General features: G+C 43.8%; 2 protein-coding genes across 8 annotated transcripts; both read right to left on the reverse strand.

Moving 5' to 3' along the window:
* Positions 1-11,134: 11,134 nt before the first annotated feature.
* LOC125078536 (caspase-12-like) lies at positions 11,135-28,367 on the reverse strand. Of its 7 annotated transcripts, none has more exons than XM_047691429.1 (13): positions 28,194-28,367; positions 26,785-27,033; positions 25,485-25,544; positions 25,231-25,317; positions 23,408-23,656; positions 22,018-22,077; positions 18,020-18,111; positions 17,427-17,600; positions 16,161-16,395; positions 15,417-15,563; positions 12,298-12,407; positions 11,853-11,972; positions 11,135-11,297 (listed from the first exon to the last, which is right to left on the reverse strand). In XM_047691429.1, exons 1-12 carry the CDS (start codon positions 28,255-28,257, stop codon positions 11,874-11,876), a joined length of 1,626 nt encoding a protein of 541 aa, XP_047547385.1. In that variant the 5' UTR covers positions 28,258-28,367; the 3' UTR covers positions 11,135-11,297; positions 11,853-11,873. The 7 variants fall into 7 exon arrangements, with proteins under 7 accessions (XP_047547385.1, XP_047547384.1, XP_047547387.1 ...); XM_047691428.1 differs by having other exon boundaries at positions 25,183-25,317; XM_047691431.1 differs by lacking the exon at positions 28,194-28,367 and adding an exon at positions 27,673-27,690 and having other exon boundaries at positions 25,183-25,317.
* Positions 28,368-36,723: 8,356 nt separating this feature from the next.
* On the reverse strand, positions 36,724-54,182 carry LOC125078537 (caspase-13-like). Its single transcript, XM_047691436.1, is given in 12 exon segments — positions 36,724-36,825; positions 38,734-38,837; positions 40,297-40,406; positions 41,797-41,940; positions 42,721-42,955; positions 44,072-44,245; positions 45,091-45,200; positions 48,631-48,766; positions 48,769-48,887; positions 50,630-50,689; positions 52,978-53,241; positions 54,028-54,182. Coding segments are annotated over 11 exon segments (1,458 nt in total). The 5' UTR covers positions 54,035-54,182; the 3' UTR covers positions 36,724-36,825; positions 38,734-38,738.
* Between the last annotated feature and the right edge of the window lie 17,339 nt (positions 54,183-71,521).

A 71,521-nucleotide genomic window follows, 5' to 3' on the forward strand; every position in this document is an offset into this window, starting at 1 on the left:
TCCTCATGCTCAGCAACATCTTCTCTTCAATGGTTTTCTTCAGACAAGGAAGAAGCCCAAACCCTCCGTTTCCAGTTCTAAAATTATTAGAAAACAAGGGTGTGTTTTTCCTGAAAGTTGTCACATCAGACCGAAATTACACGGAGTTCCAGGACAGGATTAAATATCTGTGAGCCTGAAAGCCCACGAGAGCAGGACAGTGTGGGCTGAGGGAGGCCTTCCTGCCCTTGCGCCTCAGGATGCTCGTGTATGTGTGCACACGCGTGTGCGTGCACCTGCGTGCCCTAGTTTGGGAGTTCCCATGTGTGCCCTATGCACGTGCCGGGTGCTGATACCCTTCCTCCTTCTCTACGAAATCCAAATCTTTCCAAAGTCCGCTTGTCATAATAGCATCTTATCCACCTGCCTTCGTTCAGAAACAGAAACTCCCCAGTGAGTTCCAGGCTCCTTGTTCCTCCTTGTATACCAGGTCGGGTGCATCACACGTTTGACTGATGCCAGGGGACGCTTTCTTCTGCCTGGGCTTTGCTAACTCCGATAAAAACGCGGGGGGCTCCATTCTCTTGAGATTGGGAATTTTCCTCCTCTCCAACAGTAAAGGCTTTAAAAAAATATATTTTATTTATTTATTTGACAGAGAGAGACAGAGGGAACATAAGCAAGGGGAGTGGGAAGATATTGTAGATATTTCTTTTTTTTTTTTAAAGATTTTATTTATTATTTATTTGAGAGAGAGACAGTGAGAGAGAGCATGAGCTAGGAGAAGGTCAGAGAGAGAAGCAGACCTCCCACTGAGCAGGGAGCCCGACGCGGGGCTCGATTCCAGGACCCCGAGATCACAACCTGAGCCGAAGGCAGATGCTCAATGACTGAGCGCTGCTGGCGTCCCAACAGTGAAAGATGGATTTTCTCTCCAGTTACTTGAGGACAAACATGCCAGTTCCGAGTTTATTAAATTTTCTCCCAAAGAATATATAGTTTAGTCTCATTACGGACTGTTAATTTATTTTGTTGATTTGAATTTGACCCAACTTTAAAGATAACGGACTTGGGATCATTGTGCTGAGAAGGCTTTGCCTCCTTCCCATGCCTCCTCTAAGACAAAAGGACACTCCATTCACCGAGGTCTTGCTTTTGTGGGGGGCTACCTTAGCCACAGCCGTCAGGGACACTAACCACGAGGCTGTCCCAGAGGTCACACAACAAAAAGGCTTTCAGACCAAATTAAAATGACCAAGTAACATAGCTCATGGGATTAATTAAAGTACTGAGCAAGAAGTGAGAATGAAGGGAGGTAAGTTAACACAGTAGATAGCACAAGAGGGTAAAAGGGCCACAGCCCTCAGTCCTGAGGAGGACATTGTTTGTAAGTCCTGCTCCCCTCTTGCTGCATCAGCCTTCTCAAGGGATGGCTTGCTGATGAGGCCCCGACTCATGGTCAGAACAAGGGAGGGCTACAGAGGAGAATCTTTTCATCTAAGGACACACACCTACCCTTGCGAGAGTTGCAAGGGAAGTGTACTTGATGCAGGAGAAGGTGCCAGTCATCTTGTTGAACCCCTTTGGGTCTTATTTTTGTTTCTCGAGTAGAGCATGTGTAGGATCCCAATGGAGCCATATTGGGTATCAACCAATGGTGGCCAGTGTCAGTGTGAGAAAGTTCTTCTCTAAAGGTGGCAAGATCATGAAGGGGGTCTTCCCATCCCTTGGTATCTTTAAGCAGCTTATTTTTGTTCTGCTGCGTCTTCTATTTTTTTCTTTCTATCTTTGGTGTGTCTCACAAATAATAATTTACTGTCTGTACTTACCCGATCCTATGAATTCTGTCCGTGTCTCACCAGCTATGTCTTACTCATTATCTATAGTAAACCTCTCCTGTGGTTTTTCCTATAACTTATATGGTTACTTTCTAGTCTATTACTGCCTGTGCTTAATACTTCTTACGAATTCCATCCATCCAGTTTGTTTTCCCGTCTTCTGTGCAGAACTGAATATTCTCAACAGTACAGAAAATGCCATTACAGAATACCATTAGCTGAGCCGTCCAATTTGATTAGTGTCATAATCACAAAATCCATTCTTTCTATCCCCACTCTTTCCTCTAACAGGAAAAAAAAAAGGAGAATTTCATATTTTAGTGACATCGAGAGATGCTTGTGGTAGTTCAGGTGAGAGATGATGGCATCTCGGCTTGGGCTGAAAGTACAGGATGGTGAGAAATGGATGAGATTGAGAATGACTCAACAGATCCAAGTGACCGAATTTGAGTGATGTTTGCAGCAGAGAAAGATATGAAGGGTAATTCCCCAGTTTCTGGATCTACGCATGTATCATTTACTGAAAGTGTGGGAGAAGATTAGAAGAGGAGTAATTGAGGAGTGGGGTCAGGGGGATACCTTTTTAACAAATCAAAGGCTTGTAGCCTCCCTGCATCAAGAAAATCTTTGGCGCCATTTTTCCAATGGCATCTGCTCACTTCCTGTCTCTGTGTCGCATTTTGGTAATTCTTCTAATATTTCAAACTTTTCCATTATTTTTTATAAAGATTTTATTTATTTATTTGACAGAGAGAGAGGGAGAGCACGAGTAGGCAGAGGGGCAGGCAGAGAGGAAGGGAAGCAGGGTCCCTGCTGAGCACAGAGCCCGATGCACGGCTTGATCCTAGAACCCTGGGATCATGACCTGAGCTGAAGGCAGAGGCTTTGACCCACTGAGCCACCAAGGCACCCCTTCCATTATTATTTTTGTTACTGTGATCTGTCATCAGTGATTATGACCCACTGAGGCCTCAGGTGGTGGTCAGCATTTTGAGGCAATAAAGTATTTTTTAATGGAATGATGCACATTTTTTAAGACACGATGTGACTGCACACTTGATAAACTGCAGTACATAACTTCTGCCTGCACTAGGAAAACAAAAAATTCATTTGATGTGCTTTTTTGCAATATTTGCTTTATTGCAATGGTCTGGAACTGAACACACAATGTCTCTGAGGTCTGCCTGTAATGTGTGCAAATTCCGTATTGGAATTATGCTCCAAGGGAGATGCTGAGTTGGTAATTAGTTAAATATTACTGTGAAACTTAGAAGACAAATCTGTCAAGTATATACAGTGAGAATATTTCTACATATAGATGATAGTAAATACCATGAAATTGAATGATTTCATCTAGGAAAAGAATGTAGAAGGGAAGAGAAACTCAATGAGTCAGTATTATAAGCCTTTGTACATACATATTTATCATGTACTCTATGCAGGTCAAATTTTTAATTTTATAATATATCCGTTTAGCTAAGCTAAAACTGGGTTTCTCAGAATTTCCTTCCATAAAAATTTTCAGGTTAACTTCATGCACATGAGATATTTTTCATGAAATCTGGAAGATTTGGAAGCAGCAGCCACATGCTTTTTAAACACAGAGGTCCGTGAAGGACGTAAGCTGCCGCTCACGTGCTTGGCTTGGGAAAATAGCCAGGCCCCACCTCCTCCAGGCTCAGCCAGAGTTTCTCCTTCAGCTTTTACAATTCTTGGGTCAGATGAATGTTTAGCTTTAGGTGTGAGTTTTGCGTGAGCTTCTCTGGTAGGACATGTCCATTTCTAAGTTGGAGGCTTGGACAGAGTCAGAGGCTGACAACTGTTGTCTTGGTTTCTCGCTGATCCTTGCAGGTTCAGCTTGCCTTGCTCCCTTTACTCATGTCCATCTTCAGTGCCCAGTGGACTTCTGTCTCCAGCCATAAACAGAGACGTCAACCTCACATTGATGATTTTACCAACTTCCAGATGCTTCTTTGATTGATTGAGCCATGAGTGATACAGGTGAACAACCTTTCTCTATTATTTTGTTGTTGGGCTGCTGCGGATGGTGATAATAGTACTGTAGCATCAAGAACAGAGGAGCAGAATGAACTTGACAAGCTACAGAGGACAAGGCCAGTCATGGTACTGTTCTCTATGGTGGCAGGGATGGAGTTCTACAAACTCCAAATTACTCTGGTCAGCCTACTTCCTGTCAGGTTCTGCCATTAAGGAGCAAAGAAGGAGATCAGAAAACATAAGAAGTAAAAGACGAGAGACTAACTTACTTGTATCTCGATTCCTGTCAGCAGTGACCCTTCCCTTTAGAAGTGGAGGTTAGTTTCCAATCCAGGCTGATCCGATCACTCCTAGAGCCCCGCCCTTGTCCCACTCACTGAGGAACTGGCACTCCCATGTCCAGGCTCTAAAACATCAATAGCTACTCCACCAAGCCCCTTCCATGGAGGGCCGCATCCTAATTTTGCAGCATTTAGGTTTTGATAACTCCAGCTCCTTCTTTTATTATCCCTCAGCTTTAAAACTGGCTGCTAGATGCTTCCTGCAGGTATCACCTTAGTGTTTCCTCTGTATTCCATCTTTTCCTTTTCAGTTGTTGAACACCAGATTATAAAATCTCTGTATTAAGTTTAATCTCTTCGTCTATACGGAGTGGTGTCCTTTGTCTTATGTGGACTCTGTCTGATACATACTGCCTATCAACCCATGTGAAAACATGTTGGAGGAGTACCCAATAGTTGGGAGAAAATTATCAAAGACAATTTCTTTCAGGAGCGGGTATCTGAGCTGAATTTCCAATGAGGAAATATTTATAGAATGTTTTACCAAGTTCCTAGTACAAATAAAAGTATTCAAGATGCATATTTTTTTCTGTTTGCACACATTGCCACTGTGACTGCTATTTTTGATTATTATTACTACTACTTTTATGAGGGGTAATAAGGAATTGGACAGCTAAAAGGGTTCTGGAAATGGGGGATGTGGTCGTTCTGGGGCACGAGATGAGGACACAGAAGGGCACCTAGAACAAGTAGATGCACGGAGAGCGTGACATAGGGAAGGGCAAGTCATTCACTGTAGATGGGCTTCCAGATGGAAGAGGAAAAGTTGAAGAGAGTGAGGGCACAACAGAGTGCGTGAATTGTGAGAATAGATTGGCATTTGGTTCTGAGAAGGACAGGGATCTGGTAGAACGATGGCTGACATTCCATACAGAGCTTCTCTCCGATGGAAGTCCAGTCACATTTCTGAAGGAGACACATGTGGGTTTGGTTGACCAGGGAGGAGTCTGTGCACGATTTCCGATGCAGGTTAAGGTTGTTGGACATGAACTGGTGAGAGTGGGTTTGAGGAGAACAGAAGGGATTTGGAAGTCAGGAAGTAGGATCGGCAGTGTTGGTGACTGATTTGGTATAAAAGGAGAAAAATAAGAAGAAATTAACTTGTGGAGCAAGGTTTCTGGCCATGACAAGTGTGTGCGTGGAAGAGTCAGCCATCATAAAAATGCTTCTAGAAAGAGGAATAGAGCTGGACTAAGATTCTTAGTTCAGTTTAAAACCTGATGCATGTTTTGGTCCGTTTGGGCTGCAAATTATCTTAGACTGGGTGGCTTGTCAAAGGCGGAAATGCACTGCTCACAATTCCAGAGGCTGGAAATCTGAGACCAGGGCAGCAGCACGGTCAGGTGAAGGCCCTCGCAGACATGTCCTTGAATTCTCACGTGGGGGCAGGGCCAGGCATCTCTCTGGAGCCTCTTTTATAGGCACTAATCCCATTCCCGATGGCCCAGCCCATCACCTTAAGTACCTCCCAGAGACCTTCTCATACCGTCTCCCAGGCAATAAGATTTGAACATACAAATTGTGGGGACACAAGCATTCAGACACTACCTGTGTGTTTAGCTATCTGTAGGAGCTAAGTTCTGTAGGTGTAGCAGACATGTCTGTCGGGTTATATTCCTGACAGCGGCTACTGCATCAGGCAGAGAACAATCATACCAACACTGTTCAGGGAAGGAATGATGTTTGATTGTGAAGGAAAGAGAGTGTTATGAATTTTTTGTACATAAATAATAAACGTTCCCAAATAAGAATCTAGAAAAAAAGAAATAAGTGGGTTTGATGGGGGGGGGGCACAAAAAACAACTAATCACTAACTTAAAAAAAACACACACAAAAAAAACCCTAAGTTTTATATTGCCAAGAAAATAGTTTCTATTGCAAAGCCATTTGCAAAAATGTGTATTTTTATCTCCAGAGCTCAACAACATCATGTTTTTTAGATGGATTCATTCATTCATCTAGTCAAGAAGTGAGTGTCTGCTCTGGCCAGGCCCTGCCCTCAAATTCTTTGAATCCCATAACGAAGAGAACGCAGTCGACGCCCTTGCGGTGCTTACATTCTCATGGGATGAGATGAACATACACGTAGCAAATTATGTTGTGTGTTGTAAGCAATCAGTCCTGTAGAAAAATAATCAAGACGGGTAAGGAAGTAGGGAGTATCAAAGGCAGGAAAAGGCCAGATGTTTTGTTTAGAGCAGTGAGGTTGCTGATAAGGTGTTCATTTAGTGGGTGCCCCGAGAAGGGTAACAGCAAGTCAGGTCACTGTGGGGATGAGAAGGCTGGTTGGTTCAGACAAAGGGGTCAGCAAATTCTCAAGTACGGTCAGGCCTTTCAGGTAAGAGAAACAGCCCTGATAGGATCTGAAGCCACAGCAGTGGCTCAGCGAGCAGCTCCTGTAAGGTTGTGACTACCCAACTCATAGCTGGTGGGCAGAGATGAAGCTAACAGCTAACATTTAACTTGTATACAGTAACCTATAAGCATGGGAAAGGATGCATAACCAAGTTAGAAAGCAAACAAAATTAGAATAATTTGGTTTTGGCCTGATAAATGAACAAAACAGATGATGTATCATGATGGTGAAAATACAGGAAAATGGCCCATATTACATTCAGCTCAAGGGGAGTGCACGTTTGGACAATTTTCCGAGCACTGGCCTACTTAGAAAATTTCAATTTTAATGCTTTGGGCCCCATCATTATAGTTCTGAGAGTTTATCCCAACAACATTATCAGGGAGAAATTTAAAGATATATTTATGAGGAAATTTTTATTATAAAACTGCATAAGATAATGACAAATATGGAAATCCCCTAACTTAGTAAAGTGCACTCTGGTACCTTAATTCAATAGACTATTAAGCAGCCATCAAATACGGAAGCTGTCTCTGGCAGAGACCGTGGAGAGCCCCAATATCTGTTTTTCCCCTTTCATGATCGAAACTCCATGTTTTTAGCTAGCCATTCTTTGGCTATGTGGAACAAACACTTAACTTCTCCATTTCTGTGCTGCCCCGAGTTACTCTGTGACTCCGTGATGGTTCTTGGCTTTCAGGAAGGGAAGGGGCCCGAGTCTTCTGTGTCTTCCTCTTTCTTGCTGGCCAGAGGGCTGCACTCGGGGTGCCAGTAAGAGCTGCGTCTCTGACCAAGACGGGATCTCTGAGATACAAGGTGCTCAATGAGGAGGACAGAGGGACAGCCTGAGGACTCTCCCTGCCCCCCAGTCAGTCCTGGATGGCTTCCCCCTGCCCACACCCTACCGCCCCTCACTCCCCCACCGGCTCTCACTGTTGGCCTTACTCATCGGAATCCTCAGCAGTTATTTTGAAAAAAAAGAAAAGTGCAGGTCATAGAGTATCATACATGGTTATGTTTCTAAATGCATCTGTAAGATTGTGTATGTGGGGGGAGAGAGAGAGGCACCAGGATGGAGGAAAGAGAACATAAATCATTTCACAGAACACATGGTTTTTCACTTCCCTCTTTATAACTCTCAATTCTAAAGGGATATTGTTACATCATCGTATTGTTCTCAAGATTAAAACAAAGTAAAGCTTTTTTTTTTTTTTTAGTGCTTGTGTAAATTGGCCTTCATTTGCAGTTTGAATGTTAAAATAATGAATACATAGATGCAGATATACATTGGTAATTTTTTAAAAAGATATTCAATTTCAATGTTGAATATTAAAAATATTCAACATGTTGAAATGTTGAATATATCAACATTCTGATAGTTTTTTAAATATTACCACTTAGGAATAAATTCACAGTGTCCTTTGTATATGTTTTTAGGTGAACTTATAAGTGGCATAGATATTTAAAATTGTTAGATCTTCTTGTTGGACAGATCCTTTGAGTATGATATAGTGACCTTCCTCATATTATAGTCTTTGGCTTAAAATCTAATTGATCTGATATAAGGATTGCCACTCTTGCTTTCTTCTGATGTCCATTAGCATGGTACATTGTTTCCACCCCCTCACTTTAAATCTGGAGGTGTCTTTGGGTCTGAAATGAGTTTCTCGTAGACAACATATAGATGGGTTTTGTTTTTTATCCATTCTGATGCCCCGTGTCTTTTGATTGGGGCATTTAGCCCATTAACATTCAGGGTAACTATTGAGAGATATGAATTTAGTGCCATTGTATTGTCTGTAAGGTGACTATTACTGTATATTGTCTCTGTTCCTTTCTGATCTACTACTTTTAGGCTCTCTCTTTGCTTAGAGGACCCCTTTCAATATTTCCTGTAGAGCTGGTTTGGTGTTTGCAAATTCTTTCAGTTTTTGTTTGTCCTGGAAGCTTTTAATCTCTCCTTCTATTTTCAATGATAGCCTAGCTGGATATAGTATTCTTTATATTTATATTCTTTATAGTATTCTATAGTATGCTTTTCTCGTTTAGTGCTCTGAATATATCATGCCAGCTCTTTCTGGCCTGCCAGGTCTCTGTGGATAAGTCTGCCGCCAATCTAATATTTTTACCATTGTATGTTACAGACTTCTTTTCCCAGGCTGCTTTCAGGATTTTCTCTTTGTCACTAAGACTTGTAAATTTTACTATTAGGTGACGGGGTGTGGACCTATTCTTATTGATCTTGAGGTGGGTTCTCTGAACCTCCTGGATTTTGATGCTTGTTCCCTTTGCCATATTGGGGAAATTCTCTCCAATAATTCTCTCCAATATATCTTCTGCTCCCCTCTCTCTCTTTCTTCTTCTTCTGGAATCCCAATTATTCTAATGTTGTTTCGTTTTATGGTATCACTTATCTCTCGAATTCTCCCCTCGTGGTCCAGTAGCTGTTTGTCCCTCTTTTGCTCAGCTTCTTTATTCTCTGTCATTTGGTCTTCTATATTGCTAATTCTTTCTTCTGCAGTGAGAGCCTCCATTTTTTATTGCACCTCATTAATAGCTTTTTTGATTTCAACTTGGTTCGATTTTAGTTCTTTTATTTCTCCAGAAAGGGCTTTTATATTTCCCGAAAGAGTTTCTCTAATATCTTCCATGCCTTTTTCGAGCCCGGCTAGAACCTTGAGAATCGTCATTCTGAATTCTAGATCTGACATATTACCAATGTCTGTATTGATTAGGTCCCTAGCCTTCGGTACTGCCTCTTGTTCTTTTTTTTGTGGTGAATTTTTCCACCTTGTAATTTTGTCCAGATAAGAGTATATGAAGGAGCAAGTAAAATACTAAAAGGGTGGCAAAGACCCCAGGAAAATACGCTTTAGCCAAATCAGAAGAGATCCCAAATCGTGAGGGGGGAGAAAGGGGATAAAAAGAGGTTCAGAAAAAAAAAGAGAGAAAATTAAAAAAAGAAAACGAGGGCGCCTGGGTGGCTCAGTGGATTAAGCCGCTGCCTTCGGCTCAGGTCATGATCTCAGGGTCCTGGGATCGAGTCCCGCATCAGGCTCTCTGCTCAGCAGGGTGCCTGCTTCCCTCTCTCTCTCTCTCTCTGCCTGCCTCTCCATCTACTTGTGATCTCTCTCTGTCAAATAAATAAATAAAATCTTTAAAAAAAAAAAAGAAAACGAATAAAGAAAAAATATAAAAAAGAAAAAAAAATATATATATATATATATTAGATAAACTAGTTAAAAAACGTTAAAAAAGAAAAGGGTAAAAGTTAAAAAAAATTAGCAGAAGAAGAAAAAAAATTTTTAAAAATTAAATTAACTGCAAGGCTAAAGAATCATGGGGAGAAAGCCATGAGTTCCGTGCTTTGCTTTCTCCTCCTCTGGAATTCCGCCGCTCTCCTTGGTAGGTGAACTTGGTCCTGGCTGGGTTTCCCGTTGATCTTCTGGGGGAGGGGCCCGTTGTAGTGATTCTCAAGCGTCTTTGCCCCAGGCGGAGTTGCACCGCCCTTACCCGGGGCCGCGCTGAGTCATCCGCTGGGGTTCGCTTTCGGGAGCTTTTGTTCCCTGAGCGCTCCCCGTAGAGTCTGGAGGGCGGGAATGAAGATGGCGGCCTCCCGGTCTCCGGCCCGGAGGAGCCGAGAGCCCGGGGCCCCACTCCTCAGTGCGCCCTCAGAGAACAGCGCCCAATGACTCCCGCCACCCTGGCCTCCGGCCGCGCTCCGAGCTGACCGAGCCTGCGACCGGTTCAAGGCAACCCTGAGCTGAGAGTCACTCCTCGGCTCTGTCTCTGCAGCCGGCTTCCCCGCTCCAATACCGGTAAGCTCTGCGACACTCAGACACCCCCGATCATTCTGTGACCCTGCGGGACCTCAGGCCACACTGACCCCACGTGGGCTTCATCCTGGTTAAGCCTCTGGAGCGATGTCCCTCAGCAGAACGGACTTTTAAAAGTCCCGATTTTGTGCTCCGTTGCTCCGCCGCTCGCCGGGAGCCGGCCCCTCCCCCGGCGGTCTATCTTCCCGTCGCTTTGGATTCACTTCTCCGCCAGTCCTACCTTGCAGAAAGTGGTTGATTTTCTGTTTCTAGAATTGCTGTTCTTCTTCTCTTCGATCTCCCGTTGGATTTGTAGGTGTTTGCAATCTTTAGATAAGTTCTCTAGCTGATCTCCTGCTACCTGATGTCGCCTCAGCCTGCTACTTCTCTGCCATCTTGACTCCTCCCCTCAGGTGAACTTCTAAGTGAACTAGAAAATAATAGATTTCTGACATTCTAGAGTTCACAAAAAACACTACTTGTAGTTCATTACAAAATATTATTAAAAATATCCTATGGCCAACTTAGACATAAGTCAAAATTAATGAGAACCCCGTCTGTAAATATAAATGTGGAGTTCCAGGTCAAATATCAGTAACATGATCTCAAGTGGAGAATAAATGAATGATCCTCTATGACAAAGATGCCATCCCAAGAACATAATCATTGCTTAATATCAGGATACCTATTAATGTGATCATATTATTTAACCATTAACTGTTATTTTCTGTTTTTCTATACTTGAACTTTGTTTTGCAGTGAAAATGATTTACTTCTACAATAGAATGAGAAAACAAATATTATTTTCAAAAAATTTTATTAAGCACTGACTCAGCAACACCATGACCGTGGTTTTCATGTTGCATTGTTTCAGGGTGGACAAGTGGGAATTTTGGTAGAAAAATATCCACATCCAAACATTAACCTTTTAAAGTAGTAGATTCACAGAAAACGGAATGGCTCGATTTTCCTGGAAAAATTAGAAAGAAGAAAACATAAGTAAAGATGTTATTGGAGGTAAGACATAAATAGCACTAATCTCTACTATGAGGTGTGCCTTCACAGAAGGGCCATGAGCCCCTCATCCCCCAAGGGGAGGATCTGCCAGGAGCCTCACGGTCTCAGCACGGACCCAGCAGCCATCAGCTGGCCCCGTGGTCCAGGTGGGCCTTGTCAGAAACAGGAATGAGACTCAGCCCACCTGACTTCTTGGGGAGGAAGCCACACGTCAGCTGCCCGCACAAGGCCAGCTGTTTTATGCATGCGTCGGAACTAAATATTTTCCATTCACTAGGTAGGTCCTTGAGAGACATGAAGACTGAAGGATTTTCTAGCTGGCTACCATTAGACTTACAATTTCTGGTAATTTCAAAAGAAAGCAGAGTTTTACCAGGGCCATTAAGAAAATGCAGAGGTGACTGTGGCTAGTGGGTAGCTGCCCTCCGTCCCTGCTCTCTGCTCTCTCTAGATTATACGCACAGACTCTGAGCAGGGAGCCCCAAGTCCACTTCTTGGAGACATTTACCTGAGACGCTTCAGACGGATTTTAATTCCCAGGAAAGAGGTAGAAATATCGCGTCATGGATAACCTCTCAATCGTGGGCATCTGGATCATTGCATTGGGTTTCTCAAATGCATTTTGAACCTGAGGTAGTAAAGAAAATCTTCAGAGATCAAGGTTGTGGCCAGGTAATACACAGAAGAAATTCTGAGCTTTTCCTTGGCTATAGTGCTACATGAACAAAATAGTATCATCAAAAGCATTTTCTGAATAAGCAAGGCTCAGAGCCGGTGAAATTCATGCTGGTTCCAAGCAATACTTCAAAAAAACCTCCTCTTTAAGCGAACCTGGGATACCAGAAGGCATGTCACGACAGCTTAAGAGCTTTTAGGATTCCCCCCAAAAAAGGGCTTGAAAATGGTTGCATAGTTTTCTGGGGCATAAAGTGAAAAGACAAGATGACCCCTACCTTTCGGAAAATCTCCTCCAAATGGTGACAACAAGAGTACTCTCCCAAGTAGTGGATAAGTTGGGAAATGAAGACAGACCCCTCTGTGTTCAATCTCCAGGATACGTTATCTGCAAAGGAAAAGCATTAAAATATTGGGAGATGGGGCCTTTGTGTAAGTGTGGAGGAGTCTTAGAATCATAGCTATTGGACACGGTTTGATGCCGGTGCTTTGAAGGAGAGACAAGTCTGGATAGAGCTGGATGTCAGGTTCCTGCCACAGGTGCAGAGGAGACCCTCCCGGGGCCTCAGTCATGAACGCCCCGCACATTCCTAAGCACAAAGCTATCCCCCACTGCTGCAGGGAGAGGGGAAGAACGGAATTCCTTCCAGCACTTACTGTACAATCAGAAAAAGGAACATAGATCTCGCCAATCCTTGAGTCTGAACCCCTCATCCACACTGTTGGCTACTGTAGTGCTCGCTTTAGCAGCACATGTTCTAAATTGGAACGACACGTTGTTGGCTACTGTAATAGTTTACTGGAACTTTTTCATCAGGAACATCTTTTGAGCACCTGCTTCTCGTTACCATTGCAGTGTGATCCAGCCTCTCCCGTCACCAAAATGCCAGTCGTCTCCTGTTTGTCCTTTTACCTTGCGGCTGCCTCCCTTCCCAGGCTCGCCCTCCTAGCCCACGCACTGCGCGAGCTGCTGTCCCCTACCGCCCGCCCTAACTTCACGCGGGGCTCTCCCACGGCCAGCCTGATCTCCAAGTCATTAAACCTCATGGTCACTCATTGCACCTCACCTTTACCTGATGCCTCGTTCAAATCAGAGAGGCCATAGCCCCCCCAGATTCTTTCCGGGTAACTGACAACACATACTCTTCTTTCTTCGCATTCCTTATCCTCCAGCCATACTTCCTGAGCCCACTCTGCTGCCTGGGCCTTTGTTCTCTGCAGTTCAGCCTCTGCTTTGGGATGTCTTAGTCTGTTCTCTGTTTCTGGGTCATTTTTCCCATTGTTAGAACATTGAAGATAATGCTCAGGCAAGCATCTCCCCAAATCCTGATGCCAGTCTCTGTTCTGCAGAGTAGCTCTCCTGGTAACTCTTTTCCTTTCCTCCTGAAGTATGCTGAAGTCATCTTACACTCTTTCGCAGGATTCCCCTTTTGCTGAAGGCACACGATCCTCTCTGGTGACCTCAGGTGGTCTGTGTCACCCCATCTTATTCAGCCGTCATATCCACTAAACAGCAGGTCATACAAATTTTCCATCCTAATTATTTCTGGATTCAACAGCTATGTCTTCCCAAGCCTGGCATAGTCACCTGTGGCCTTTGAGACCCCGGTCACATTCTAACCTGTCTCCCCATGTTTCCTCTCGCTATGCCATAACCCATTCCCCACAGAATCCCCAGAGTGGACATCTAAAGATGTCGTCTCATCTTTTTGTGAGGTATGTTTCACCACAATTTCCGATTACCATTAGTATAAAGCAATATTAGTAATAAAGCATGTCAACGTTAAAGATCAAATCCTTCCCTAACATATGAGGCCTCAAATTATGCGGCCCCTGTCTACCCCTCCAACCTCCCTCTTGGTACCGGCCCCTGGCTCAGTGCTTCAGACACTCTGGCCCTGTTTTCCAGCTCCTCTCTTTCCCAGGACTTCTGTGTCCACTGTCCTTCTCTGACCACTGACACAGTTCACTACTTCATTTTTCAACACATTTTTCCTGAACACACGCAGCACGGTTGACAAGCATTATTTATCTGTATGAGGCTGTGCATGGGTTTTCCACTCAGTTCATCTCGGCCCCTCTGCTCTGACTACACTCCGTAAGGCTCATCAAGTCTGGTGGCTTCAGCTGTGCACCATGTGCCCAGAGCCGGTCCATCTCAGTGCATTGCTATGTGTACAGAAAGGAATGGGGGACTTATACGTAGGAGACTCTCTGCCCTTAACTAAAATAGTCTCTTAGAGCATGCATCAGGCTGCATATGCCTTTTTAACTTCCTTCAGTAGCTACAAGTAGAGAGCTCCTCTTTCCAATAAAACTTTATTCAAACTCCAACAGGTAAGACAAAGTAGAACTGTTCCTGGTATGGAAAGGGTGTTCCTGGCACAGCCTGTGTCCTGTTTCCCCAGACGAGACTCAGGGCATCCTCTTGGGCCAGCAGAATCTCAGGCCCTCCCTGGACCCACAAATCAGAACTCTATTGTAGTGATATTCTGGGCACATCCAGGTTTGTATTAGAACTGTGACTTGTGCGGGGCACCTGGGTGGCTTAGTCAGTTAAATGTCTGCCTTCAGCTCAGGTCATGATCTCAGGCTCCTGGGATTGAGCCCTACGTCGGGCTCCCTGCTCAGCAGCAAGTCTGCTTCTCCCTCTCCCTCTGCCTGCTGCTGCCCCTGCTTGTGCTCTCTCTCTGTATATCAAATAAAATACAAAATCCTTAAAAAGAATTGTGACTTATGTAAACTAGATTCTGGAAGTTGCTCAGGTTCTGTAAAACACTCATAAAACAAAATCATAGATGACCATTAAATAGATTTCCCACAGGTTTGACCATGATTGACTCCACCGATCTTCTCTTTCTATCTTCTGTTATGTCTTTCCTGCCAAAGGAGGATTTTCAGTCATTGGCTACATTGTATTGAAGTCAGGCATTTGAATGTTAACTAATTTTTTAAGACTAGATTCAGATAACCAGCCAAGAGGTTCTAGGATATGTGAAGCAAGTGTTACAAGTGTTACTGATCGCCTTGTTTAACTGCTAGTAGATGATCAGGTGACCAGACCATGGGACTAACATACACTTCTGGGCCAGTGCTATATTTAGCAACAAGCAAACAAACAAACAAACAAAAACCAACTCTTCATTTATTTAAACTTACACTGGCTTTAGTTCAGATCCTCACCAAAGTCCAGTTTACTTTGAAAGTTTCCTCCAAATTCAAGACTTACAGCTTTCAAGTTATAAAAGTAATCTCAATGTTCTAAACGTCTTCTGTACCTCAAACCTATCATTAGAGAAGAAATGCTCTGCTATTAGTGATCAGGTAGGATCCTAGCCAAGCCTGGGATCTGGAAACTGATAGGACATGGAGAGACTGCTCTCTGAAGTCAACTTACGTGGAGTTGAAGATTTGAAAGCGATGAAGTCCTTCTCTATGTGGGTCTTTTTTATGGCATCACTGGAGATGTAGCGCTCCAAGGGCTGGTAACATGTCCACGCAAGTGCTTCTCCCATGTCGGTCACCCAGACGGCCCCGTCACCTCCTGGGAGAGACACCCATATCTTACGAAAGAAGTTACACACACAGACACACACAGAATCTCTTCTACCATGCTACCCTTACCACAGTACATTCCAGTATGGGATTTATTAAAAATGCAAGTGTGTACTGCTAGAAAAACCACCTCACTGACTGCAGAACATACAGAGCCCACTTTATTTAGAATGACCCAAAGGACCAGGACCAGGACACTTGTTATTATTCTAGTGTGCTTCACACTTCTTAAAAATTATACAGGCCTAATTTTTTTTTAAGATTACTTATTTATTTTTTTGAGAGAGCGAGCAAGTGTGTGAACACACAAAAAAGCAGCAGAGAGGGAGAAGCAGACTTCCTGCTGAGCAGAGAGCCAGATGTGGGGCTCAATCCCAGGACCCTGGAATTGTGATCTGAGCTGAAGGCAGACCCTTAACAACTGAGCCACCCAGGTGCCCCCAGACTTAATTTCTTCCTTGACTGGACGTGAGTGCAGTTCTAAAATGTTGTCTGTGTCACTCATCCCTGGGAACATGAAGGCGAGCTGCTAGGCGAATAGGAGGAGGTTCACGGCCCCTCCCTGGGTGCCCCCACCCCTACTCACTGCCTCGGCAGGCCTGCGTGATGATGACCTTGGGCTTGTCCTTGAGACCGTGGCAGCTACGGTTGTTGAAAATCTGGAAGATGGTGTCATCAGGAAGAATGTCCGGCTCTTCATCTCTGTGCTTCCTGCCACAGATCCCGTCCAGGGTGCCGTGGGACATGAACACCAGGAACGTGCTGTCTGAGAACTGGTGTTCCTGGCGGGCGGCGAAGTTCTTCAGCTCTGTTACCATTTCCTGAAAGAGTCTCTGGAGTTACTACCTAGAAACTCTCCATACACAGTTGTGCTCAGAGAGTAGACAGAGAGGCATTAACGAGTCAGACAGCATCCCGACATAAAAGCAGAAATTTAGACATATAGAAGGTAAAGGCTAGCAGGGTTTTTTTGTTTTGTTTTGTTTTGTTTTTCAAGACTTATTTATTTATTTGAGAGAGAGAATGAGAGAGGGAATTGGGGGAGGAACAGAGGGAGAGAGACTCTCAAGCAATCTCCATGCTGAGCACAGAGCCCAACATGGGGCTTAGTCTCAGGATGCTGAGATCACGACCTGAGCCAAATCCAAGACTGCGATGCTCAAACCACTGTGCCCCCCAGGCACCCCTAGAGATATTTCCATCCAGTGTGTAGCCCACTGGTTTTCAGTGGAAACCTAGGCTGGGGTGGTGCTGGGAGGTGGAGTATAAGGAGGGGCACTTGAGGTGGCAGGTCTCCTACCAAAAGGCTTTGCTTTCATCTGTATTACATGTTGGGGTTCCCCCAAGTTTTCATTACAAAAGAGTAAGACAGAGTAAGGGACTGGTTCCTACTGACATAAAGTAGAGATACTTAACAAATTCCTTCTGAGGTTTAAAATGGTTTATCCAAAGTCATCCGTGGTATTTCTTCGGTAGAGCCGGGATCACAACTTTCTGTGTATGTGAGCGCTCATGGTTTTTTGTTGTTGTTGTTTGTTTGTTTGTTTGACTGCATACTTGGCTTTACATCTAGACACGTAATACTGAATTGTAAAGGGCTCAGGGTTGTGACTCACAAAGACTATCAAGTCATCAGTGCCTCCCTAATGGAGAGCGTTAGAAAGATCCAACGTTTTTAGTGAAGTACTACTCTATAAATCTTTGCTAATGAAAGTGTGCATTGGAAGAGGCTGAAACCCAGGGGTTTCAGGAGAATTCCTGTAACATGCACTATGCTCTTCCAGCTGTGAAGGAAGAAGTCCAGGAAAGAAAGGGAAGGAAGGAAGCTTATCCCACTGTCCTAAGGCATTACCAGAGCTGTGAGATTTTCCTTTATAACCACCGAATATCCAAGGTTTTCAAGGAGGCCTTGCATCCCCAAAATGTCATTTTCAGAGCCTTCTCGCTCAGAAAGATGGTCAAATTCTTTGTTACAAATGATGAGGGCCAGGCGTGTTCGGCCCTCCTTTTCCATCACTGGATATACCTGCAAATAACAGGAACAGGGTGAGTGCCATGTGGCCTGCCCACTTTTGCCTCTGAAGTCCACCCAAAGCAGACCCTTAGGATTACAGAACGGATGCCTGAAGGACTTGGGGATGGAAATAGGTGCTCAGAAAGAAAGACATGGGACTCTAGACTGAAAACGTGTGCCATAGCTGAGCATGCACTCTGGAAACCTGGCTTTGGTCGTTTGTGGGAAGGAGTTTCAGGGATGGAGGATGTGCTTAAACAGACAGGAAATTGGACGGAAGGGCCACTTAATTAGATGACATGATTAAATAACAATCTATGCCCTTTGGGCTGATCCAAAGGCATCTGTATCAAGAGCTAAAATTCCCAGTGAGTTCCCAGTATGTGGTTTGAATGAACAGTCATGTGTGTTCCTATTCCAAAGCGTGGTACCTCATGGACTCTCACAGTCTTCGGTTCTTGAGAATGCTTGCAGGGAAAAATCTCCACCATGTCCATTGAGGAAGCTTGGATTTCCTGAATAACTGAGAGAAAAAAATAACTCTTGAGGGAGTAGCACCCCCAGGCTTGCACATACGAATATCTTTTCACTGGACTCTCATTCTTGAAAACGCTTACTGCCGTCCCTTCAAAAAGCTTAATATAACAAGAAAACCATTCTGTATTTAAAAAGAAATGACAAAAACAAAAGTCTTGAGTGCTCCCTCTTTCTTTTTGCTTCTCACTGACCCCCCACCAGTTTCTGTTTTTGTCAGTGGCCATGACATGGGCTAGTCTTTCATACCCAGCACATTAGACTCATTTGCGTGCAGTACCCAAGATTTGAAAGGAGGCCTCTTGTTCATCTGACCTGGTCAAGTCATTATTCAGATATCTGAACTCCACTCACAATATCCCTACTGTGTTATTACCACTAGTGGAATGTCTCCATTAATGGGGGAATGTGCATGTTCTAAAGCACTCTGAACAGTCCTGAGGGTCACGAGTGAACCTTGTAGGTACTGGTATGTATTTCCTGCATTGGGACCATCCAGAAAATGTCTAATTCCTTGCCCACTGAAAGCTGATGAATATTTCTTTGGCTTCCATATAGCTTACCTTGTGTTTTGATTATTTTATGTAAATGCCCCCAGAAGAATAATGATTATATTTAATCTTAATTGTGTTTACTGTATGGTAAGCTTAATTAGGACAGGGAAGGTGTGTTTAAGTTTTGTTATATCCAGCATCTAGAATGATTGATTGTCTGGCACAGATTAAAAGTTTATAACTGATTGTTAATGAATCATTACCTTAAAATACTTGAAAATAGCCACTAACAATCCACCCCACCCCCTGCCTTTTGTTTTTCTGTAGGGAAACAAGCCTTCTTCTGTTCCTTCTACTACTTTTTTGTAAGAATGTGTTCACCTTTTGAAGCAACCAGTCTTGTTAATTTGCCTGTATCTCTCCCCATCTACTGTCCTTCCCCTCCCAATAAAAAAAGGAAATACACTTCCTCCTGTCTAAGTGACTCTCCTTGTGCCCTGAGTTCCAGTTCCTCTCTCCTGCAAGAACTTGACTCAGGCCTTTATTCAGCTCTGTCCTATCCGTGTCTCCCCCTGCCCCCTCTGTGTTCGTCCCCTGGCAAATCCCATGCTTTCACACCCCTCTCTCTCAGACACCTCCACTCCAAGCCCTTCCCCTCCAGCTGTTGCTCTGGGCCTGGGCTCCACAGCTCAGCACAGTTCCTTAAAGGCGATGTTCCACAGCCTGTTTCCATTTTCCCAACTCTCATTTTGTTCTTGTATGCGACACACACTGGCTGTCACTGTCACCCTCAGATCCTTGGGATCGAGGTTCCCACTGACCATTTGCTGTTGTTTCAGCATTTAACTTGGCAGAACACATATTCTCCCTTCAGCACCTCTCCATGCTTCTGCGGTGCTGTGTGTTGTGGCCACGCTTCCTCAAGCTGCTGGCTCTTAGCTCTCCCGCTGCACAGTGAAAAGTTAGGCCTTTCTACATTGGACCCTCTGTTATCCTCTGTGAGCACCAGTGCCCAGGTGGCCTCTTCAGGACATCATCTTACCTACTGTCTGCACGCTCCTGAATCCCCAGAGCTAGTCCCAGGCCTGGTTCTTCTGTGAACAACTCAGTTGAATACACCTGTGTATTTTCAATGTCTACCCTGGGAGGTACTACACGTGTCAAAGTGGGCATGTGCGGGGAGAGACCCCTAATGTTTGTCCATGCCTAGACATCTGGTTCTCCTGAGTTTTCCCTCAACTACAAGTTTTCTTCTACCTCATTTAATTAGAACCTTCACCTAGCTGCCAGCCAAAACCAAGATTCATCCCAATTCCTCTTCTTCCTACATTAGCCAACAGCCTACCCATCCATAGTTTTTTTGACTCTAGCTTCAAAAGATGTCAGATATCACCATTTGTCTTTCTCTCCATTGGTATAACCCCAACCTAAAAGCTATTATCTCTTAGCTGAAATATTTGAATACCTTTGGCCTTTCTGATGCTATGCTTGCTTATCATTCCTCCATTTGAAAACTCCTAAAGACTTTCTATTGCAAATAAAATCCAGTTTGTTCTCACTTTCACAAAGGCCCAGAGTGGTATGGTAGCTTCAGCATGAGTTCATAACAGCTCCTCCTACCATGTCCTCCCAGTTTGCTACTCCCCCATCAGATTGGCCTTATGACATGGCATGTCCATTTCTGCTCAGCCCCCATGGGCTTGCTGCCCTTCCAGGGGATGCTTTTGCTTTAGAGTGTGGCACAACCCTCTCCCTCTCTGTTGTTCAAGCACGTACTGAAATATCACCCCAAATGAGTTCTCATAATTAATCACTGTGACCCACCTGCCTCACCTCTTTTCTCTTGTCCATTTCCTGAATTGTACTATTTATTTTTCATATGTACTAACTTTGTACCTTCATTACACTGTCAACTCCATGAAAGCAAGATCTTTTTTTTTTAAGATTTTATTTATTTATTTGTGAGAGAATGAGTGAGAGAGAGCATGAGAGAGGAGAAGGTCAGAGGGAGAAGCAGACTCCCCACGGAGCTGGGAGCCTGATGCGGGACTCGATCCCGGAAGTCCGGGATCATGACCTGAGCCGAAGGCAGTCGCTCAACCAACTGAGCCACCCAGGCGCCCCTGAAAGCAAGATCTTGACCTATCTTGCTTACTGCTAGAAACGGTGATTAGAATGGTAGACAGTAGGTGTTCAGTTCATATGTGTGTATAATGGATACAACAGCGACTAAAGATTACAAGGTGTTCATGCCTTTGTAAGCTTGTCCCGGACTTCTGAAAATATGGTACTCACAACTCAACACTCCAGTAGCCCCTTTCTAGACACTGCAATTCCTTGGTGTGGTTCAGTAACTCATCCGTTTCTCTAGTGATCACACAGTATGTGCGTCTAGTCTTGTTGTTTCTTTTTTTTTTTTTTTAAGATTTTATTTATTTGACAGAGAGATCACGAGGAGGCAGAGAGGCAGGCAGAGAGAGAGCGGGGGGAAGCAGGCTCCCCACTGAGCAGAGAGCCCAATGTGGGGCTTGACCCCAGGACCCTAAGATCATGACCTGAGCTGAAGTCAGAGTCTTAACCCACTGAGCCACCCAGGCGCCCCCTGTTGTGTGTTTCTTAACGTGCTTTTCTTAACCACATCCTTGTCCTGTTTGTACAGTTGTTACTTGCTTATCTGTTTGATGTTTTGTGAATCTTTTAAAGATGTTATTAATCTCACTGAAAAATATGAGTCTCAGAAAGTTGGGTCATTCACACCAGAGACCATGGTTAGTCAGTGGCCGTGTTGGGCTCAGGGTCGAGATTGCTTGGGTTTTATTCCAGTTCTCTTTCCACTATAGCATACGACTTCCCCGTCTGCCTTAGGTCACAGAATGTCACCAAGCATCCATGATATTGCCTGTCACAGGCAGAAGCCGTGTGTGTGGCCTCCAGCCTTCTCCCTAATTTCATGATCTTTGCTTGCACTTCCAGATTCTTAGAGGATGAAAGAGTGGGGATATGAATGCTGACCTTACTTTGTCTCGGGTGGCAGAAATAACCCAGAATTTCTGAACCCATCTCTGGTCTCTCCACTGTAACTTAGGGCTCCTATTACTTAGGGCCTTACCCTGAGTGACACATGAGGGTTGGCATGAGCCACTGGGTTTGGTGGCACCTGCCAAAGGAAGAGCCAATGCCTGGGACGGCCTGGCATTTTCTTCTCCACTTTCTTCACCATTACTTCAGATTCTGAAGTGGAATGAACAAAAAGTTAAGGATCAATGCTGAATGCTGAAGGTTATTTCCAGAGATGGAAATTGAATAAAAACACAGTTTCCTATGTCTTGACTATAGTGCCTTCTGACAGCCCTGGTGGTCTGAGAGTTTTCATTTGTGATGTGAGATTTGAAGGTACTTACTTGTCAAAGAAGATGTCTTGCCACTCTTATATTCCTCATCCTCATTTTCAGCATGAGATTCTGAAAGAATAGGAAAAGGACATTTGTTAACAGAACTAGGTTTCTAGAATCTACACACATGTAACTCCCTCTCACTCACAAGAAATTGATGATGTTTGGCCTGGGGTGACCCTATGAAGCATGGAAATCTGGTTCATTGTCTAAGCTCCACATTTGTCTTAGAGGACTGTGACTTTGTGCCAGGTGAAGGAGGAAGCAGAGTTTCTATAAAACAGTGGAGAGCTCATTATGTTCCTGCTTACATAATTCAAGGAATAATCAAATTCTTTAATCAAGGCTTTTCAGGAGTAGCATTTTTCACTCTGAAGAAAGAATGTACACACTTCTATAAACTTAGGTAGTCTTTCAGCAACCACAAAATGATCCCAAAACGATGTTCTCAGTATTGGGAACACTCGCATGTATATATTGTCCTCTAGGTAGGGGTCAGGAAACTCCGACCTAGAGGCCAAGGTCAGCTCAACAGCAGTTTTTGTTAATAAAGCTTTATTAGAACACATCCACAGCCATTTTGTACTTATTATCTATTGCTAATTTTATGTCACGGCATCAGATTTGAGTCACTGTGACCGAGAAAGTTTGGGCCGAAAAACACAAAATATTGACTCCCCTGACTCTTCAAAGAGAGAGTGAGCCAACCCATGCTTCCTCGAGAAGGACACACTCGTGTTCCACTAATGCTCCTCAAATTCCCTAGGTACTCCTTTCACAAAGACAGTCTAGGTTCTTAGAGATTTATGCCTTGGGCCAAGCCCCAGCTAAGCAGAGGACAGTGGATTGCTGTATGGGGTTTTTTTGTGTTTTGTTTTTTTTTTTTCTATTGAGCATTTTATAGGTGGGAATAACTCTGGAGTCTGGAGTGTGGCCAGAGTAGCAGAGATTAGCTAAGGACTGTCCCTGAATTTACTAGAGCTCCAGGACCATTCATGCATTTCACAAGTAATTACTGAGCACCTATAATGTGTCAGATGCCATTTCCACGAGTTGGGACTCTCTTGATCAACAAAGCAGACAAAGTTCCATGCTTCATGGGCTTTACGTTTTAGCAAGGGGAGATATAATACAGTGAACAGGGAATGTTAAGGGGTGATTGAAGGTGACAGTTGCTGAGGGAAATAGATATGTAGGAGTATAAAGTGATTTTGGATGCTGGCACATGGACTGGGCAGGGGTTTACGGGACCTTTTGCCATCTTTTATAAGGTCGTCAGGCAAAGAAACTACTAGAGATGTGGATAGTTCTCCATTTGCAAATAGAAATAAGAAGACAGAGACTGCATAAGAGATCAGATAAAGTATAAGTTAGTAGTCCTTTGGCTCAAGATACTTACTTAAACTCAGCAGTCTCCTGGAATTGAAGAAATGGTCCATAAGTACTTTGCCTACCATTTGAGTTTTCTCAGTAAAATCACTAACCAGGTTTTCAGTCTTATTCACGATGACATTCACTGTTTTCCCCATTGTTTCTAACTCTTGCTTATCTAACACCTTCTTTTCCTTCAAGTCCTCCAAGATGTCACCAAGCACGGTACTGGCAATCACCTTTATCTTGTTAACTGGGTCTCTTGGTGATCTCTTCTCTGTGAGAACAATAGGATTTTAGGAATTGACAGGACATTAGATCTCTGATTTAGGCCCATGGTTCTCAAATTTAACAAGGGAGAGAGTATCTGAAAGCGTGGTGAACAGAGCTTCCTGCATGCTATTCCTAGAAATCTGATTTAATAGGTCAGAGTAGAGTGCGTTATTTTTATTTCTAATTACTCTTTTGTTGACTCTACCTCCAAAGGAGGTCCAGGTGTCACCAATTATCATCCTCCCCATTAGTAAAACCCCTGCTTAAAGCTATTATCTCTTAACCGAAATATTTGGCCTTTCTGATGCTATGCTTGCTTATCATTCCTCCATTTAAAAATTCCTAAAGACTTTCTATTGCAAATAAAATCCAGTTCATTCTCACTTCCACAAAGGCCCAGAGTGGTATGGTAGCTTCAGCATGAGTTCATAACAGCTCCTCCTACCATGTCCTCCCAGTTTGCTACTCCCCCATCAGATTGGCCTTATGGCATGGCATGTCCATTTCTGCTCAGCCCCCATGGGCTTGCTGCCCTTCCAGGGGATGCTTTTGCTTTAGAGTGTGGCACAACCCTCTCCCTCTCTGTTGTTCAAGCATGTACTGAAATATTACCCCAAATGAGTTCTCGTAATTAATCACTGTGACCCACCTGCCTCACCTCTTTTCTCTTGTCCATTTCCTGAATTGTACTATTTATTTTTCATATATACTAACTTTGTACCTTCATTACACTGTCAACTCCATGAAAGCAAGATCTTGACCTATCTTGCTTACTGCTAGAAACGGTGATTAGAATGGTAGACAGTAGGTGTTCAGTTCATATGTGTGTATAATGGATACAACAGTGACTAAAGATTACAAGGTGTTCATGCCTTTGTAAGCTTGTCCAGGACTTCTGAAAATATGGTACTCATGACTCAACACTCCAGTAGCCCCTTTCTAGACACTGCAATTCCTTGGTGTGGTTGAGTAACTCATCCATTTCTCTAGTGATCACACAGTATGTGCGTCTAGTCCTGTTGTGTTTCTTAATGTCCTTTTCTTAACCACATCCTTGTCCTGTTTGTACAGTTGTTACTTGCTTATCTGTTTGATGTTTTGTGAATCTTTTAAAGATGTTATTAATCTCACTGAAAAATATGAGTCTCAGAAAGTTGGGTCATTCACACCAGAGACCATGGTTAGTCAGTGGCCGTGTTGGGCTCAGGGTCGAGATTGCTTGGGTTTTATTCCAGTTCTCTTTCCACTATAGCATACGACTTCCCCGTCTGCCTTAGGTCACAGAATGTCACCAAGCATCCATGACATTGCCTGTCACAGGCAGAAGCCGTGTGTGTGGCCTCCAGCCTTCTCCCTAATTTCATGATCTTTGCTTGCACTTCCAGATTCTTAGAGGATGAAAGAGTGGGGATATGAATGCTGACCTTACTTTGTCTCGGGTGGCACAGAAGGAAGAAATAACCCAGAATTTCTGAACCCATCTCTGGTCTCTCCACTGTAACTCAGGGCCCCTATTACTGAGGGCCTTACCCTGAGTGACGCATGAGGGTTTGCATGAGCCACTGGGTTTGGTGGTACCTGCCAAAGGGAGAGCCAATGCCTGGGATGGCTTGGCATTTTCTTCTTCTCCACTTTCACTTTGGCTTTCACTTTCATCTTCAGATTCTGAAGTGGAATGAACAAAAAGTTAAGGATCAATGCTGAATGCTGAAGGTTATTCCAGAGATGGAAATTGAATAAAAACACAGTTTCCTATGTCTTGACTATAGTGCCTTCTGCCAGCCCTAGATGTCTGAGTTTTCATTTGTGATATGAGATTTGATGGCACTTACCTGTCAAAGAAGATGACTCACTGCTCTCAGATTCCTTATCCTCATTTTCAGCATGAGATTCTGAAAGAATAGGAAAAGGACATTTGTTAACAGAACTAGGTTTCTAGAATCTACACACATGTAACTCCCTCTCACTCACAAGAAATTGATGATGTTTGGCCTGGGGTGACCCTATGAAGCATGGAAATCTGGTTCATTGTCTAAGCTCCACATTTGTCTTAGAGGACTGTGACTTTGTGCCAGGTGAAGGAGGAAGCAGAGTTTCTATAAAACAGTGGAGAGCTCATTATGTTCCTGCTTACATAATTCAAGGAATAATCAAATTCTTTAATCAAGGCTTTTCAGGAGTAGCATTTTTCACTCTGAAGAAAGAATGTACACACTTCTATAAACTTAGGTAGTCTTTCAGCAACCACAAAATGATCCCAAAACGATGTTCTCAGTATTGGGAACACTCGCATGTATATATTGTCCTCTAGGTAGGGGTCAGGAAACTCCGACCTAGAGGCCAAGGTCAGCTCAACAGCAGTTTTTGTTAATAAAGCTTTATTAGAACACATCCACAGCCATTTTGTACTTATTATCTATTGCTAATTTTATGTCACGGCATCAGATTTGAGTCACTGTGACCGAGAAAGTTTGGGCCGAAAAACACAAAATATTGACTCCCCTGACTCTTCAAAGAGAGAGTGAGCCAACCCATGCTTCCTCGAGAAGGACACACTCGTGTTCCACTAATGCTCCTCAAATTCCCTAGGTACTCCTTTCACAAAGACAGTCTAGGTTCTTAGAGATTTATGCCTTGGGCCAAGCCCCAGCTAAGCAGAAGACAGTGGATTGCTGTATGGGGTTTTTTTGTGGGGTTTTTTTTTTTTTTTTCTATTGAGCATTTTATAGGTGGGAATAACTCTGGAGTCTGGAGTGTGGCCAGAGTAGCAGAGATTAGCTAAGGACTGTCCCTGAATTTACTAGAGCTCCAGGACCATTCATGCATTTCACAAGTAATTACTGAGCACCTATAATGTGTCAGATGCCATTTCCACGAGTTGGGACTCTCTTGATCAACAAAGCAGACAAAGTTCCATGCTTCATGGGCTTTACGTTTTAGCAAGGGGAGATATAATACAGTGAACAGGGAATGTTAAGGGGTGATTGAAGGTGACAGTTGCTGAGGGAAGGCAAAGAAAGTACTGGAGACGTGGATAGTTTGTTCTCTACTTGCAAATAGAAATAAAACAGATATTGCATAGGAGGAGGAGATAAAGAATAAGTTAGGAGTCCTTTCGCCCAAGATACTCACTCAAACTCAGCAGGCTCCTGGAATTGACGAAACGGTCCATAAATACTTGACCTACCACTTGAGTTTTCTCAGAGAGATCATCAACCAGGTTTTCAGTCTTATTCACAATGAAGTTCACTTTTTTCCCTATTGTTTGTAAGTCATGTTTATCTAATACCTTCTTTTCCTTCAAGTCCTCCAAGAAGCCACCAAGCATGGTGCTGGCAATCATCTTTATTTCTTTAACTGGGTCTTGTGGCGATCTCTTCTCTGTGAGGACAATAGGATTTTAGGAATTGCAGGACCTTAGGTCTCTGATTTAGGTGTGTGGTTCTCAAATTTAACAAGGGAGAGAGTATCTGAGAGGGTGGCGAACAGAGCTTCCTGCATGCTATTCCCAGAAATCTGATTTGATAGGACAGGGTGGAGCACATCAATCTTTATTTCCACCCGTGTCTTAGGTGATATTAAAGTTACTGTTCTGAGGACCAAACCTATGCCTTCTACTGGTGGAGAAAGTGAGCCTCGGGGAAGGAAAGCAACTTAAACAACTTCATTAAGTTGCTCCATTAGTGATGGCTGCCCCATTTCAGCTTGGTATCACCTGTGATTGCTTCCCTTCCTGTCACTTTTATCAATATCTCTTTAAAAAACACACTGTAGATAGTATGTATAGATGTAAAGCATACAAGTATTACCATCTGTGGAAAAATGCACATATGTTTCCCTGGCCAGGGCTGGCAGGGCATGTCTGTATTCTGAGATTGAGAGCACACATTGTGGCTGGCTTGCTCACTGCTGGAAACAAGAGGTCGTACAGAGAGCGGAAATATGGAGGAAGTGAAATACACTCTCTTCAGCTGGATAGCCCTTCACCCTGATGAGAACACTAAAGAAATGGTTAGAAACCTCAGTCAGGGGGCGCCTGGGTGGCTCAGTGGGTTAAAGCCTCTGCCTTTGGCTTGGGTCATGATCCCAGGGTCCTGGGATCGGGACCACTCATTGGGCTCTCTGCTCAGCCCCTCTCTCTCTGTCTGCCTGCCTCTCTGTCTACTTGTGATGGTCTCGGTCTGTCAAAAAAAAAAAAAATAATAAATAAAATCTTAAAAAAAAAAAGAAAGCTCAGTCAGTATGAATTCAAAGAAGAGACTAAAATCATAGGAATGTTCTGAGAACATGGGTCCAGATTTTTTACACTTCCTTCCCCCCTCCCCCACCAAAAGCTGTAGCTTCTCGGCTAAAATGCTTTGTCTGATAGCACACTTGCTTGCTGTGCCCCAAGCTCCCCATCCCTCACAGTCCCACAGTAAAACAGCCCTGTCTCATGAGAGCCCCCTTCGGGGCTCCATCTCCTGTCCTGCCCTCCTTCTTCCTGAGCTTTCACTCCCCCAAAACACAGACATAAATGACTGAAAACCGGAGACACTCACCAGCCATTGCTGCTCTGTCTCTCAGGGCAGGAAAGTAGTGAAAATGAAAGCAGTCTTCTCCCATTGTTCTCAGTGTTCTGGCGTGCTAGTATTGCCTAAATGGGAAACTACAGCTTTTCAACTTCTCTTGTCCATGTGGAGAAAGAATTTGACTTTTCTGATACATATCTTACTTCTACTAGAAAACGGGAAGCAAACATGTCTTTTCTCTTTATTCTCACACAGTTTCTCTGTTCTGTTTTGCAGTCTATTTTGAAGTCAAATGGACCCTCTGTGTCTCCCCATAGCCACTAAATGGCAGAGAGGTCTTACCACAGACACCCACTCAGCCCCTGAAGTAAGGTGTGAGTTTGCAAGACTTAAGGGGAGTAGGAAACTGACTAGAGCCCGACAAATAGTGCTATTCCTGACACCGTTTTTAAAAACGGAGGTATGTGATCTCTTCTTCCTTTCCTGATCTGTGTACTGGTCAGCACTGGGAAAACGTGTATATTTTAGTATACTGACTCTTTTACTCAAGATTAGTTTTTTAAACAATAGATGTTTGCTATAAAAATTAAATAATGCAAATTTTATGAAATGTAGTAAGATCATCGGCCTTCTTATACTAATGCCATAAATTAACCACAATTATATGCTTAGCTTACATTGGTAAGAATTCTTATCCTGTGCTTTTAAAAAGCACTCAGTATAGTACTGATGTTATTGATGGCTGCTATCAGGAGTATCTTTGTTTCCTTTGGTCTGACTATAAACTCAACTCTGACTTGGTTTTGCCATTGTGATGCAGTAAATGGACCCTGTGAAGCTCTTTCCCAGGCCAGTAGACATGTAATCCATTTCTTCCTCTTGGACACGTGACTGTCCACATGAACAAGACTGGGGTGGCTTGCTAGAGACATCACATGGAGATGCCTACCCCGTGTGCAGATGATTTCAGGCACTTGGATAACCCCAGAGACAAGAAGAGCCACAGAGTTGATTAATCAACTTGTGAACAATAGTAAAGGCCCATTGTTTTGAGTCACTGTGTTTTGGGGCAGTTTCTCACCAATAGAGAAACACATACTTATCAATAACTTTTTTCCCATGTCATCAACAATTGGCTTTTTATAATTTCCCAATGTATGAGAGACATTTGTAAGAATCAAAGTACCTTAGGAACTATTTCATTTTTTTGATGGCCATATAGTATTAACAGTGTTGATAGATACAAGTTTTAAATGTTCTATCAAAGTAATGTATGCAGCAGGTATCTAATTCAGTTGTACAGAAAAGTACGTAATAGAAAACATATTCTCCAGTACAACTCTCCCATCTTCAGTCCCACATTCTACATGTAATTTGCCTAAATTATTCATTTTTATTTTCTTATGCTGATTTTCAGATCTTTCAAAACATGCATATTTTATCCCTCTGTTTTTTGATAGACCAAATACAATGTTCTTGACTACCTCTTATGAAAAATAAGATGTAGTTAGCTTACCCTGCCCTACTCCCCATGCTGCCTAATATTTCATGATATAATAATTTTTAATTCTTTTATTGATTAATTTTTAAATATCAAATACTATATTTAAAAATTACAAAATACACAAATAAGGAAATAATCCTGAAGGCAGCAAAAGAAAAAAATAAAAACCCTTAACCTACAAGGGAAGAAAAATAAGGTTGACAGCAGGTCTATCCACAAAAACTTGGCAGGCCAGAAGAAAGTGGCATGATGTATTCAATGTACTGAATGGGAAAATATGCAGCCAAGAATACTCAATCAGCAAGGCTATCATTCAGAATAGGAGGAGAATAAAGGTTTTCCCAGACAAACAAAAGCTAAAAAAGTTCATGACCACTTAAACACCCTGCAAGAAATATTAAAGGGACTCTTTAAGTGGGAAAAAACAAAAGCAACAAAGACTAGAGAGAATAAGAGAAAATCTCCAGAAACACCTAATTTTAGGTAATACAATGGCACTAAATTCTATTAGTAATCACTCTGAATGGGGATACCAGGGTTCAGTAGGCTAAGTATCTGACTCTTGGTTTTGACTCAGGTCATGATTACAGGGTCCTGGGATTGAGCCCTTTCTTGAGCTCTGTGATCAGTGCAGAGTCTACCTGAGATTCTCCCTCTCCCTCTACTCCTCCCCCCCCATCAAATAAATAATTAAATCTTAAAAAAATAATCACTCTGAAAGTAATGGACTAAATGTTCCATACCAAAGATATTGGGTATCTGAATGGATGAAAGAAAGAAAGAAGAAAAAAAGACAGAAAGAAAGAAAAGCAAAGCAAGACAACACCCATCTATATGCTGCCTATAAGAGACCCATTTTAGACCTAAAGTCACCTGCAGATTGAAAGTGAGGGAGTGGAGAACCATCTATCATGGTAATGGATGTCAAAAGGAAGCTAAAGTAGCCATACATATATAATAGACAAACTAGATTTTTAAACCAAAGACTCTAATAAGAAATGAGGAAGGGCACTATATCATCATTAAGGAGTCTATCCAATAAGAAAATCTGACAGTTGTAATATTTAAGTCAATTAATAGTAAACATAAAGGAACTCATTGATAATAACACAATAATAGTAGGGGACTCTAATACCCCCACTTACAGCATTAGACAGATCATCTAAGCTGAAAATCAACAAGGAAATGACACCTTGGACCATGTATTTCCATGGTGATGACCACAACAATGAATGACACACTGGACCATGTGGACTTAACCGATACATACAGAACATTCATCCTAAAGCAGCAGAATGACCATTCTTCTCAAGTGCACATGGAACGTTCTCTGGAATAGATCACATACTATGTCACAAATCAGGCCTCAACGAGTCAAAAAGGTTGAGATCATACCATGCATACTTTCAGAGTACAATGCTATGAAACTTGAAGTCAACCACAAGAAAAATTTTTGAACGATCTCCAATGCATGGAGGATAAAGACATTTTACTAAAGAATGAATGGGTTAACCAGTAAATTAAAGAAGAAGTTAAAAAAAAAATACATGGAAGCAAATGAAATGAAAACGTGACAGACAGTTCAAAACCTTGGAGGTGCAGGAAAGGCTGTCATAAGAGGGAAAGGTATAGCAATATAGGCCTTCCTCGAGAAACAAGAAAAGTCTCAAATACACAACTTAACCGAAGATGTCAACATCACTCTGAAGTACTTCTAATTGGTCAGAGTGGTGATTGAGGATTAAACATTTAAATTGACAATGTGGAAGACACTGGATACATTAATAAGAATTGTTTTTGAGTCAAGGATAGAGACAAAAGAGGGACTGGAACTGATTTGAGAGAGAATAAAGGGAGTTTGGGGAACTTTGAGGAGTTACGGGGAGGAGAGGAGAGTGTGTGTGTGTGTGTGTGTGTGTGTGTGTGTGTGTGTGTGTGTAGTTTAATAGGCTCATTATAATGTGTTTTGTGGCTATAGCAATGACATCATTCAGTGGGAAAATGATGTAGGACAGCAATGGGACTATTATTGAACAATGTCGGTCCGCGAGCATGAAGGAGTCAAGTGGGAAGGGATGCCTTAGCCTTAGAATTATAGGAGAGAAGAGCAAGCATGTGCAACCAGGTAATAACAAAGTGGTAGATCTTGAGGCTAGAAATATTCTTCTCTGAATGGACAGTTACTGAGGGATCAGCCCCCAAAAGGTAGAAATACATCCCAACACAGTACTTGTCCAGAGATAATTCACATAGCCATAATAGTATAAATGCTTTTCATTGTTTCTTAGCATTTAGAGTTATTGTATGAACAAAGCACAGAACACTTGGTTGTGGATGCAGAAATCAATGAAAATCTTAGGACGTTAGACACTGGAAAACAAAAATATGGGTTAAAAACAGTAGTCTAATTCTAGGTGAAGGGAATTGTATGGGTGTGACTATTATCAGCTTGTATACAGAGAATTGCATAGGGAAAATTAAGCTACTGAGCAACATTTACAAGAAGAAATGAGGGTTAATTAATTAATTTATTTATTTATTTATTTATTTTTCATTCCAAATTTTTATTTAAATTCTAGTTAGTTAACATATGTGGTAGAAATGTTTCCAGGAGTAGAATTTAGTGGTCCATCAGTTACACACACCACCCAGGGCTCTTCATGACCCGTGCCCTCCTTAATGCCCATCCCCCATCTAGCCTACCCCCTCCATTACAGGTCCCTGCAGTCAAGCATCTCTTATGGTTTCCTTCCCTCTGTCTTTTCCCCCTTCCCTTGCGTTCACCTGTTTGTTTCTTAAATTCCATGTATGGTGAAATCACATGGTATTTGTTTTTCTCTGACCGACTGATTTCATTTAGCATAATAAATTCTAGTTCCATCCATGTTATTGCAAATGATATTTCATTACTTTTATGGCTGAATAACATTCCATTGTACATATATATACCACATCTTTATCCATTCATCAGTGAACATTTGGGCTCTTTCCATAGTTTGGCTATTGTTGATAACATTACCATAAACATTGGGGTGTGTAAGCCTTTGAATCTGTATTTCTGTATCCTTTGGGTACATACTTAGTAGTGCCATTGCTGGGTTGCAGAGTAGTTCTGGGTTTTTTTTTGTTGTTGTTATTGTTGTTTGAGAGAAAGCATGCAGTGGGGGACGGTGAGGGGCAGAGGGACAGAGAATGCTAAGCAGGCTCCACACCCAGGGCAGAGCCGGATGCGGGGCTTGATCTGATGACCCTGCGATCATGACATCAACCAAAATGAAGAGTCAGACTCTAAACTGACTGAACCACCCAGGTGTCCCCTATTTTTACCTTTTTGAGAACCCTTTATACTGCCTACCAGAGTAACTACACCATGTTGCATCCCCTGAAAAGTGTAAGCGTTGTATTATTATTGGGGGAGTGGCGGTGTTAAGTTTGATCATTTCTTCACAGATTTTAGATACTAACCGGATCTCAGATATGTCCTTGCAGATATCTTCACCTGCCCCACACTCTGCCTTTTAGTTTTGTTCATTGTTCCCTATCGCTGTGTGTCTTGATGGAGTCCAGTGGTTTGTTTTGCTTTGTTTCCCTTGACGGAGCTTTACATCATGTCCTGATTTGTAGTTAGGCAGTCTCCATCCCTTCAACACAAAATTGTTTTCTTAGCTCTTCTTACTGTTGTATTTTCTAAACAAGGTATACAAATAAACTATCCAGTTTGAGAAAATTTCCTGTTAGGTTTTCTTTGTTATTCTGTTGGGTTTATAGATTAATTTGGGTAGGAAATTGAAATCTTTACATTTGTCTTCTAATCAATCTTGGGGATATCCTTCACAGTAGTTAAATCTTCTTTACATGTCACTCGGTGATTTTTTAAAAATATTTTCCATGCATACCTTGCAAGTATTTGTTTACAATTACCTTCAAATATCTCATGATGTAAATTGCTATTTGCAAGAAGAACCTTTAAAAAGCAAACACTTCCTATCATCTTTTAAATACGAGAATGCTGTTTTATTTTGTATATTGATCTGAATTCTTACAAATCCAGGGAATATATGATTAATTTGAAGAGATTTTTAGTGAATAAAATCCTATTTTTCAAGAACAATGATGATTTTATTTTTTATGTTCCATACTTCTACTTTCGGCTTTCTTGGCTTGGAACTCTAGTGCAAAACTGAATAGAAATATTTTTTACTTGTATCTTATTCAAAGGTAATCCTCAAATATTTCTGCATAAGGAGGCTATAGATTTTCACACATTGTTTTACTGTACTTCTATTTTGTTGGTTGGCTTCTTATTAAATATATGCATTAGATTAAGGAATTGCTTTTCTTCTTGTTTTTCTAAGGTTTTAATTATTCTTTATCATAAATGAATTCTCAGTACTATTAAATGCATTTATAAACTTCTTAAAATTATTGCATCTACTTTATAAATTTTATTTTGAGGAAAGCTGTCCTAAATATGTCTCTTATTAAACTGTAACCACATCCTTAGAGTAAATACTAGTATTGTCAAATACTAATTAATAAATATTAGTAGTATTTCAGATATGGCTAGATTTGTTTTGCTAACATGTTTTTTAGAATCTTTACATGAGTGTTTATGAGAAATCAGCCAATATTTTTCTAACTTTTCCTCTTCTTCTAACATTTTCTTTCAGTTTTGTATAAGGCCTACAAAAGATTTTAAGAAGCATACTTCTCTTTTTCATGTGGAACTTTTTATTGAAAGTAGAGTGTGTCAGTTTCTTAGAAGTTCTGTAAGACATGTCTTTACAGCCATTTGGGTCTACTCATCATTTTTGCAGATAAATATGACAAAAATTCATTTATTTAATGTTTATGGGTCAATTCAGCTTTTTATTTTATCATGTATTAAGTTTATTAATTTACCTTTTCTAGAAAGTTTTCCATATATTTCCTCGTGTTACATGTGATATTCTCTGATTATTATTTTTAAAGATTTTATTTATTTATTTGACAGAGAGAGATCACAAGTAGGCAGAGAGACAGGCAGAGGGGGAGAGAGAAGGAGGCTCCTTGCTGAGCAGAGAGCCCGGTAAGGGTCTCGATCCCAGGACCCTGAGATCCTGACCTGAGTCAAAGGCAGAGGCTTAACCCACTGAGCCACCCAGGCGCCCCTTCTCTGATTTTTTTTTTTCTGTATTTATGTCTATCTGTATTCATCATACCTTTTTATCTTGAATATTGCCTCTCTGCTAATTCTTTTCTTTCACATTCAGTCTTGTCTGTCTGTAATTTCATTAGCCCTTTAAAGGGCCAGTGTTTGCTTCAGTGACCTGCTCAGTCCTTTGTTTCATTACAATTTCATTCATGCGTTCTTTTGAATCCGTATGATTTGCTTACTTCTATTTATGTATTGATTTAGTATTTTCCTGACTTCTTTTTTTTTTTTAAAGATTTTATTTATTTATTTGACAGAGAGAGATCACAAGTAGACAGAGAGGCAGGCAGAGAGAGAGAGAGAGAGGGAAGCAGGCTCCCTGCTGAGCAGAGAGCCCGATGCGGACCTCGATCCCAGGACCCTGAGATCATGACCTGAGCCGAAGGCAGCGGCTTAACCCACTGAGCCACCCAGGTGCCCTTTTCCTGACTTCTTAAATTGAATGCTTAGTTCATATGTTTTTCTTCCTGGTTTTTGTATGTGCCTATATGTACACATAGTTCTATGTTCGGAATCTGTGTGCGTATGTGTTTGTATTTCCATTCTGTGCTATATGCAGATGTGAGGCAGTCTTTCTGTTATTGGGTTTCTAGTATTACCACTCGGTAGTCAAAGACTGAGGCATCTGTGATACATATTTTTGAATCTTTGTGATGTGACTTACATGTCTACATGAGCAGGCCAAGTCCAGAAATAAAGCCAGCATGAATTTTTGTAGTGTTAGTTAATCCTTGCAATTCAAAATTCAGTTAACCCCTACAGTTCAGAAACCCTACAATTTTAGTCTGTCCTTGCTTTGGAGAGACAACACGGCACAGATTTAATTAGATTTCAGAGTAAGTTAATAACTCAGATTTCAGAGTAATTCCAGAACTTTCACTTGCTAACTGTGTGACCTCAGACAGATCATTTAAGCTCTAAATTATCTGTAAAACGAGGATGTTGATAGTAATTACAGGGCTGTTGTAAGGCTTAAATTAGTTACTTATATACAAAATCCCTTTTAATAATTGAAATCTTTACAATAATCTTGACATTCAATTAACCTATATAAGTTTTAACTATTATGTTTCTATTTGACATCTAGAGCATCCTTTTTTTTTTTTTTAAATTTCGTTCAGCTATGTGCTAAAATGTCTATCCAGCATTCTCTGTGGACATGGTAGAAGTGGTATATCTCCTTACATAGTAGTTCTAGTGGCCATGTAGCCAAAATTCCTTACCAACATTCATCCTTCCAGAAGAGTGGACATTATCCTGAAGAATGGACATTACTCCTTCCACTGCTAACACTCCCTTGCATTTTCTGTGATGTTCCTAATTGTATTTGTGTGTTTATACAAATACACTGAGTTTACACCATCCTTGGACAAAAGCCCAACTTATTTTAGATGACAGTCAGGGGCTTGCTAAAGGATAAGATTTTCCTGAAATGTAGAAAGTGCAGAAGTCTGGGGAAAAAATACTTAATAAGAAAAACGTAGAGCAGGAAGAGAGATACATGGGACTAATTTGCTGAACTCACACTTTACTGAAGGAAAAAAAAAAAAAAAAGCTCCACCTATAATGTTGGCCAAGTAATTAATTAGAAAACTTCTTCTAGATCATTCTCTAGGTCCAGGGTCCGATAAGTATATAAGTGAGGAGCTGACCAGTTTATAGTTCTTGTCTCTGGACAGGTACTGCCTCCCGTCACCCTATTGCTAAGGTCAAGTCATGGCCGGTTATGTTCCCCCAGGAAGTGCACACACCCTCTGAGTCATAAAGCTGGAAAATCCAGCTCACATCTTCCACCTGATTTCCATTCAGCCACCATTTTAACGGAAATCCTATTCTCTGCTAGAGGATGTAAAAGACAGTTCATTTGTTTTCTTTTTTATTGAAATACAAAAGGTCACATGAGCATGCTTTGGTCAAGGTACTTTTCGAAGTTGGTCAAGACGGGCTGCACTGCCTGCGATGGCCTGAAGGAGAGAAAAAGGGCAGAATGTCAAGACAGCAAACCCGGAAAGACCTCAGTCTGTCTCTTCTCACGGTTCCATTCCCATCCTCATCTGGGTGGCTTTTGCCACTTCCTTTGGCTTATAGTTGTGACTCTTGTCGGCTACTCACCCAAAAGTACTCCAGGTGATCTTTGCAAAATCTCTGTTACTAGATTATGTCGTTTCTTTCTTTTTTTTTTTTTTTCCTTTTTAAAGATTTTATTTATTTGATGGAGAGATCACAAGGAGGCAGACAGGCAGAAGGAGTGGGGGAAGCAGGCTCCCTGCTGAGGAGAGAGGCTGGTTCGGGGCTTGATCCCAGGACCCTGAGATCATGACCTGAGCCAAAGGCAGAGGCTTTAACCCACTTAGCCACCCAGGCCCCTGATTATGTCATTTCCATACGTAAGAGCACTTGAAACGTCCTCTCTGTCTCACTCAGGATAAAACATTTAAAATCTTTACCACATGACCACCAAGGTCCACGTGAACGCTTCCCACCACTTTTCTGAATTTGTCTCTGCCATTTTCCCTAATCTCATTCTCCCCCAGGTTGCTGCCTCTTGGCACTTCTGTAGACATGTGAGGCTCGTTTCTGCCTCAGGGTGTTTATACTTGCTATTCCCTGAGGTGGGACAATTTTTCCCCAACAGGTACCACAAGGTCCCCCCCCAACACACACACACAACCTGTCCATTCCTTGTTCTGACTGTACCATTTTATCACTTGAAGAAAATTCTGCCTAAATTAATCTATCTGTAGCCTGACAGCACCCTCCCTCTGGGGCTCTTTAACCTCCGCCATTTCTCTTAGCTCTTCTCCCTCTTAATGCAGGATCTGTTTCCTGTGTGGTTAGAGTCTGTCTCCCCTTGCTCGAGCGCGCTTCTCAGAGCAAGGACTCCACTTGCTTTGTTGCCTGGTATATTGCCAGCATCTGGATCAGAACCTGGAACATAGTCAGTGCCAGATATATACGAGTCCCGTAAATAAGCCAGTCCCTCCGTGTAGTTCTCTTGGACTCATTAGGCCTTAGCAGCTGTTACACTGAAGTATCTGGGCAACTGTGCCGGGACCGTGTCAGAAACCAGGGGCGGGAGATGGCAGGGGCACACACTGAACCACTGTGGTCAACCTCACGATAAAACAGAATTTAAGTGATGTTTCTGAGAGGCAGACTCATAATTGCTTATAATATAAAGCAGCTGTGAGTCAGTGAAATAATTTGGGGTCTAACCTTGGCGTACCCATTCTAAAATATTTTGACCAAAAATAATAATAACAACAATACTCCTACGTGTGGCGGTGGGTGCTCAGGGGGTTCGTGCGCAGCATGTGCAGTTGTGAGAGCACACTCCGAGGGTGAGATCCGCTCCGTGGGAGTGGTACGGAACTGGAGTCTGCCTCCACACGGGGTAGCTTTTGTACCGTCTGGCAGTGGTCGCTCAGAGCGGCAACGTGATGCATGTGCACTCAGAGGACCAAAGTCCTGCTCTCTCCCTGCTCCTGTGTTTCCCGTGTTCTCAGGATCTGAGGCAATGTGTGGGAACTCGGCATGTGGGAGGAGTGGGCAAGGGAGGGAATGAGAGAGATGAATGTAAGTCAGTGGAAACATGAGGACATTTCTATTTTAATAATTGCTATGCTGTGTCCTGCACAGTTCATTACTTCCTGACTTGGTTTCGCTCAACTAACCAATGGCTCGATTGTGGAGGTGGAGGTAGGATTCAGATGCACAGAAGTAGAGTAAAAAACAGCAACTAACCGCCAAACTACATCAACCAGGAACACTAATGGGACCAACTAAGCTGTCAGCCGCCATTTAGTCATTGGACTTCACCACCAATATTACTTTCCCATTTACTCCACCTGCCAACAGCTCTCGGCACTTACCGTTTTCAATTGCCAGGGAAGAGATAGAAAGGTCTTGTCAGAGAACTTCGTTCAATGGTGGGCATCTGGGCTCTGACATCTGGTTTTTCAAATGATTGTTGTACCTAAAAACAAGAAGAGGGGCTAGATGATGCCTCTTATGAATTCTCAGGAAAAATTTTTCACCATGAGCCAGAAAATTCTGGGAATTCAGGGTGCTCCTAGGGTTGATGCGGCCAGCCCCATGCACACTCAGACTCTTTGCCAGTGCTGCCCTACCTCTTAAAAGTGATACCCGGTGTCAGAATATGTCCTTTTTCTCAAACACTTTATGCCTAATCCAAGCCCTTTCAAACTCTATTTCCTGCTTTCTGTTTGTGATCTGACAATTAGTTTTCCCCTGGGGTCGCTTCATGAGAACTGGATCTTGAGAATTCTCTACTTTCTATGTCTACCAGGGTTAACTCCTCAATTTAGTGAGACTCAAATCCCAGGATTTTGTTCTTAAGTCCAGAACACTGAGTAACTTTCATATCCCTGCCACGGGCTGATCAATGAGATCCTGCTGAACCTAGATCGATTATTTCTAGTCTTTCCTGGAAATGCCCTTCTGAGCGCAATGTCCAAATCCTACTCATCCAAAGGACTTAACTTGCTAAGTTCCTATTTAGAGACCCCAACTCATGTCATGCTGCTGACTTCTCCAGTTTACTCGTGGTATTGCTTTCTTCTTCCAGAAGAGTGTAACTGTTCTCTATCTTTTTGAAAACACAACCACAATTTTCTATGTTCTTAATAGCAATCCCTTGTTCCCTAAAAAAGGGGATAACATCTATTTATTTATTCAAGCATTTATTCATGCAATGGATATTAATTCCTATGTGCCTGAATGTCACATTTAGCAAATCCCCGCTTTCGTAAGTTCACATTTGAGTTAATAAATACAGATTTAAAAAAAAAAAATGAGCCTATAAATATATATACTAAGTGCATGGAGGGAAGAGCCACGGAGAAAAGTAAACAGAGAAAGGGGGCCACTAAGGAGTGTCCAGAACTGGGGAAGCAGCATCAGGTCTCCCCTTCTGGACCACCCCATTCACATGTCCTCAGACTTTTCTTTACAGATCCCATCACAATCCATAACCACACATTTGTTTGTTGGCCTACTTGTTCAGTGACCATGTGTCTCACAAGCAGTGTACCTGCTACAGAACCTTAAGGTCACACGTGTCTCCTTCACCCCTTTGTCCCCGGGAGAGAGTCCACAAATATGCCAGCCAGTCCATATTTATTTAATAAAGTAAACAATGAAAATTAATGCAAATACCTCCCACTCTTTGAAACTTAAGAACTTATACCCCATGACATACAAACTTATATTTTATATTATTTCTTTTATAGTTTGATCTCTTGTTATAGTGCACTGATGTTTTTCTTTTTTTTTTTTCTAAATCAGGTTTTAAACACCTAGATGACAGGAACCAGGTCCCATTCCACTTGTGTTTGCCTGACCAGTTCCAACATTGTCACCTGGCAAAGGCTTCCTGAACAGACAAATGACTAGAAGAGGAAAGACAAGCTTACCTTCTGAAATACTTCTATTAGGTGATTACACCAAGAGTATTTTTGGAAGCATGTGATGAGTTGTACAATGAAGAGAGATCCCTTTGTGACATGTCTCCAGGATACATTATCTATGAAGAGAGGAGGTGTACATCATACATTATCTATGAAGGCTATGGCCTTCACTCTTCCTCTGTTTACAGTTTTTCTAAAGCATAGCTTGGTAGTTATCTCGGTGTGTTTAGGTGAAGCAGCTATAACCCTACGTTAACTCATTTTTCCACAGACAGGAAGCAAATAGACAAACGAAAAGCTAGCAGAGGTTGAACTAGCAGGGCAGCCCATCAGAACTGCAAAAGATGACCCAGTAGTCCTATTGTATTGTTAGGACTGACTGACTTTTAACTCTGTGCCCTCTGTTCATCCACTTGGCTTCCAAAAGAGGTCTGAGAGATAATTGGAATTATCCCAGTTTACAGAGGAAAGGCTAGAAGCTCAGAAGGATTCAAGACTGTCACCACATTTACACAGGTGGCCATTTACAGACTAATTACCGTGCTGTCTTTCACAGTGTCATCAACAAAATAGGTGAACAGACCAAAAAGAAACTTTTGGAGGGGATGGATACGTTCATGGCATGGATTATGATGATAGCTTCACAGATATATTCTTATCTCCAAACTCATGAAGTCCTAGCAGATGTCAGTCATATTTCTATAAAGTGGTTTAAAAAGACTGAAAATAAAAATTTGCAACTTAGAAACACCCAAATGTAAGGCTTCTTCAGATGATTACGTAGAGGTCAAGAACTAAACACTGCTCTACTGTTAGTACATCAAATATGCCCCAAGGTATCATTTTCTACTTGTTTTAAAGGGGGCATCCATGGGGGTGCCTGGGTGGCTCAGTGGGTTAAAGCCTCTGCCTTCAGCTCAGGTCATGATCTCAGGGTCCTGGGATTGAGCCCCGCATTGGGCTCTCTGCTCAGCGGGGAGCCTCCTTCCCCCTCTCTCTCTGCCTGCCTCTCTGCCTACTTGTGATCTCTGTCTGTTAAATAAATAAATAAAATCTTTAAGGAAAAAAAAAAGGGGGAGGGGCATCCACACTGGGCTGGGGCGTGTGGTGGAAGGCTTGCATGATCCTCTGAGAAAGAGCAGCCAGTCCCAGGATCCAGAAAAACTCTTCTCAAACTGTTGAATGGATTTAGTAGAAAAAGGAATCAGTCATTTGTTTTAAAGTGGTGTATGGGAAAGGAGGGTCCTTGCATTAGGTTGTTTTAATGTTTGGTGTACCTTTGACTCAAAAGCACAACCCTTATAATAAAAGTACGATCTTAGAAAGTAAAGGGAAAAAACATAATCTTCGTCTCCATAGAACAGATGAGACAAGATTTAAACAATATCGACAACACATAAAATTTGCCTCGGATCATTGCTGCACGGAGCCTGTTTTGATTTTCTAGAATCGTTAAGAGGTCCCCTCAGGCCCACAAATCCCTGTGTGCCCTGGAAAGACACATACGTGGGGTCGAGGAGCAGAAAGCAACGAAGTCCTTCTCCACGTGGACCCTGTGGATGGCGTCGCTCTCCAGGAGCAGAGGTTGATGGGAAAAGCTGCCGGCGGAGGCCGCTTTCGAGTCACTGACCCACGCTTCCCCAAGATTTTCTGTGGAGACATCACATTTCTTCACACCGTGTGCCTCTCGGGATGACGAGAGCAATTGCCCACAACTTTGTTGTCAAGCAGTTATTCCAACCAGTTAGACTCACGCACACACACACAGCGCTCCACCCTTCTCTAGGGTCCTTCAGCAACGTGCCAGTTAGTGCTGACAGCATCACAAAACTGGAAGGGCCCGTTTGCGAGGAAGACAACAGAAGTTAAAGCCTTATTTGCCTAATTTCAGAGAGCATAGTTACATTTTTTAAGCTAAGTTATGTTTGTTTCCTTTTCCCCCCAAACACTGCTCCACAAAGCAAAAGGACAGTTGGAAGTCAGGAGAAAAGTTTTTTTGCTTTTTGGGGTTTTTTTGTTGTTGTTGTTCCTGCACCTTCCTACTCATTTCCCTTCCAATATGCCTGAGGAAAAAAGACACCGCTAGTACATCCTATGCTCACTCTCAAAGGAAATTCTTCTCAAGCCAGAGATTGTCAAAATGTAAAATGTTAACAAGGAAAGCCCTCATTAAGATCATTTTGTTCCAGGATTTGAATATTTGTGTTTAACTTCTATTTAGGAATGCTAGTGGTGTTCTTGAGTTGAACAGAAATGTGTCCGCTGATGGGACAGATGCCCATCAGCCCCTTAGGGCAAGTTTCCTGCTAATTCAGTCTAGTTTGTTTGCCCCGAATGGGGTCTAAGATCGTCTCCTCTAGAAGCAAAGCACACATCATTGTTCTCAGCAGACACCGGCTTGACCTCTGGGGTTTCCCTCTTAGAACTCACCACCCCTGCAGGCCTGGATGATGATGACCTTGGGTTTGTCCCTGAGGTTGAGGCAGTTGACGTTGTTGAAGATCTGGAAGATGGTGTCATAAGGCAGCACGTCCTGATTTTTCGAGCTGAACGCCGTCCCACAGATTCCGCTCAGGATGCCGTGAGACATGAGCACAAGGAACGTGCTGTCCGAGGACTTGTGCTCTGGGCGGGAGGCGAAGGCCCGCAGCTCTGACTCCATACCCTGGAAAAAACCACCAGATCTTACTTTGCTAGGAGAAGCATTTCAGTTGGTCTCACCTCCTGCTTATCACAAGCAGCAGCGTAAGAATCGTCCAGAACGCCCCACTCACTACGCCTTCAGGCACTGCTTGCTCCAGGACGGGTTTTCTTTCTACAATGGAGCAGTGGATAGAACTTTCCAGTCCTGATGGCGATATATCAACTGTCCTCTTCATACATTTTATGGTCACTTTTTGTCACTTACATACTTTTTCCTTTCCGTCTCTCAGTACTCGATAGGAGCCTTGTGTCATAAATGCGTCCTCCCAGTTCCCTTGTAAAACCGTTCCCACTGTGCTTAGAATAAAATCAAACCTCTGATGTACAAATATTCCTCTCTCACCGTGCCTCGCCTCCCCTAGGTTCCAGCCGCCCTGGTGTTTCTGTACGGCTCCTGTGTGGCTTCCCCTCAGATCCAGAACATAGGTCATCCCCAGCTATCCAGGGCGTGCGGTTCCCCAGACTCATGGGTCCGCTTCCACATTAACTCCCCGAAGAGCCCATCTAACATCAGTTTTGCTGGGATTCCCCACTCACTAGTTTGCTCTCATGTTTCCTTGTTCTTTTTTCTCTTTACTTATTTTTAACTTTCTTTTCACTCTTCCAGAGACGTACCAAATCTGTGACACATTCTGTTTTGCTTACAGTACGATCATCCCACACCAAGCAAGACCAGAGCACTGGAGCTGGGAGCTGCCCATCTCGTTCACAGACCTGTGCCCAATGCCAGGAAAAGCCCCTGGGACACAGCTGGGACTCGGCACGTAATGGTGAGTACACTCCCATGACACTGACATCACACTAGGATTTCCAGGGACTGCTAGGACAGACTCCTAATCATCCCGCTTTGGAACTGAGGATTGTCTAGATACACATGCCAGCCACTTTGCCCAGTTATGGAACTGAGGATATTAGAGCTCAAAAAAGACATAAATTTCTCCCTGTTTCTTACTTCCATGTCTTCAACACACAAACACACATAAGGATGTCAAGGTGTTTGCCTAACATGCTGAAGCTAACATGTTCATAGTAGGATGTGCGTTGAATATACACTTAGGAGCGGGTGGGGGGCCCCAACCTCAGCAGTGAGTTTCTGTTTCACGTCCACACTGTAGCCGAGGCCTTCCAGCAGGTTCTTCATCCCTTCAATGTCAGTTTCGGCCCCATTCCTGGGTGGAAGATGATCGAACTCTATATTGCATATGATGAGAGCCAGCCGAGTACGATCGTTTCTCTCCTTTATTGGGTAGATCTGCAGGAAACAGACATACGGTGAGTTCGATTTACCTCAGGCTCCTTTGAAACCCTCATCTGCTGGTCACTGTTACTGCACTAAGGGCTCCGTGAGCCGCCCAGTCCTCTATCCTGTACCAGAAGACCCTGCTCTCCCATCTCTTCGTAATGGATTGAGTTGCCGGTAGTAAGAAGTGCAGATGGGAGGTAAGTTATCTTTTAAGAGCCCTTAACAGCAGGACCCAGTATAGAGCTGGGATGGTTCCTTAAGAATCTTCAGGAGACTAGAATACTTCCTACCCTCTCCTCCTCTCTCTTCTCCACCTAGTCAAGTCTGTCTTCACATTCAAGATTCAGATACAATTCTGTAGAAGCCAGGAGACGCTTGCCACTGGCTCCCACTAGAAATGAATACATGAGTGGTCTTTCTTCCTTGGTAACATTATTATTTTGGTACTTTTTTTTTCTTAAAAACACATCAACATACAATGCTATGCAGACTTTAATTATATTTTAGAAAATGCTTCATGTCTAGGCTTTTCAACTAGAATGCAAACAACCATTACTCAGCCATATTCTCTCATAAATACTTCACTTCGGTAATGACAGCTAAAGTTGTCCTAAATCACAAATAGATTCGAGAACAAATAAATGAACAAGATGAAACATCTGCATTCTGTCGTGCGGTTGAAAGAGAATCAGAGTCTGTGTGAGGTCCACATGATTTCCTCCTTGCTCAGAGCATCTAAGGATAAGATTGCCACTGTCCTCACTCCCCAACTCTGCCATCAGTGTTTTAAGAAGTTGTATGGTGGAAACAGTTGTTTCTCTCTTATTCTCGATGTCATGGACCGAGCACAGCACCTCTGCAGCCTTCTTTTTAGAGAGTTTCATGAATTCTTCATGAGGACAAAGCTTGAGCGTATTGGGAGGTTCTTCTGGTTCAGGTGGCCCAGGCATGGTATCCTCAAAAGCTGCAGGATATAGCATGAATCATCAATTAGTATATCTGCCTTTGGGACCCAATTTTCACTTAAGGATACTGACAGAGGAGGGAGATGATGGGAAGATCTCTCAGCGTGTAGGGCTTATAATTATGTCCAACTTCTAGTGTAAGGAGGTGTATTTTGAGTAGGAAAGAACAGGAAGATTTAGTAGAGGAAGCAGATCCCCCTGAAAATGCAAGTGTAGGTTTCTGATAATTCTGAGGAAAATACTTTCATGATTTGGGGTCAGATTTAGCCTTTCTATATTCAGCAAAAACAGTTTGATTTTTCCAGTGGTTTTACTCTGGGGTTCTGGTTTGTCCATGTGGACCTTCTGTGGTCTCTGAGCAAGAACCGTCTGAGTTAAGATTTACTGGAGTGCCGTCCCTTAGAAATGAGACTGAGCCACATGTGCCATTCAAAATTTTGTCATGTCCATGGTCAGAAACGAAAAAGAAACCAGTGAAATTAATTAATAGGGGTAATTAATTACTAGGATGCAAAATCACATCCTCTCAGCATGTGTTACTTGGTCATGGCTCCAGCCCGGAGTCACCGGGTGTGGCTGGCAGCTCTGCTGTCGGAGAGAGTACAATCCTGAGTCTACTCCCACCTCACGTGGCACAGACAGACACCCACACACGTGTGGAGCGGAATCTCCAACTGTGTGCACTTGTGACCTTCATGGAGGAGACAGGCCGTGGTGGCTCCTCACCCAGCTGCAAGGTCAGTGACTTAAAGGAGAGACTCTAGTAACCAGCCCTACGTTCCAGGGTTGAACAGATGGTTGTCTGTCAGGGACCCTAACATACTCTGGGTGTCCTTGCCCCCCGCATGTGAACCAACCAGCACAGTTTTCAACCTGTGTTTTCCAATGTGAGAAAATCCCTCCTACCATGTGGAGAAGTTTGTCTCTGACCCATCCTGACCTAATCCCTGGAGAAATGTAGGACTATCAGGCCCTGCTTGGCCTCTCTTAACTGAGACTATGCAAGAAGCCTGGAAAGTTCTGAGCCCGCCCTTGGAGGAATGAGGAAGAGCACTTCATAGACAGAACTGAGCAGTTTGCCAAGAGCTAATGTAACAAGGGGTTTGTCCATTAGAGGAATAAATTTTCATGCTCAGTGACACAAGCCAACCAAGAAGTCTTTTACTTAAACGACAAAAGCAATGTTATCTTGTATAAAATTTTCAGTTTTCATATTTTACACTTTTTTCTTATTTCATTCGTTTCCATTAGTTTTTAAATCATATTCTTGTGATAAATGTCTTTCTACACTGAATGATAAAAACGCAACCTCTGTAGATGTAGCAGATTGTAAGTCCTTAAGGAAGCTAGATGTTCTGAACATTTCTTAAACAGATACATGTGCTCTCCCTTTGTTTTCCAGAAGATTCCACCAATGCGAGGTCGTCCAGGGTCCTGGGCTAGTCTCTGGTCAGAGGGTACGTTTTCCCAGCAGAAGTCACCTCTGTTTCCAGGATTGGTGAACATCCTAATTAATAAGCATCAGTTCCTAATGACCATCTTGTATCTGGGTACAGATACTGCATTTGCAGATAAAATTGGGGATCAGATAGGATTTCTATCTCACATTTAGTAGTAAAGTTAGCATGAAAATGAGTCCCTCTGTACAACATAATACGTGTTGTAGTGCAGCCTGCTGCCCAAAGGGGGTTCCATTCGCCTGGAGGTGCACAGGAGGAAATGAGAGAATTCAGAGTTCAGATAAAAATTTTAACTTTCTTCTCTATTACTTAATGAAATGCTCAAGAAACCCCTTAAAGTGATACAAAAAGGAAGAGACTGGTGCAATGTAAGACAAAGCCATCTCTCTTGGCCAGGTGGTGTCCAAATAGCTATTCCTCAGACTAACAGTGCCCATTGCATCATATGTACGTATATGAGTTTGTTAAATGAAATGAATCCGAATGATATCCATGTCCAGGAGGCCCAGCCAAGGTCTTTCTGTATGCCAGTAGCCCAGCTCCCCCAGCTTCCCGGGCTTTGGGTGCCACCTCAGACTCTGCCGATAGCAGATAGCAGATAGCATCAGTTTGATGTTCATGGTGATTCCTGGGGGCTTCAGATTATTCGAAGCTCCTATGACTTCAGTTTCAATTCCCATTTGCTGAGTGATCTCTGATTTTTTTTTTATCAAAATTGTCTCCATTCCATCCCCGATTTAAGAGGAAATGATAAGCCTGCATAAGGACCAGCTCATGTATTAATGAGAACAGAGCCGAGGTCATCATATTGGAGATCTCTCCGACCAGCACGTGTGTCCTGGTGGACAGAGCACCCCTTCCCCATGAGGGACTCGTTGAAAAAGCGTATTTGGTACAGTGAGATAGCTAGAGTTTTCTATTGCCTTTTGTTTATTATTGTTTATTATTATAGTTATTATTATTGATCAGCTCTGAGATTTCAGGGCTAGGGTTTGAGCTTAACCTCCGTAGCGGATCAAGTCTGCCACTGGTGAACTTGGCTTAGAGGCTATTTAGGTTCTAGTAATATTTATAATTCAATCTAGGTCAGAAGTCTTCAAGAGTTTTAATAGATTGGGCACTTGACAGCTGTTCTCCTGATCATGTTTTTGTGACACACGGGAATGAGTAAGCACTAGAAAGATCTAAACATTAGAAGTGAAGTAATACTTGTGAGAACTAATATTTCCTGGGTGCCTGTTCGTTATGTGTCGTGTTCATCCTGTGTTTCTTCCCGGCCTCCCGTGTGGTCTGTACTCTGCCGAGAGCTACTCTTCCCTCGTGAAGAAAACACTTGTGCTCTCTATAGAGAGACTTGCTGGATTATCATCCTGTCCACTGAGATAGAAAGGGGTTAGAAGCAGAACAGATCTGATGGGGGGAATCAAGGGTTTAACTCTGTTTAAGTTTGTGAAGTCAGTGGAGTCTTCGGCTGGAAACGTTGGTTGTGCAGCTAGAGCTAAGTGTGTCTGGAGCTCAGAGGAGAGTTCTGGATGAGGGCTACTGTCTTCAGAGTTGTCCGCTGTGCCTGCCATGATGTCCCCAGCCTGTGAAAAAGTTACCAGAACTGTCACTACGTCACAGATGCTGAGACTGATGCCCAGGCAGATGAAGAAGCTGGAATGAAATCATGGAGTGTCTACAGGGGCAGAATCTGGGTTCACGTGCAGATATCCTTTACTCCCCAGAGTCCACAAAGAGCTCTTCTATAAGTAACGGAAGCAGAGGGACCTAACTTCCTAGCTAACTGGGAAGTGGGTCCCCTCCCACAAAAGGGAAGGTGGCCTCTCAGAGGATGATGACCAGTTTAGTAAAAATTATATGTTAGTAATGGAAAGATGGTGGGATTATGAAGGACCCTGGAGGGGCCTTGGAGTTAAGTAGAATCTGGAAAATTTGAGACACCCATCATTAAGTGATTTCAGTTTACCTTTTACACTGGTGGAATATTTGTCCGTATTAATGAAAGTTTGGACAAGGGCTTGACCTGCCTCCTGCCATTTCTGTCGCACAGAGTTCAGAAAGACCCGAGGCTTGTCTTCAGGTTTAGCATCATAAAATTTTTTTTCTTTTCTGCTTTCTCCAGTTTCAGAACATCTTTTTCCAACAAGCCATGCAAAACACCAGTAATGAGTTCTTTGCCCACGGTTTCCAAAATCTTAAATGGGTTTTTGTTGTGTTTGTCTTCTGTCAGAAATACAAACACTCTTTCAACTATAGGCACAACTTAAAGAGTTTTGCCCTGTCTCTAGAAAGTTCTACATGATGGGAGATACCCCTGCAAAGGCCTTCTGACTCTTTCGTCATCTGCCCCATGAAGTACATTTTCTTTCATCATCTCCATTGAGTTCTCTGGACCCATCGAATTCACACTGGGCCATGTTTTAATAATTCATCCCCACTGAAGATTTCTGGGAGGAGCTTCTCATCTTTCTTCTGGGACACTGGGCCTAATACTAACTTCCTGGCCACCTACTGCTTTCATATTTCTCTTTCTCACGGTGATGATGATCCTTTTGTAATATATGCTCCAAGGAAAGGCCATGTTATTGCCTAAAACTGTACATTTTTTCCACTAGATGCTAGGATCTTTTCTTTCTTTTATATTGAATCTCCTTGGTAAAAGCACAATGTCTTTGAATCCTCATCTTTGTACCCACATCTCATTCCCACATCTTTGTGCTTAAAATACTTATAAACACATATATGCTTGCTGAATGTATAAATTAATGAATAAATGAGTGAACATATCTAGAGTTCTAATATTTTAAGTTCTTATCTCAATAAGAATTCTTAATTGAAAAATCATCTGATGACTCATCTTTCAGTAAGGTAGATTAAGTTAACACCAGGTTAACTTACTACTGTTTGGGATCATCTAGCTGATATGGTTGTGTGTAGTGTCATTTCCATCCCCACATTTTTGACTAGCTTTAATTTGATGGTAGAAATCCTTAAATACCTATTCTTTGTGTTTCATGTATTTTTATGGGATCAGTCAAAGCAGGAACCTTGTTTGTCTTATTCATTCCTCTATAAACAGTCCATAGAGCAAGATCTGTAACACAGTTGACATATGTCAGATGTTTTTCTCATGGCCTAGCCCACTAGCAATTTTGATGAGATTATGCAGTGAAATAGTATTTTAACAAACATTTATTGCATGACACTGAGTCAACTACAGTGATGGGATCTCACCTCCAAATAAATCAGATGTGTCTAATTTCCTCATAAAGTTTAAAGTCCAGTGCAAGAAAAGGATAGATTTAATTCTTTAATGACAAGACAAACATAGTAAGAGTTACAGCTGAAGAACCATAGGCCACTGTGAGAACTGGGATTCTGAAATAAAGTAGCAGAAATCGAAGTGGAGGGCAGAATCTGGAGTTGAGAGAGGCAGAAATCGAAGTGGAGGGCGGAATCTGGAGTTGAGAGAGGCAGAAAGCGAAGTGGAGGGCGGAATCTGGAGTTGAAAGAGGAATCTGTAAGCTTGGCCACTGCTGGAATGTTGGAAGTAAGGAAGAAGAAAACCCAAGCTATTTCAGGTTTCTGGTCTGAATAACTGGATGATAGTGGTGCCATTAACTAAGACAGGGGAAACTGAAGGGGAAGCAAGGGAAGGGAAGGATGACAAGCTCAGCTCCCGCAGGGAACCATAAGTGCCTGTGTTCAGTAGGCACTAGAAGAGTCAAGTGTGGAGTTCCAACGGGTAGTCAGGTTTGGAATACGTTTAGATTTGGGCATATGAATGTGGTAGTAAATTACAGGGATGGCTTCTGCTAAAGCAGGGATTAAGAAGAGAGAAAGGCCTGGGATAATCCATGAGAGTAACCCATCACCCTCTCACCCTGGGGTCATCCCATGAACCTAGAATTAATGTCAAGAAAGATGAGGTTCGAAAAATGTTCTTGCTTGGAAAATACCATTACCTGGTGAAGGAAGAGTTGCTACTTGAGAGTCTGAGTTAAGCTGATTTCCAGATGGCAGACCTGAGGAAAGATTCAGAACATAAAAATGGTGGCTTATCGTTTCTGGAGAATCTTGCCTGATGTGTTGGACCCTCCCTAGTGAACCCACCTTCTGCAGGCCTGCCTCCTAGAACCACACCGGTCACTGAGAAGCCAGAAATTTCCCCCGGATGCAGAACAAAGGAATGTCTGCAAGTGACTCTTCATTTCTGCTTTCTAAGATGAAGGGGTATTGAGACAGCAAAAGGTCAAGAGGTCTCTTAATTCTCCTGTCTCAAGATGGCTCCTGGGGTGACCGCTGCTGCCTGACAGGGGCGTGCCATGTTGAGGGTCTAACTCAGAGCTGGCCTGGACTTGGGAGAGAAAATGAAAAAGAACAGGCACATGCCCATGGACTCTCAGCTTTGCAAAGACTTATCACAGCAGAAAATGAGGATGAGGTGACCCTTGGCCGACCCTCAGTCGGGGAAGTTTATTTCCCAAGTGTCACTGAACAGGAAGGTGGTCAAGCCAGGATACCCATGCAAACCGTCTTCATAATCATCTATGGGCTTCTGATCAGTACGCTACTCCTCCCGCCCACTAAGGCCACCGTCTGGGGACGCACATGCCAGGGTCCCTGACCATCACCTCCATAATCTGCATCCGTCCTACTAGGTAGCAGAAGCCATAGCTGGAGGAGAAAAACAGTGGGAAGCTGCAATTACTGTGTTTGGATGCATAAAATCACCAAACCTGTTCATCGATCCTCTTGGGTCACTTTTATGATTGTCGATTTTAAGGACAAAAATTGAATTTAAATTTGTTGAAGGTCTTATGAGGATCTCAGTATGACAGCACCCACCCGAGAAGCTTACTCCAGAAACTTTCAGAATTGGCATATGCTAGCACATGAGAAATGCCCCCCGCCCCGATCTTCATTTTGTAGTACTTATTGAAGACAGGATTTCCATAGACAAAATATGGTCCATTTCCCTCCTCTGAATGGAGGGGAGTCAAAGTGTCAAGGCCAAGGCAGCACACTACAGTTTCTCCCCTCCTTCCCCTCTAGACTGGTGGAGTCATTAAGCATCAGTGAATGCCAGAACATTCTCTGGAGGAGGCCTTCTTATGGCAATAGGAAGTAGGTCTTCTTACATCAAGAACTTTCTTTTAGAAAGATCTCTCCCATTAAAGTGCGTCCAAATATGCTATCTCATTGTCACAGCCTGTGGACCTACAACAGTTGGCAGACGGATGAGGGAGAGATGAAGCCATGACGACCCTGACCAGGGAGGCATCATGTGACGACTGGAGAGGTGGACACCGGGCTGCAGTGTCCCGGTGGGTTGGACAAGCACCTCCAGGACTGTGCAGGGAGAGGAATGGGGGCAGAGTGAGCTCTCTGGCTGTTGTGAAAGTATTCTAGACCCTGACCATTATTCACTGGTTGTCTTTAATTTGGGGGGATTTGTTAAATGAACAAGTTACTGAAAGAAACATGAGAAACTCATCATCTGTCTGTGAATGTTTGCTATGTCACCTGGAAGGCAGAGCCCTCAACCAATCCCCAGGAAAAAGGGCTTTTTGTTTTCAAAGAACATCGCTTTCTAAATGGCGTTGGCAAGTGCCGAAGAGACCAGGGGCTAGACTCCACTGGAGTGTGGAGGGACTAAGTGACCACAGAAGGGGCCGTTCTGCTGGTCTCGGGCTCTTAGAAGGACTGGAGGTCAGGGGCTGGGCCTCACAGAACGTTCTGCAGCCAGAGCCACGCTAGTGGACACTCCTGCTCAGAGGAATATGTGAGGAGGTAACCGGAAGGAAGTGTCCACTTAAAACCCTTACTTTTCTGTAGGCCCTGAATTTATTCCCAGGGCTCCACCGTCCCTGAAGTATATTTTGTTGCTCCTGGAGAGCCAGATTTTGGAGAGATGTTAGATAAAGTATCCGAGTCTTTATGTGAGATGACTACGAAAGTTCCCTGGTAGCCCCGGACTTTAACAAGAGAGAGAGACTGAGAGAGAGAGAGAGAGTCGGTGCTTCACCAGGGTGACTGGAGAATCGAGTACGAAGCTTCTCAGACCACCTCATGAAGTCCCACAAAGGAGCTGCGGCACACTCAGAACGGGAGAAGAGCTTCAATCAGAAGAAGGCTGCTGAGGTCAAAGGGCCAGGAGCAAAAAGGAAGCAGAACACTTGCGGTCCAGCCACTGATACAGAAATGGGGCCCTGCGGCCAGGAACCGGGAAGTTCTCTGCAAACTAACCTGAGCGAGAAAGAAATCAAACGTTGGGCACAAGGACACGGGCCCTCTGTACGCTGACCCTTACCTGAGAGCTCCAGCTTCTCTGCAAGGAAAGAATCCTCCACGCAAATAAAAGCAATAAGAATCTGGCAGGCCTGTGGCCCTTTCCGAGTGACGGAGTCGATCAGAGCCCGGGCCTTGTCCATCGCGGTAGCGTTTTCGCATCGCACTCTCTCCATCTCCTCCTGGTTTAGCACTTTTTTGTCTAAGAGCTCATCCAGCAAGCCGTTGAGGGTCCCAGGGCTCACTGAGCTGACAAACAGCTTCCGTCTGTCCTTTAGGATCTTGTCTACATGAAGCACAAGGATTCCTCAAGTCATGAAAACAGTCTCATTCCCCTCACGCCAGCTCCAAGGAGTAGCCTGCTTTAGGTTAGATTGGAAAGACATCCCTCCCCTCAAGCCCTGAAGACCCCTGTGTCTCTCACTGCCCCCTCAGCGCTGACCCTGGTCTCTCACTGAGCAGCCTGAGGACAGAGGTCCTCTCCGGCCACTCGCAACTGAAAACCTGGACTGGTCCCCACGTGCCCCACGTGCCCCACCTGCCTCAACTCCACACAAGAAAATAATGAAGTTAGGGGCGCCTGGGGGGCTCAGTCATTAAGCATATCTGCCTTCCTCTCAGGTCAGGATCTTGGGATCGATCCCTGCCTCGGTCTCCCTGCTCAGCGGAAAGCCTGCTTCTCCCTCTCCCACTTCCCCTGCTTGTGTTCCCTCTCTCGCTCTGTCTCTCTCTGTCTAATAAATAAATAAAATCTTTAAAAAAAAAAATGCAAGTGATGTCCTATTTCCTTTCCCGGGCCACTTCTATACCCTCTATCACTCCAGAGCCTTTGACATTCAGCTAGGAACACAGAGCAGACCCAGGATGCCAGCGGAGCCCCCCAGTTCCCTCCTGGCTCTGGCCTTGCCTTTCTTCAGGTCGTAGGGAGTCTCCGGGCCCTCCTTTTGCCCTCCCACCTGCCCCCCAGCGGCCCCCACCCTCTGTTGTGCCCACTGGAACAGTCCCAGAGACCTAAAGACCAGCTGGGCCCCTGTTCCCCCAGACACGCCCTTTCAGCCTGCGGGACACTCACCAGCCATGGCTCTTCTCTCTCAGCCTCCATGCACATCTGAAACTGAAAGCTTACCCACCTTCCCTTTGAGCAGGGTGTGTGCGCTCGTTGAGAAATACCCAGGGCTCCCGCACAGACATCCTGTTTTGTTTCCCTCCCTGCCACCGCCCCCACAAAAAACAATTCCCCGAAACCCAGCCTGCATGGACATGGAGGAGAGTATCTTTGGGGGAATTCCTTTCCGGCACTCTGATGAGGTCAGAGAAGGAGGGGAGTGGGGCTGGGAGAACTGAAAAGTGCACTTGGAGTTTGACTCCCAGTGCTGTCTCTCCTGTTCCTTTGGAAGGAGGATGTGTGATCTGGGAGAGTCACTCCTCCTTTGGCAGCTTAGTCCATGCAGGCTGTTAGCACGGAATACCATAGAGGGATGCTTCTGAAGGAGAGGGATTGATTTCTCAGGGCTCTGGAGGCTGGAAGTGTGCACTCAGGGGCCAGCCAGGCCAGCAGGGCTGAGTGCGCGCCACGCTCAGGGTCACAGGCTGCTGACTGCTCGCCCACCCCGTCCTCACTTTGCGGAAAAGGCAAAGGGTCTGTCTGGAGCCTCTCTTGTAAGGGCTCTGCCTTCAGGACCTCATCGGCTTCCAAAGACCCCAGCTCCTCCTACCATCACGTTGAGCATCAGGTTTGCGGCACACGGATTCTGGGAGGCAGCACAGACTTCCATTCTGAAGCGTTTGGAGAAGATGGACACCTGTGTCCTGTGCCCCAGCCTGCAGATATGGGCGACATTCCTGCAGAGCCCTGTTGCTTTTAGGAGTGGAAGCTGTTAGCACCAGAATTAAAGTTTTCTTTCCTATTGCCCTCCCACGGCAGATGGCTCTGTTTTTAGGGACACCACAGAGACCACACTTCAGGCTCTGGACTCGGAACATCTGACAGAGCAGTTTAAATATACATTCTTTCTATTGCCTTATTATCGTGAGAGAATAAGTACCCAGAATTATTAAAATATCCTCTGTGTTTATGTGTGTGGGTGTGTGGCTGTGTGCACATGTGTGAGATACGTAAATTAAATATTCATAGCGGCGGTACTGTTGTTCTAAAACTCTTGTATAATTAAAAACAAACTTGCCTTTTGATGTGAGTCACTAGCTTAGCTCCTGCATTTCAGGCTAAGTGTTAGGTTTCTATTAATTAGAATAAAATTCACTGTGCAGTTCTAATCTGGGCTTTTTCTCAGCGCACTTTGATTTTACTTTACTTCTTATCACATGCACTTTGGGGTGCAGGGAAGGTTCCAGGAAAGGAAGCAGGAATGTAGGTTCTTTGCTTCCCTGTCACTTTTTTTTTTTAATTTTTTAAAAAAGGATAGTTTTTCTTCTTCTTCTTCTTCTTTTTTTTTTTTTTTTAAAGATTGTATTTATATTTATTTGACAGGGAGAGAGATAGTGAGAGAGGGAACACAAGCAGGGGGAGAGGCAGTGGGAGCCGGAGAAGCTGGCTTCCTGCCGAGCAGGGAGCCCGATGCGGGGCTCGATCCCAGGATCCTGGGATCATGACCTGAGCCAAAGGCAGATGCTTAATGACTGAGACATCCAGGCACCCTTCCCTGCCACTTTTATATGTATTTATTTTTGAAATGCCTTGAAGATTTCACATGAGGGTCTCTGCCCTAGCTGGTGATGCACACCATGGAGAGGAAGTCCACCAGGATGACACCTAGCCCTGGGGATGTGGAAATGAAAGCATGGGTCCCTGAAGCCGAGCAGAGAGCCACTCCGTAGCAAGGACCATGTGCAGAAGAACAAATACCTTAGGACTCCAGTTCTATAAAGCTCTAGAGTAGGAAAACCTTACATACCATGTTGGGAGTCCCATCACTAACTGCCCAAGGAGGAGACAAGGGAAACTGAGCGTCCAGAGTAGGAGGGCACCTTCCGAGGGGACGGAAATGTTCTGCACCCCGATGACATTATAGTTAGAACACATATTCGTCAATAATCACCTTGTACCATTAAGAGGGATACATTCTGTTTTAGGTAAATTATGATCAAGTAAATTATGATTTAGGTAAATGATCACATTGAATTTTAAACGCTAAAATCAGGGCTTATAAAGATAGCCTGCATCGGAACTGATTTTCTTCCCTTTTTTCTGGATGCGCTCAAGCCACCACAAAGTGGTCAAAGCGGTAAGAGGAAGAGCTTCCGTTAGTGACCGAACCAGAGCTGCCCACAGGTAGATGGGGGTGTAGACAGAGATAAGTTATAGAGATGATCAGTGTATCTACTAAGATACGTACCTAGCTAATAGGTAGACACTCAATAGACACTCATCCTGAAAGAAATTAGCGTTGCATCTGATTGTTAGTGGTGTTTAAATGGAACGTAACAGTCAGCAATCCTCACGTCACAATGGCCTAGGGTAGCCTAGGGTGCAGCAGTACCATTTCTGATAGTAGCCCCTGTGGGAAGCTTGCACATAGAGGGCAGAGGAACCCTAGGCTTGTATCCCCACCCTGACATTTTCAACACTTAGAAAGTCACTTCCCTCCAGGTTATCTGTCATGTATTCCTGTTCATATCTTCAGAGCCGTTCAGACATGACAACTAATGCATCTTAGTGAGAGCTCTCACCAAATTGTAAAATATTATTTTTTTCTAAGCCTAAAGCCTCTCCTCTTCTGCATCCTATGATTATGGACATTGAGACCCAACAGCTCTGGGGTTAATTTGCATTCTTTAGCTGTAGATCTTGGGAAATTACTCACCATCTTGAGCTTCTGTTTTCTTCCTGTACGGGGAGGGAGGGCTCATAATTATTCCTACTTTCCAGGATAGAATGGCATGAATACACCTCAGGGCCCAGTGCTTCCCATTCCTCAGTAGCCCTGAGCTATATACCGGAAAGAAGGTCATGTCAAAATACACTTCTTTGTTAAATGCTTCCAATTTTTTTTTTTTTTTTTTTTAAATCTCATGGCCTTGGCAACTGTGTGCAGTAAGTAGACAGGTTCCATAAGCATGGATTCCATTTTATGAATGAGAAGACACAGGTAAGCTGTGGGTTTGGGGACTCCATGAACGCAGGCCATGGAGCTTGAATGAGAAGACAGGTCCCCCCCTTTCAGGCCGTGGTGGCCGTGGAGGTTGCCCAACCACTGCTCTGGGCAGTGGGAGGACCATCTCCACACTTAGTGCTGGGAAATGGAAGGTAATTTGAGGAGATGAAGTGTCAGCATCGAGAAGGACTAGAATGACAACAAATGAGAGTGTAGATAAAGTGCTGTGAGCTGTCAGGAGAGAGACGATTATATATGGCCTGGAGCAATTAGAGATACCCACAGAGCCTGCCAGGACATTCCTGCAGCCACAGATTTGGGGATTGTTAATAGAAGAGGCAGAAGATGATGAATGTGAGGTATTTCTGTGTTCTAGGTACTGAACTAGGTTCTTTCTCCTACTCAGAAATGCTGGAAAATTATTATTTGTAGCTCAGTTTTAAAGATCAAAACACTCAGGCCCAGGGTGGGCAAGTGTCTTTCTCAGGAGCCGAGTGCATGAGTACATGGTGTCATTGATCGCTTTACTCTAAAGGCTCTGACCTATCGCGATCTGTCTATCATCTGTCATCTACAAAAGGTAGCGTGTGCAACGAGAACAACCCAACCAGGAGAATCATAGAAACAAAATGCTGAGGCCAGAATCCTAGGAAGGAGGGAAAAACAAAGTTGCTTGAATCAAAGGGTGTTTGGGATCAGAGGGAGGTGCGTTTTGAGAGGTAGATTAGGTCTAGAGTGGGATGATTTACAACCAGGCAGCCTCAGTGAGGAATTCAAAATGGAAACAAAGGTGACAGGCAAAGGGGAGCCAACGTGGGTTCTTGAGTAGAAGAGTCATAAGAGCATGCCTCCCAAGTAGCTATCTGACATGGAGTCTTTAACAAAAACGGGGCCCTGGGATACCTACCCACACACCTTATCTGGTTGCACTTCTTAGAGACTATGTTGTTTTTGTAAAGTTTCGCAGGCGAGGTAAACATAACACCAGGCAAAGTGGGCGCAAGGCCAGATTTATTAAAGGCATCTCCGGCGAAGTTTCAGGGTTCAGGAGAAGGGGAGCCAGGAAAGTCACGCTGGGAGGAGGTGGGCACTCTCGGGGAGGTTTCTCAACTCCGGAAAGGGGAGTGGGGGAAGTCGCACTGGGAGGGGGTTGGCGGGGGTCTTTTATCAGGCCAAGGTAGGGCATGGGCTCACATCCATATTTGGGGATCGGAAGGTATAGGGTGAGGGCCCTCCGTGATGGGCAGTTCCCAATTTGGAAGCTGCTGGGTGGAGAGTTTCAATCTCCTGACAGTGACATGGAGGCCGCAGTGAGGGTGGTGGGAAAGTCCGCCATCTTGGAGAGGGTTGGCGGGAAGATCCGCCATTTTGGAGCCCCGGTTTCCCAGCCGGCCCATCAGTTTTGTTTTGGTTTTTTACACACTGAGGGTTTGTGGTGACTCTGCACCAGGCAAGTCTGCGGGCGCCATTTTCCCCACAGCATTTGCTCACTTTGTCTATCTGTCACATTTTGGTAATTCTCACAGTGTTTGAAACTTCTCCATCATTACTGTGTTTGTTACGGCGATCTGAGCGATTTCTGAGGTTGCTGTTATGATTGTTTCAGGATTCCACAAAGTGTGCTCCTAGAAGACCACAAACTTAATCCGTAAATGCTGTGGGTGTTTCCACTGCTCCAACACCCAGCTCTGCCCCCAGCTCTCTCCTTCCCCCCCAACCTCCCTACTCCGTGAGACACAACAGTATTGAGATCAGCCCAGTGCAAAACCCTCAGTGACCTCTGACAGCCCAAGTGACAGAAGTCACACTTCTTTCACTTTTCAACCAAAAGCTAGAGATGATTGAGCTCAGAGAGGAAATTATGTCAAACGCCAAGATAGGCCGAAAGCTAGGCTTCTTGACCACACAGTTAGCCCAGTTGTGAACTGTTAAAAAGAAAAACACAGGCCCAACATGGTGTCGTTTAGGACAAGTCAGCAATCTGAGGCTTCACCCCTAACCTAACTGCAGTTTCAGCCTTCCTCAGAAATGTTGTCTTACCCGGTCAGCCAAGAATTTTCTGCTTCTGTGATGTGATCTGTCACATGAGCCCCCTTCATCCCCCACCAACAAAGGAAGCGGAGGTCTCATCCACCTGAGACCTCCTGGCCCTTCCCCCCAGGGGAAGGTGACCTTGCCTAGAAAAAATCCTCTCTTTTCTTTTGCTCAAGACTTTCTTGCCCCACCATCCTTCCTATAAAAACCTTCCATTTTGTACACCTCCTCAGACCTCCCTTCCACTTGCCATATGGGATACTGTCTGCCTCATAAATTGCTTAATAAAGGTAATTAAGCCTTCAGATTCACTCAGTTGAACTTTTGTTCTTTAACAGATTTGGTGGCAGCATTGAGATCCGAAGCAAACCTCTGTTAGCACCTGGGGACAAAGAGAAACAGACATGTCGCCCTGCAAACAGGTTTGAGTTGTCTTTTTCTGCTATTTCTGAGTCCCGTTGGTGAGTGCCTAGTGGTCTGAGCTCTGGTCTTTTTGTGGTCGAGCACCAGATCTAGTCAGCTTTGCCGTCCAGGGTTCACAGAGCCCTCCAGAGTAGGAGGCTCTTAGCAGAAGGCCAGCCCTTTGCTCTGGGTTCAGCCCACAGCTGTGTGGAGGAACCCCTTCTGCAGTTGTCTTCGGCAGCCTCCTTGAACTGGGTTTCCTGGTTTAGTCCCGTCCCCAGGCCTAGTCTGTGCCCCCCATTTCCTGAAGTCTGCTCATTTAGCCCACACTGAGAATTCCTCATGGTCACCAGAGTACTGGACTGGGTCAGAGGTAAGAACTCGCCTGGGTCTGGGACTGGACTGGGTTTGATTTCGGCTGGACTGGGGCCGGTGCAAGGCCTCTGGGATTGTTTTCAATAAAAGCCACTTGCTGCTAAAGGGAATGTTGGAAGCCAAAAATAAAGCCACAAACACTGATGTGCATGGGTCAGCATTTAAAGGCTGGTACCGCACTTACCATGTTAAGAATCCTGAACACGCTAAGTTGGTCATGGGACTGGTTAGACTGGCACTAGGTTACCTGCCATTCAAGAACATTTCATGCAATGAGGTCCACTGTAAAGCACCCCCGAGTCCCCAGCCCTGTGGCATGTCCCTTTTAGGTATTCCTTTGGCTCAGAGAAACACAAAGGCCTAGTGAGAATATACGGGAAGTTTTATAACGTCCAGCACACCTGCTTATTTTATGTGTAAGAACAAAAGTCCCTAAAGTTGCCACTATCTGGCAAGATGGAAAAATTTAACCAAAGGGAACCTGGAATTATAATGGCCCAGTTGTGGGGAACATTCTCATTAAATAAGATCATTTAAGAAGTGCCAGTGAAAGGAAACAAACAAACAATGGGACACTTATTTTAATCAGCGAGTAGAAGGCTCCAAAAGGTTTCAAGATTATGAAATAAGTTTGTTGAAAGATTTATTGCAAAAGGCTACTGAAAATCTCAAAAGAGCAAAGCTACCTGAAACAAAAGACATTAAGACAACCTTACAACACCCGTCCTTTCAGGAGCAGAGGTGTGGCTCCCGGAACAATTTAAAGCCCACTAATTTTGTTTATCTTAACCAATTCCAAAACCTCCCTGTTTAATCTAAGGAGGCGCCCAAGCCTGGTAAAAACTCTGCCCTTTACTGCATGCTCCTCCTTCTAGGAGGGGCTGGTGTTTTCCTCCTGTGCCTTTGAAATGCAAATTAATTAGAAAAAAATAAAATGAAAAGTTTGCTGCAATTGGCCCTTCCAACAAAAAGAAATAAATGATCTATTTGGTCTCAGAGACCCTTATCAAGGCCATCTCTTTAAAATGCAAATTTGAAGGCTGTAATTCTTATCAAGAAATCCAGGGGGAAAGGTCTTTTGGAACTAACCCTGTCAAGGACAAATGCTTATCCTGTGTCTTCTCCATAAGTACTAGTAGAAAAGGCATTAACTCTCTAGGCAGGTAATCCTAACTTTTTCCATCTACTGGAAAAACAAATTGAGATTCAACTTTGTAAGGAGCGAGTTTTGTTCATGGCAGTGATTTTAAAACAGAAGCTATGAGGTCTATGTCTGTGTGTTCCTCTAAGTATGTGTTGGAGATGTGTGGCGTTGGTAAACCAGATAGTGTTGCCAACATTTTGTAAAAGTTCTTTCTTTCGTGGTCTGTAAACAGGCACTTATATAAATCATTATTTATAAAAACTCTAAGAGGTGTCACAGAAAATAACCCAAATGTTTTCCAAGGTCACATTTCCTGGTGATGTGGTTTTGGAATACAGATGAGGCTTGGTGGGGTGAGGTCCAGAGCCAATGGCCAAGAATTCTTGAGGCATCTTTGGTGCCAAATTATGGCTTAATAAAGCATGGGGACAGGACCTGGGGGGACAGAAGGAGCTGCTGCCCACGGGATGTGAGGGGTGGCTGATTATATACTATGGGGTTGGGGGAGGGAGGGAAAAGGGAGGTTGCAAAAGGATTTTCCTATTTTAAAGAAGCCGCACAGGATACCTGTGGCTTTGCCATGGTCAAATTAAGGTTTACCGCTCCAGTAAGGCATTAACAGTAGGGTTGTTGGGAGCTTCCTGGAGAGACATCGCACTCTGCACACTTTCAGTATCTGTTAATGGGCTGCTGATTATAAGGACATTTCATTGTATGTACATTTCCTTCTGGAAGCTAAGTTATTGATGGAAATGCTTTGTTTTTGTAGATTGCTAAGACATCCATAAATGAGGGAGATTCCTGTCTTGCAGGATTAGGTCTCTCTAAGTTAACTGTTTTTCCTTTCCTTAGCTTTAGGGCAGGCAGGAGTGCCTGAGGAATGTCACCTATATCCCATGGGGGGCGTGGGGGAGGGGCCTCAGCTTCTGCTTTGTCCTCGGCTTGCCTTCCTTTCCGTCATCTCTGGGCTAATCTTAGGTAAACTAAAGTTTCCGTTTGTCGGTTTAGTTAAGTTAGTCATGTCTTTAGAGTTATCAACATTGAATACGATGCAGTTAAACAAATTAAATGATTTCTTGTAATTACCTGAATTTCCTGGTTATGTTCATGTTACCTGTTGTAATTTACCAGCAAAAATACTGCAACAGTGGCTGATTTTGTCCGATGTCTCATGACGTTTTCCTGGGTAATCTCGGCTTGCTTCTGGGAGCAAATGAGTTCAGTGGGAGTGAAGTAAGAGTGGACAGATAAACTGTCAGCAACAATTACATTTTAGGGTACGTGTACTCAAAAATAAATTCCCAAAACTTTTGGTAACTCGAAACTGTAGAGTCTTGCTAAGTTAAATCAAAGATGAACATTTATTGAATATTTAGGTCATCTCCAAATAAGAAAAAATAATGAAACCGTAGTTACCGTACTAAAGAGGAAAAGGATAGGGCAAAACCTGAGTGCAACAGTGAAAGCTGTAGAGGGTTGGTGGGACAGGATTCTTTTTAATGTGTGGTCAAGCACTCTAAGATTAAAATGAATTAGAAATGAATTTTAATATCAGAGGTAGGTTAGTGCAAAATTAGAACTTGGTTTTCTAAGTGAAAGGGAGCAGAAGGCTCGGTGATGCTGATCCCTTCAGACCTCCTCCCACCCTCCACTCTTGGGTGGGGTCTGTGTGACCCTCTTCCGGGGATCTTCTAACTATCTTAATGTTAATGCCTGCTGTCGGGGAAAACAACCTGAACTTAACAATGGCAGTGCCTCCAGTGTCCTGTAGGTCCTTAGCATATGAAAGTTCTTTTGAAACCTCCCTTTTCCTTGCTTTCCCCCAGCTCCAGAGTTTGTAATCAGCCGCTTCTTAAGCCCCCAGAGCAGCAGATCTTTCTGCCTGTGTGTCCTGTTTCCGTGGTTTGAAAAACCTTCTGCCCTTCTGCACCAAGGACACCTCAAGAATTCTTCCTTGGCTGTGGGCTCTGGACCTCACCCCACCAAACCTCACCTATATTCCAGACCACATCATGAGAGGACAAAGTTTTCTTGGACTGTTGGTCTGGTTTTGATAAGAGATTGTAAAAGGTTTTTTTGGTTTGCTTTCCTTTTAAGTGATATGCCTTGAGAGCAAAATGTCTGCGTTTTGTCAAGATAATTCACGAGGTATTTGATTCTTTAAGAAAGCTGAACTCTGTTAAGAAAAGCTAAAGTTTTATGTTTTTGTTTGCTATTTCAGCTTTTAACTTTCTGTGTTTGCAAAATCTTTAACTGTCACTGTCGTTAAGTTGATACTTTGGTGTTTCATTTGACCAAGTGCTGTTGGTTTTGTTTGCGTTTTTTGGATTTTTACTTTTTGGTATTTTTGACAAACTTAGCAAAATCAAATTCTAAGTGAAGCCTTTTTGACCTGGAAATAGCTTTGGGATTTTTTTCCAGAGTGTCTTTGGGACATTTCAAAGAATTTGTTCAACTAACCCGGCTTATTAGATATGTTAAAATATGTGGGAAGTATTGAGTATTGACAAGTAAGAACTGATTCTAGGTCCTCCTTACGTTTTATTTGCACAGGTCTGTAAGTGTTCCAGAAATTCTGTAAAATACCTAGAAAGCTGCTATGCCCTGGTATAACGTTATCACTTGTAATTGTTCCCTTACCTTCTGAATTGCTGTCATCAGAATTGAGGCTCACAGTAAGAGGACTGAACCGCAGTATTAGGGGAGCCCCGCTGACTCGCGGAGAGTTCATAAAGATTGTGGCGCAGGGGCACGAAGTCCGTGCTGCGTACGGTAGCACTCAACTGCCACAAAAAACAACCCTCGGAGACAGACTCGGGCCAACCTGATGTTTTTGTGGCATGACAACAGTCTGCTCTGGGGCAGAGAAGTAAAGATTGGTAGACAATGCCATAAATTAAACAGACAGGGCTCTGGGAAACCCAGGATGGCCCCCTGATTGTCCCTGGCTTTCTGGCGAATCTCATTTTGGGGGGCTTGGGGGACCTTGCAGCCCTTCTCCTTAAATATATAGTGCATTTATGATGACTCAAATTACGCATTGATGAGGAGACTTCTACAAAATGTTAGAAACTGACAACCAGCCATGTCTGACCTGTTAGGTCTCTCGTTTTGGAAAAACTACTTTTGTTCCCAGAGATTCAGACCTTCTCCCTCTGGACCCCTTGAATACCTCCACATCTGCCTGATATTCAGTATGAGTTATCAATATGTTCCTCACCCGTCTGTGTTTTCTGGATGGACTGGAGATTTCCCCTGCTTCGAGGCTGATGGGCTTATGTGGCAGAGAAACCGTTAGAAAATGTGTCTCCTGCTTGGGGGTTGTTCTCCGTGATCTCTGTTGACCAGAGCATCCACTTCACGGGGCAGATGTAATGAAAACCCTGTCCACTTCTTAGAATTACCATGAGGCCAATCACTTCAATCATCAGACAAGGTTGAGAAAACTGATGGGATACTCCAACTTTAAATTTCTAAACTTGCCCAAACTACTGGACTTCCCTGTCTAAGGTATTGCCTCTGGTCTTGCGGACTGTTCCTAGTTTGCCCTTGGGGAGAAACATACACTCACTCCACATGAGATGGGTGCCTGCAGACCAGTGTCTAATGGATACAACTTCCTGCTGGTCCCTGTTGTCTCCTTTGAGGACGACCAGCCCCTGTAAGTCTCCAATGCCTCACACTCAAGCCTTCATCAGCAGGTTCAAGCACACGATCTTCCCAAAACTGGAACACTAGAGGAGAAGCAACAAGTGTGACTGACTTCTAAGGCCATGAATGTCACAGAGGTTAAGCGAAAGTGGGATGATCTATGGGTGCCACATGGAAGGAACAACAAACATTTCAGGAATTTCAGAACAGTCCCCGGAAGTGGTTCTAATCCCTTACATTTTTATCCTATCTCTTAAGTAAACGGAGAGTCTGACCAAAAGAGGGGGAATTGTTACAAAGAAAACCACCAGCCTACCGTGGCATTACTTAGGACAAGTCGCCAGACGGGTCTCATGCCTAACTTGATTGCATTTCCAGCCACCCCCAGAAATGTGCTTGTAACATGTCAGTCAGGAATATTCTAATCAACATCGGTGAGGTCATCTATCACAGGGTCACTCTCCATCCTCCGGAGGAAGTTGAGGTAATCCACCTAATAAGACCGGCTCCCCTTCTCCCTGAGGGAAGGTGACCTAATCTAGAACAGTACCTTCTGTTCTTTTGCTGACAGCCTCTTTGCCCTGCCCTCCCTCCTTCAGACACCTTCCGCGTAGCACAACGTCTTGCCGCTCCCTGTCACTTGCCGGCTGGGATCCTGCACCATTCGTGGGTCTCCTCATAAAGTCGATTCAATCTTCAGATTCACTCGGCTGAATTTTTGTTCTTTAACAGAACACAGATGGAAAGTTCTTAATAAAAATGAAAAGTGCTACTCCTGTGAACACACAAGCGATGAGAAATTGAAACAGTGCGGCGAGATGCCTGGGTGGCTCCATGGGTTCAGCGGCTGCCTTGGACTCAGGTGGTGATCCCGGGGGCCTTGGACTGAGCCCCGAGCTGGGCTCCCTGCTAAGCATGGAGTCTGCTCCTCCCTCTCCCTCTGCCCCTCCTCCCACTCATGCAGTCTCTCAAATAAATAAAATCTTTTAAAAAAGAAAGGAAGAAAGTGAAACAGCTTTATTGCTGATATGCGGAGTGCTTCAGTGGTCTGGATGGAAGTTCATACCAGCCACAGCATTCCTCTAGGGCAAAACCCAAGCTTCAGCAGAAAATGTCAAAGCTAACAGAGGCTGGTTCATCAAGTTGAAGGGAAGAAGCCATCATTTTCTCCTAAAAGTGCAAGGTACAGCAGTAAGTAGTAATGAAGAAGGAGCAGCAGGTTTTCCAGAAGTTCTAGCTGAGACGATCAACCAAGATGGCTTCACCAGACAGAGATGTTCAATACAGATGAAACAGCCTTATGTTCTAAGGAGATGTCATCTAGGACTCTCACAGCCGGAAAGGAAGAAGTCAATGCCTGGCTTCAAGGCTTCAAAGGACGGGTTGACTCTTCGGTCAGGGCCTCATGCAGCTGGCCACTGTCAGTTGAAGCCAGTGCTCTTTTACCATTTTGAAAATCCTGGGGCCCTTAGGAACTATGCCGAACCTGGGGCACCTGAATGGCTCAGGTGATGATCTCAGGGTCCTGGGATCAAGCCCCATATCAGTCTCCCTGCCTGGAGCCTGCTTCTCCCTCTGCCTCTGCCCTTCTCCCAGCTTGTGCTTTCTCTCTATCTCTGTCTCAAATAAATAAATACACTCTTTAAGGAAAAAAAAAAAGAACTACTCTGCCTGTGTTCTAGAAATGGAACAACAAAGCCCGGATGACAGCACATCTGCTTACAACGTGGTTTACCAAATATTTTAAGCCCATTGTTGAGACCTACTGCTCAGAATCAAAAGATTTCTTTCCAAATATTACTGGTCATTAATAATGGCCCTACTCACTCAAGAGCGCTGATGGAGAGGTACGGCAAAACTTCATGTTTTCATACCTGCTAGCACAGTGCCCATCCTGCAGTCCATGGATCAAGGAGTGGTTTCAGCTTTCCAGTCTTACAGTGGAAGAAATGCGTTTTCTAAGGCAGTAACTGCCATAGGTAGCGGTTCCTCTGATGCATCTGGGCAAAGTAAATCAAAAACCTCTGGGAAGGGATCACTATTTTATATGCCATTAAGAACGTCCGTGGTTCATGGGAAGAAGTGAAAATATCGACATTGACAAGAGTTTGGAAGAAGGTGATTCCAACCCTTAGGGGTGACTGAGGGATACAGGACCTCAGAGGAGGAAGTCATTGCAGACGGGGTAGACAGCAAGAGAACTAGAATCAGAAGTGGAGCCTAAAGATGGGACTGATCCGGTGCAATCTCATGGCCAAACTTGAACAGATCCGGGGTTGCCTCTTACAGATGAGCGAAGACCCTGGTTTCTAGAGATAGAATCTGTTGTGGCTGAAGATTGTTGAAACGTCAGCGAATGGAGAGTACAGCATAGACTTAGCCGATGGAGCAGCGGAGGGTCTGAGAGCACGGACTCCGGTTTTGAAAGAACTTCTGCTGTGGGTAAAATGCTATCAGACAGCCTCCTGTGCTACAGAGTAACGTTCCTGGCGGGAAGAGTTAGTCAATGAGGCAGACTACACTCTTATTCTGAGAAATCGCCCCAGCCACACCAAACATCCCCGTCAGTCAGGAACCATCAACACAGAGATAAGACCCTCTACCGGCAAGATTATGACCTTGATAAAGCTCAGATAATGAGGAGCATTTTTAGCAATAAAGTATTGCTAAATTTTATAATTAAGGCAATGTGCATTTTTTGTTGTTTTGTTTTTTATGTTTGCTAATGCATACTTAGTAGACTACAGTGTTGCATAAACAGAACTTTTACAGAGCTTCATGCAGGTTAGCACAGAGGGCAAACATGAGTGACCCTCGGGCTCATATCGAGAGCACGGATGTGTTTTCTTTGACCCTCACAGATTTGATTTCTTTCGGTGTTGGTTATGTATCAGAAGTTAAAAACTGTGAGATTTTAAATACATTTCTGGATCATGGGCTTCCCTTGCCTGGATTTCCGCAGCACAGTGATTACCTGGAACTGAGTCCACACGCTACATTCCCGGAATCAGATGCACTCCCTGTTTGCCTGTCCCACATAACCTGATTGATGGAGTTAATGTCTCTCACCAAGCCTGTAGAGTGTTTACATTTATGGCCTTTGCTGGGGAGATTAAGGGCCAGACTTTGGACTGAGTCATTCTTAACAATCTCAACACTTTACACCAGTGCCATGATTGACAGGATAATTATCCAACTCAAGTCTCAATTTCCCTTTATGGAAACTAACTGAGTTGGATAAGTTGTTGGATTAAATTTAATGCATGAAAATCAATATCACCTGTTGGACAGCAGATGTCCAGTAATGTTAATTATAACCTTAGTATAACTCCTTGAGTATCTATAATACTAGTAGAATATAAGAAGTGTCCTAAGAGAAAAGATCTCATAAGAGAGACAGGTACTTCCACAAGGAGTTCAGAAGATTGAACAAATACATCCATTTCAAGGGCAGAGGGAGGGTGGCATGGATGTTTTGTTGAGTAAGGAAGAGAAGAAATTTAAGGCATCTATAATACAATAATACAAGCTGTGTGGTGTGTGGAGCTGATTTGGACTGTGAATCTGAGAAAATCACCATCAGACGCACAGTCCTAGAGCCCACGTGGCCTGAGTCCCCTTTTGGCACCGAGCCCAGCATGTGGCCAGCATCTCACATCAGCCGGCATGCCTCCAGTTCTTCCTGCTTCACTGTCAGGAGGTGGTCACCAGAGATCTGAGGGGCTGCTCAGCTGTGAGCACATCCACCCAGAAATTTGGGTGCAAGTCTGGGCTCCCCGCTGGAGGCAGACTTCAACCCATGGAGGCCAGTGGTCAGTTGGTAACTATCTCGCATTTCCCCACCTTCTGCTGAGTTAGATTCTACGATTCAAGAGGATCCTTCAGGGAGACTGAAAACTGGTTGCTCAGAATAGGAATGAATTCATTAACGAGACTTGTCTGGGTGGTGCGTGCATGTAGCTTATTTGGAAGCGGTTCCCAGGAAGCAGTGGTAGGGAAGGGAGATAGATGCAAGGGAGAAAACCACCCAGACAAGTCTGTCTTGTGTCTTGTGTCTCTGTCTCTGCTCTCGGGAGCATCTCAGTTGAGACAGTTGGGGTCCCCATCCCAGATGTCACCATCCTCATCCCCGTCTTTGCTGAGCATTCACTGTGTTGAAGGGCCGAGCTTTGTTTCCTGCATATGTCATCTCTGGTAGTAGTAACACTCCTTAGAGGTGAAAATTTGTCACCAAGATCAATGGCCTATGTAGTCATACTATCTAATAACGAAGGTTGGTTTGAGCAGATATCCAGATTAGGTCAGCAACCAAAGTCTGCTCTAAGCAGAGCATGAAATTAATCTGTAAAGCTCCTGCATCTCTGCACAACGTTCTTGGCTTGGCTTTTAAAGCCTGAAACTGTGTTACTGATACATCTTACCAGAATTCTCCCCACTGCTGTCCACCGTATTCATTCACTAACTTTCAGCAAACCACGATGCTGAACCATCTCCGAGGTCTTCATCTTGTCCTCCTAGTCAGACTATGAGCTTTTCATTCCTTGAGTTTTGTTTTGTCTTTGTCTGGGGATCCCTACGTCTTCTTCTGGTTCTTCCAACACCCCTTGCAGAGCTCATTGAATGGTAGGTAAACTGCACGTGTCAGGGAGACACAGGCTTGGTTTCCGCGGACAAGTTCCGTGGAAGCTGAGATAGTACAGAGAGGATTTTGCATGAAACATGGAAAAATCATCGTAAAACCTAAGACACTCATTTCAGCTACCTAAATGTGCTCACTAAGGTCTGCATATTGTGAAGCCTCCTCCTACTCCTTCCATTTTGGGATTTGCTGAAGCTTGGGTACTGGTGACTTTGACTTGTAAAAACTGTCTAGAAAACTATTTCCTTGAGATTGAAGGGAAGAAAGCAGAAAATTGTTCCTCCCGTGGGCTTTGTCAGTGGTGCATCTGGGTCCCGTAAAGAAGTAATCCACAGTTTTCTAGTGACTTCTCCACCCATACATGTTTCTTCACAGAGCAGATTCTTTCTTTCTTTCTTTCTTCCTTTCTTTCTTTCTTTCTTTCTTTCTTTCTTTCTTTCTTTCTTTCTTTCTGTCTTTTTGACAGAGAGAGACATGGCCAGAGAGGGAACACAAGCAGGGCTAGTGGGAGAGGGAGAAGCAGGCTTCCCGCTGAGCAGGGAGCCTGATGCGGGGCCGGATCCCAGGACCCTGGAATCTTGACCCTAGCTGAAGGCAGAGGCTTAACGACTGAGCCACCTGGGTGCCCCTCACAGAGCGGATTCTTTTCACTGCCTGCTACTCACTGGAAAGGATGAAGAAAATGCTGGTGTACTCAACCTATTTTCTTTCTCTTAAGTAGTCTCCTCTCATTATTTTCTCTCTGCTGTCTTTCCCCTGCTGCCCCACCGCACCCTCACATACACGCACACACATACAGGCACGCATGCATACACACGCACATGCATGTATACACACACTCATTCAAAACCCACCGCCTCACTTTCCCACAAATAGTCAAGGCTATATTCTGCTTTTCCTGGAAAGAATGCTAATTTAGCACAATAGGTTTTGAAAACGGATATAACAAACTCATTGTCCAGCAGTAAAATATCAGATTAAACATTTACTTTCAAGTTATACTATTACTCTCCGGCAAGATAAATGCAGCAAGAAGATAAGGTCCCCGGGGCACCTGGTTGGCTCAGGGGAGCAGGGGGGCGGGGTGGCCTGAGGAGAAGGCCATTGTGATAAGAGGAGACCACGTGTAGGAGGGCGAAGCATGGAGACGGGAAACAAGGGAAGAGTCAGAATGGAAGGTTCAGCACAAGGATTAGTGCACCCCGGCTGGGGGTGGGGGGTGCTGGCTGGTCACAAGACTGCACAGAGGGACCTGTTAGTTGTGTTAAAGGCCAACAGCTGGAAGCTGCTTTTCTGTTTTCAGTACATGTCTAACCTGTACTTCCCACCATGTTCTGGCTTCAGCAGCGGTGGTTCTAAAATACTTGTGCAAGAGGGGCTTGTAGGCGGCCGTCTGCTTGAGAGCAAAAGGAACTGTTCTGAATTGTTTTTCTTACATCGTATTGCTTAGGACAGACCTGGCTGGCCTCATGCCTGTGCTCTGGATCCGTGAGCCCACTGCCCCAGCATCCTCAAAGTGTGCTTCCTTGACCCAAAGTGTCTATTTCTCAGAAACTATCTGATTACATAGGGAAATGGAGCCCTGACCCGCCCCCCCCCCCCCCACCGCTGTCCCACTAATACACACTTCCCATCAGTAGACATAACCTCCTCAGGGAAGGGAAGCACTGAAAACCTTCACCTGCTATAGGTAGTATCCACCCAGCAAAACGGTTTCCCAGCAGTTATAGCCAACAAATTCCAGAAGGAAAAAGAACCACATTAAGTTTTAGTTTAGCTTCAAAAGAAACTCAACAAAAGTGCCCAAACCTGGAAAATCCAATAAATGGTTTGATCTTAGTTCCTGGTCTTCCATCCTTTGCTACTATCTTTGCTGGAAATTTAGTTTTTGGCATGCGATGACAGCATTCTGGAAGACAGAACTTCGTTATTTCTAACTAGATGCGTGAGGAAAATAGAGTGTACTTGACATTAGTGGCCCCTTCCCTGCTCTGCCACCACCCTTTGCTGTCCCTCAGGCAGCAACAGCCACAGTTTGTCCCAACCTGCACATTTGGTCCTGAAACGCTGTATTTATTATCAGTACATTCATGAACAGTTTTTTGAGGAAGCTTTTTTCCTGGCCATGGAGTATCTGTCTGTTGGTTTTGTCTGGTCCTCTCCCAGCAAGGAAGATCTGTTCATTAGCTTTGGTAATTATCAGAGACCA

The sequence above is a fragment of the Lutra lutra genome, chromosome 10, assembly GCF_902655055.1.
Source record: "Lutra lutra chromosome 10, mLutLut1.2, whole genome shotgun sequence".
NCBI lineage: Eukaryota > Metazoa > Chordata > Mammalia > Carnivora > Mustelidae > Lutra > Lutra lutra.

Bases quoted from the DNA above. Each gene is read 5' to 3' on its own strand.
- LOC125078536 (XM_047691428.1), bottom strand. From the start codon at position 28,257: ATGGGAGAAGACTGCTTTCATTTTCACTACTTTCCTGCCCTGAGAGAC. The intron at 25,545-26,784 runs GTGAGTATCTTG...CTATTCTTTCAG, and splicing joins CAGGAGCCTGCTGAGTTTGA to AATCTCATGCTGAAAATGAG. The intron at 17,601-18,019 runs GTACCACGCTTT...TGTTATTTGCAG, and splicing joins AGACTGTGAGAGTCCATGAG to GTATATCCAGTGATGGAAAA.